Raw genomic sequence first — 72,089 nt, 5'->3', positions numbered from 1 at the left:
TTCCATCTACTACAGGGTTTAGTGCTCCAACCACTCATGGAATCTTCTGCTCAAGACGATGAACCTCAATATATAACAAAACTCTTTAATAGGTGCCCTGCTCCGAAATTATATACACAATATAATATACACAATATAATACAATATATTGATTTAAAAAAATCGAATATCTTGTTAGATGTTCTGATATAGACAGAATGACTGAAAATTCACTGTAATTTCAAATCATTAGTTTACAATTTCCAAAAGGAATTGATTACAATTTATAACCGTCATGTCTCAAAACTGGGAGAAGCAGAAAGAGCAAGTCATTCACCCGACATTTGTTCCTCAAGACGGTAACACAACAACACAAGGATAATTGTAAGCATCAACATTTTTGAAAACGTTAGTAATTTTACATGGTTGTTATATTAATGATCCGTTTCCGTTAATGTCGCAAACTATTATTTCTCTAGGCTAACGTAAGAAACTCTGCCTGGATACTTGCATGCTAGCTAACATTAACACTAACTTAGCTGCTCTAGTAGGGTCATGTCCCTCTGGCCAGGATAAACAAAGCGGCAATGTTGTGTATTGTATATTTTCTCTAGGCTAAGAAACTCTGCCTGGATACTTGCATGCTAGCTAACATTAACACTAACTTAGCTGCTCTAGCCTACTATGGTCCTGTCCATCTATCCAGTGTAAACAAAGCGGCAATGTTGTGTATTGTATATACAGTATTTCACTAAAAACTGTTTAATTCATTTAATTATACACATGAGAAAAAAAGGTTGCCCAGCACGAATTCATGTACAAACATGATTTTTCATTACATTCTTGTCATTTAGCAGATGTTTGTATCCAGAGCGACTTACAGGAGAAATAAGAGTTAATTGGCTTGCTCAAGGGCACAATGACAGATTTTTCATCAAGTCGGCTCGGGATTCAAACCAGCAACCTTTCAGTTACTGGCCCAACACTCTTAACCACTAGGCTACCTGCCACCAGATCAATTAACTTCAATACAGTTATTCAAATACATTCATCATCAATGACTAAAATAATGAATCTAGTATTAAAAGACAAATTAATAAACACAAGTAGTCGATTCATAGCCTGTTTATCATTAAACACAATTGTTTAGTAATATAAAATAATTCACCCAAACTAATGCTAAAAACAGATCACCCCATCATCTTTATCTGATATACACCGAGTGCACAAACATTAGGAACACCTTCCTAATATTGAGTTGCACCCCCCTTTGTCCTCAGAACAGCCTCAAGTCGTCGGGGCATAGACTGTCCAAGGTGTTGAGAGCGTTCACAGGGATGCTGGCCCATGTTGACTCCAATGCTTCCCACAATTGTGTCAATGTGGCTGGGAGTGGATCTCTACTCCGAATAGCTCCTTCCATCTCCTCCCACAGATGAACAATTGGATTGAGATCTGGTGACTCGGAAGGCCACTGCAGTAAACTGAATTAATTGTCATGTTCTTGGAACCATTCCTGGACAAGCCTTGTGGCATGGGGGATAATCCTGCAAATCTATTTGCAGATGGATACACTGCTACCGTGAAGGGATGCACCAGATTGGCAAGGATGCTTTAGACATCCTGTGGCATTCAAACATTGCTCAACTTTTATCAAGGGGCCCAATGTGTTCCCTGAAAACACACCCCACGCCCCATAGTCCTCCCATCATCATGAAACAGCAGGAACCGGGATTCATCAGACCAGGCAATGTTTTTAAAATTCTCCAGTGTCCAGTCTTTTCATTCCTTAGCCCACTGCAACTGCAGTCTCTTGTATTCTACTGAAAGCTAATGGGGATCCATAATAAATACACAAAAACTACACTATTTTGGATCATAGTTTTTCACCTGGATTCACCTGGTCCGTCTATGTCATGAAAAGAGCATGTGTCGTTAATGTTTTGTGAACAGAGTATGTAAAAAGAGTATGTTGTGTCTACCAGCTCATTCCCACAGAAACCTGCAGAGGGAAGTAGCACAACCCAGTCAACCATCAAACTCCATTTTGATACATATCACAGAGGATATTCAACCCTAAGGTAATCTTAATATCTTTACAGTAGAAACTAACAAAACGCATCAAAACTGACAAGGTACAAACTGGTCCGTAAAGTAAAGAAAGGCTAACATTCTATAACGCTCCCTTTCCTCTGTAAAGTTCTCTCATAGTAAGAAACTACAGTTGAAGTCAGAAGTTTACACACACCTTAGCCAAATACATTTAAACTCAGTTGGACTATTCCTGACATTTAATCCTAGTAAACATTTCCTGTTTTAGGTCAGTTAGGATCACCATTTTAAGAATGTGAAATGTCAGAATAATAGTAGAAATAATTATTTATTTCAGTTTTTATTTCTTTCATCACATTCCCAGTGGGTCAGAAGTTTGCATATACTCAATTAGTATTTGGTAGCATCTCTTTAAATTGTTTCACTTGGGTCAAACATTTCAGGTAGCCTTCCACAAGCTTTCCACAATAAGTTGGGTGAATTTTGGCCCGTTCCCCCTGACAGAGCTGGTGTAACTGAGTCAGGTTTGTAGGCCTCCTTGCTCGCGCAATCTTTTTCAGTTCTGACCAAAAATGTTCTATAGGATTGAGGTCAGGGCTTTGTGATGGCCACTCCAATACCTTGACTTTGTTGTCCTTAAGCCATGTTGCCACAACTTTGGAAGTATGCTTGGGGTAATTGTCCATTTAGAAGACCCAATTGCGACCAAGCTTTAACTTCCTGACTGATGTCTTGAGATGTTGCTTCAATATATCCACATAATTTTCTATTTTGTGAAGTGCACCATTTCCTCCTGTAGCCACGCACCCCCACAACATGATGCTGCCACCCCCACAACATGATGCTGCCACCCCCGTGCTTCACGGTTGGGATGGTGTTCTTCGGCTTGCAAGCCTCACCGTTTTTCCTCCAAACATAATGATAGTCATTATTGCCAAACAGTTCCATTTTTGTTTTATCAGAACAGAGGAAATTTCTCAAAAAAGTACAATCTTTGTCCCCATGTGCTGTTGCAAACCAGACTCATTTGACTGTGGACAAAGATACTTTTGTACCCGTTTCCTCCAGCATCTTCACAAGGTCCTTTGCTGTATGTTCATCTCTAGGTGACAGATGGCTGCGTGGTCCCATGGTGTTTATACTTGCATACTATTTTTTGTACAAATGAACCTGTTACCTTCAGGCGTTTGGAAATTGCTCCCAAGGATGAACCAGACTTGTGGAGGTCTACAATAGTTTTTCTGGGGTCTTGGCTGATTTCTTTTGATTTTCCCATGATATCAAGCAAAGAGGCACTGAGTTTGAAGGTATGCCTTGAAATACATCAACAGGTACACCTCCAATTGATTAAAATGATGTAAATTAGCCTATCAGAAGCTTCTAAAGCCATGAAATAATTTTCGGAAATTTTCCAAGCTATTTAAAGGCACAGTCAACTTAGTGTATTTAAACGTCTGACCCACTGGAATTGTAATACAGTGAATTATAAGTGATATAATCTGTCTGTAAACAATTGCTGGAAAAATGACTTGTGTCGTGTACAAAGTAGATGTCCTAACCGACTTGCCAAAACTATAGTTTGTTAACAAGAAATTTGTGGAGTGGTTGAAAAACGAGTTTTAATGACTCCAACCTAAGTATGTTAACTTCTGACTTCAACTGTATAGGATTACATTAGAGCATTCTACGCTTTCTTCATTTGATCCAATTCAACGTTGCCAATTATTTAATGACATGACAATTAAGTGGAGTGTCTAATCTTAGCTGGTCTGAGAGAACTGATGAGGCTTCTCTCCTTCATGTATACCTTGGTGTCTTTTGAAATGACCCAGTTGAGAGAAACTGTTTCCACAGTCAGAGCAGGAGTAAGGCTTCTATCCTGTGTGTATACGTTCATGTTGTTTTAAGGTGTCCAGTCGAGAGAAACTCGCGCCACAGTCAGAGCAGGAGTAAGGCTTCTCTCCTGTGTGTATACGTTCATGTTGTTTTAAGGTGCCCGGATGAGAGAAACTCGCCCCACAGTCAGAGCAGTAGAAAGGCTTCTCTCCTGTGTGTATACGTTCATGTCTTTTTAAGTCACCCAGTTGAGAGAAACTCTTTCCACAGTCAGAACAGGAGTAAGGCTTCTCTCCTGTGTGTGTTCTTTGATGAACTATTAGCTCATTTGATGTTGTGAAGCATTTTACACAGTCAGAGCAAGAGTAAGGCTTCTCTCCTGTGTGTATACGTTCATGTTGTTTTAAGGTGCCCGGATGAGAGAAACTCGCCCCACAGTCAGAGCAGGAGTAAGGCTTCTCTCCTGTGTGCATACGTTCATGTTGTTTTAAGTTACCCAGTCGAGAGAAACTCTTTCCACAGTCAGAGCAGGAGTACGGCTTCACTCCTGTGTGTGTACGTTCATGTTGTTTTAAGGTGCCCAGTCGAGAGAACCTTGCCCCACAGTCAGAGCAGAAGTAAGGCTTCTCTCCTGTGTGTGTTCTTTGGTGGACTTTTAGCTCAGTTGATGTTGTAAAGCATTTTACACAGTCAGAGCAGGAGTAAGGCTTCTCTCCTGTGTGTGTTCCATGATGAACTTTTAGCTCAGTTGATGTTTTGAAACATTTTACACAGTCAGAGCAGGAGTAAGGTTTCACTTCTGTATGTATACGTTCATGTCTTTTTAAGTGGCCCAGTTGAGAGAAACTCTTTCCACAGTCAGAGCAGAAGTAAGGCTTCTCTCCTGTGTGTATACGTTCATGTTGTTTTAAGGTGCCCAGTCGAGAGAAACTCGCCCCACAGACAGAGCAGGAGTAAGGCTTCTCTCCTGTGTGTGTTCTTTGGTGAACTATTAGCTCAGTTATTGTTGTGAAGCATTTTACACAGTCAGGGCAGGAGTAAGGCTTCTCTCCTGTGTGTATACGTTCATGTTGTTTTAAGTTGCCTAGTTGAGAGAACCTCGCCCCACAGTCAGAGCAGGAGTAAGGCTTCTCTCCTGTATGTGTTCTCTGATGAACTTTTAGCTCAGTTGATGTTGTGAAGCATTTTACACAGTCAGAGCAGGAGTAAGGCTTCTCTCCTGTGTGTATACGTTCATGTTGTTTTAAGGTGCCCAGTCGAGAGAAACTCGCCCCACAGTCAGAGCAGGAGTAAGGCTTTTCTCCTGTGTGTATTTTTAGGTGTATTTTTAGTTTTGATGGAAGTGGGAAAATCTCCTCACAATGTGGGCAGTGGTGAGACCTCCTAGCTCTGTGATCTTCCTGATGTTGCTCTCTGGATGTAGAGAATGTCTCAACGTGGTCTCCTGTGTGAACAACACCAGAAGAACCAGTCAGTTGGTGTGATATTCATGTCAATCAAATGTATATTATGAAGCCCTTTTTACATCAGTTGTAACAAAGTGTTCTACAGAAACCCACCCAAATTCCCCAAAGAGCAAGCAATGCAGATGTAGAAGCACATTGGCCACGAGGAATCCCCTAGAAAATAGGAACCTTGGAAGAAACAGAGAGGAACCAGGCTCAAAGGGGTGGCCACTTCTGGCTGTACCGGGTGACATACAGTTGAAGTCAGAAGTTTACATACACTTAGGTTGGAGTCATTAAAACTCATTTTTCAACCACTCCACAAATTTCTTGTTAACAAACTATAGTTTTGGCAAGTCGGTTAGGACATCTACTTTGTACATGACACAAGTAATTTTTCCAACAATTGTTTTCAGACAGATTATTTCACTTATAATTTTCTGTATCATAATTAGTGGGTCAGAAGTTTACATACACGAAGTTGACTGTACCTTTAAACAGCTTGGAAAATTCCAGAAAATTATGTCATGGCTTTAGAAGCTTCTGATAGGCTAATTTACATCATTTGAGTCAATTGGAGGTGTACCTGTGGATGTATTTTAAGGCCTACCTTGAAACTCTCTGCCTCTTTGCTTGACCTCATGGGAAAATCAAAAGAAATCAGCCAAGACCTCACAAAACAAATTGTAGACCTCTACAAGTCTGGTTCACCCTTGGAAGAAATTTCCAAACGCCTGGGCGTTTGTACAACGTTCATCTGTACAAACAATAGTATGCAGGTATAAACAGCATGGGACCACGCAACCGTCATACCGCACAGGAAGGAGATGCGTTCGGTCTCCTAGAGATGAATGTACTTTGGTGCGAAAAGTGCAAATCAATCCCAGAACAACAGCAAAGGACCTTGTGAAGATGCTGGAGGAAACAGGTACAAAAGTATCTATATTCACAGTAGAAAGAGTCCTATATCGACATAACCTGAAAGGCCGCTCAGCAAGGAAGAAGCCACTGCTCCAAAACCACCATAAAAAAAAGCCAGACTACGGTTTGCAACTGCACATGGGGACAAAGATTGTACTTTTTGGAGAAATGTCCTCTGGTCTGATGAAACAAAAATGGAACTGTTTGGCCATAATGACCATCGTTGTGTTTGGAGGAAAAAGGGTGGGTGGGTTTGCAAGCTGAAGAACACCATCCCAACCGTGAGGAACGGGGGTGGCAGCATCATGTTGTGGGGGTGCTTTGCTGCAAGAGGGGCTGGTGCACTTCACAAAATAGATGGCATCATGAGGGAGGAAAATTATGTGGATATACTGAAGCAACATCTCAAGACATCACAGTCAGGAAGTAAAAGCTTGTTCGCAAATGGGTCTTCCAAATGGACAATGACCCCAAGCATACTTCCAAAGTTGTGGCAAAATGGCTTAAGGACAACAAAGTCAAGGTATTGGAGTGGCCATCACAAAGCCCTGACCTCAAACCTATAGAACATTTTTGGGCAGAACTGAAAAGTGTGTGTGCGAGCAAGGAGGCCTACAAGCCTGACTCAGTTACACCAGCTCTGTCAGGAGGAATGGGCCAAAATTTACCCAACATATTGTGGGAAGCTTGTGGAAGGCTACCCGAAATGTTTGACCCAAGTTAAACAATTTAAAGGCAATGCTACCAAATACTAATTGAGTGTATGTAAACTTCTGACCCACTGGGAATGTGATGAAAGAAATAAAAGCTGAAATAAATCATTCTCTCTATTATTATTCTGACATTTCACATTCTTAATATAAAGTGGTGATCCTAACTGACCTAAGACAGGGAATCTTTACTAGGATTAAATGTCAGGAATTGTGAAAAACTGTATTTGGTGTATAAGGTGTATGTAAACTTCCGACTTCAACTGTATGTATTCATGTCAGTAGGCTGTGCAATACAAAAGGGGAATAAAACTATTCTAAAAGTGGGTAAGAGTTGAAAGCTAAAAAGAGTCAAAAGCCATGAAAATGTTGTTATATCATCCTCCACTCACTATCACAAGGGTTAGTAACTACACAGACTCATTTCATAGAAGCTTTTAAAAAACTGGCAGTTTATCTACTTCACTTCTTTAGTCAACTCTCTGATCACTCCAGATAGCTCAGTTGTTCAGGGATGTGTAATGTCAGAATGACAGAATTCAACCTATCAATAGACTGGGTCATAACTTATGGAGGTCTAATATATGAAGATAACTTATGGATAGAACCTGCTCTTACCATGAGTAACAGACGTCCCAATCTTCTCCTCCTCCTCTTCATCTTTAATGTTGACATTCAGCTCCAGTGTTTGACTACAGTCTTCCAGCTTCACTGATGTCATCTCTGGATCCTGCAGCGCAAACTGGGCTCCACTGTCACAATCAGGACCCAGTGACCGTAGGTTTGGATTCAGTGTGGAAGGAGAGAGGCAGGCTGGGTTTGTCCTCACTGTTGATGTTACTAACCTCAGATTTAATCTGAGTTGGCCAGTAGTAATAAAGAGAAACGGACACAAAAGTTAGTCTTAAATTCTGGCACTTTCTTTATTCTCAAACTATATTAGATCAGGTACCTAAAGCATTGACAAACCATTCAATTCATTTCAAATTAGACACAAGGTTCACACTATAAATTAGTCTACGCGACGTAAATGCACTAAACCTAAAGTAGATTTCCTAAATTCACACACAGAGGACTCAGAAAGTATTCAGACCCCTTGACTTCTCCACGTTTTGTTACGTTACAGCCTTATTATAAAATGGATTCAATTGTTTTCCCCCTCACCAATCTACAGACGATACCCCATAATGACAAAGCAAAAACATGTTTTTACCATTTTTTGCAAATGTATTAAAAATTTAACAGAAATATCACATTTACTTACGTATTCAGACCATTCACTCAGTACTTTTTTGAAGCAACTTTGGCAGCGATTACAGCCTCAAGTCTTCTTGTGTATGACGCTACAAGCGTGGCACTAGAGGTCGACTGACTAATCGGCATGGCCGATTAATTAGGGACGATTTCAAGCTTTCATTAAAAATTGTAATCGGCATTTTTGGACTGATTACATTGCATTCCACAAGGAAACTGCGTGGCAGGCTGACCACCTGTTTACACGAGTGCAGCAAGGAGCCAAGATAAGTTGCTAGCTAGCATTAAACTTATCTTATAAAAACCAATCAATCTTCACATAATCACTAGTTAACTACACATGGTTGATGATATTACTAGTTTGTCCTGCGTGGCATATAATCAATGCGGTGCCTGTTAATTATCATCGAATCACAGCCTACTTCGCCAAGCGGGGGATGATTTGCAACAAAAGTACAATCGTTGCTCGAATATACCTAACCATAAACATCAATGCCTTTCTTAAAATCAATACCAGAAGTCAATTTTTTTTAAACCTGCATATTTAGTTAAAATAAATTAATGTTAGCAGGCAATACTAACTAGTGAAATTGTGTCACTTCTCTGGCGTTCATTGCGCAGGGCCGTTTGGGCCGTCTGGCTCGTTGGAAAATAATTTTCCAGAATTTTACATAATTATGACTTAACATTGAAGGTTGTTCAATGTAACAGCAATATTTAGACTTAGGGTTGCCGCCCGTTCGATAAAATACGGAACGGTTTCGTATTTCACAAAGAATAAACGTTTTGTTTTCGAAATGATCGTTTCCGGATTTTACCATTTTAATGACCAACGGCTTGCATTTCTGTGTTTATTATAATGAAGTCTATGATTTGATAGGTCAGTCTGACTGAGCGGTGGTAGGCAGCAGCAGGCTCATAAGCATTCATTCAAACTTTACTACGTTTGCCAGCAGCTCTTGGCAATGCTTGCTTCACAGCACTGTTAATGACATCAAGCCTATCAACTCCTGAGATTAGGCAGGCAATACTAAAGTGCCTATTAGAACATCCAATAGTCAAAGGTATATGAAATACAAATGGTATAGAGAGAAATAGTCAACGCTTCATAATTCTTATAATAACTACAACCTAAAACTTCTTAACTGAGAATATTGAACCACCAGCTTTCATATGTTCTCATGTTCTGAGCAAGGAACTTAAACGTTAGCTTTTTTACATGGCACATATTGCAATTTTACTTTCTTCTCCAACAAAGTGTTTTTGCATTATTTAAACAACATTGAGCATGTTTCAATATGTAGTTGAGACTAAATATATTTTATTTATGTACTTCCGGCGCCGACAGAGATGGCCGCCTCGCTTCGCGTTCCTAGGAAACTATGCAGCTTTTTGTTTTTTTTTACGTGTTATTTCTTACACTAGTACCCCAGGTCATCTTAGGTTTCATTACATACAGCCGAGAAGAACTACTGAATATAAGATCAGCGTCAACTCACCACCAGTACGACCAAGAATATGTTTTTCGCGATGCGGATCCTGTGTTCTGCCTTACAACCAGTGCCACGGGATGGTTCCCATGCAGCGACCCAAAAAAACGACTCAGAAAAAGAGGGAAACGAAGCGGTCTTCTGGTCAGACTCCGGAGACGGGCACATCGTGCACCACTCCCTAGCATTCTTCTTGCCAATGTCCAGTCTCTTGACAACAAGGTTGATGAAATCCGAGCAAGGGTAGCATTCCAGAGGGACATCAGAGACTGTAACGTTCTCTGCTTCACGGAAACATGGCTAACTGGAGAGACGCAATCCGAAGCGGTGCAGCCAGCGGGATTCTCCACGCATCGCGCCGACAGAAACGAACATCTTTCTGGTAAGAAGAGGGGCGGGGGCGTATGCCTTATGGCCAACGTGACATGGTGTGATGAAAGAAACATACAGGAACTCAAGTCCTTCTGTTCACCTGATTTAGAATTCCTCACAATCAAATGTAGACCGCATTATCTACCAAGAGAATTCTCTTCGATTATAATCACAGCCGTATATATCCCCCCCCAAGCAGACACATCGATGGCTCTGAACGAACTTTATTTAACTCTCTGCAAACTGGAAACGATTTATCCGGAGGCTGCATTCATTGTAGCTGGGGATTTTAACAAGGCTAATCTGAAAACAAGACTCCCTAAATTATCGATTGCGCAACCAGGGGTGGAAAGACCCTGGATCATTGTTACTCTAACTTCCGCGATGCATATAAGGCCCTGCCCCGCCCCCCTTTCGGAAAAGCTGACCACGACTCCATTTTGTTGATCCCTGCCTACAGACAGAAACTAAAACAAGAAGCTCCCACGCTGAGGTCTGTCCAACGCTGGTCCGACCAAGCTGACTCCACACTCCAAGACTGCTTCCTTCACGCGGACTGGGAGATGTTTCATATTGCGTCAGCCAACAACATTGACGAATACGCTGATTCGGTGTGCGAGTTCATTAGAACGTGCGTTGAAGATGTCATTCCCATAGCAACGATTAAAACATTCCCCAACCAGAAACCGTGGATTGATGGCAGCATTCGTGTGGAACTGAAGGCGCGAACCACTGCTTTTAATCAGGGCAAGGTGTCTGGTAACATGAATGAATACAAACAGTGCAGCTATTCCCTCCGCAAGGCTATCAAACAAGCTAAGCGCCAGTACAGAGACAAAGTAGAATCTCAATTCAACGGCTCAGACACAAGAGGCATGTGGCAGGGTCTACAGTCAATCACGGACTACAGGAAGAAACCCAGCCCAGTCATGGACCAGGATGTCTTGCTCCCAGGCAGACTAAACAACTTTTTTGCCCGCTTTGAGGACAATACAGTGCCACTGACACGGCCTGCAACAAAAACATGCGGTCTCTCCTTCACTGCAGCCGAAGTGAGTAAGACATTTAAACGTGTTAACCCTCGCAAGGCTGCAGGCCCAGACGGCATCCCTAGCCGCGCCCTCAGAGCATGCGCAGACCAGCTGGCCGGTGTGTTTACGGACATATTCAACCAATCCCTATACCAGTCTGCTGTTCCCACATGCTTCAAGAGGGCCACCATTGTTCCTGTTCCCAAGAAAGCTAAGGTAACTGAGCTAAACGACTACCGCCCCGTAGCACTCACATCCGTCATCATGAAGTGCTTTGAGAGACTAGTCAAGGACCATATCACCTCCACCCTACCTGACACCCTTGACCCACTCCAATTTGCTTACCGCCCAAATAGGTCCACAGACGATGCAATCTCAACCACACTGCACACTGCCCTAACCCATCTGGACAAGAGGAATACCTATGTGAGAATGCTGTTCATCGACTACAGCTCGGCATTCAACACCATAGTACCCTCCAAGCTCGTCATCAAGCTCGAGACCCTGGGTCTCGACCCCGCCCTGTGCAACTGGGTACTGGACTTCCTGACGGGCCGCCCCCAGGTGGTGAGGGTAAGCAACAACATCTCCTCCCCGCTGATCCTCAACACTGGGGCCCCACAAGGGTGCGTTCTGAGCCCTCTCCTGTACTCCCTGTTCACCCACGACTGCGTGGCCACGCACGCCTCCAACTCAATCATCAAGTTTGCGGACGACACAACAGTGGTAGGCTTGATTACCAACAACGACGAGACGGCCTACAGGGAGGAGGTGAGGGCCCTCGGAGTGTGGTGTCAGGAAAATAACCTCACACTCAACGTCAACAAAACTAAGGAGATGATTGTGGACTTCAGGAAACAGCAGAGGGAACACCCCCCCATCCACATCGATGGAACAGTAGTGGAGAGGGTAGCAAGTTTTAAGTTCCTCGGCATACACATCACAGACAAACTGAATTGGTCCACTCACACAGACAGCATCGTGAGGAAGGCGCAGCAGCGCCTCTTCAACCTCAGGAGGCTGAAGAAATTCGGCTTGTCACCAAAAGCACTCACAAACTTCTACAGATGCACAATCGAGAGCATCCTGGCGGGCTGTATCACCGCCTGGTATGGCAACTGCACCGCCCTCAACCGTAAGGCTCTCCAGAGGGTAGTGAGGTCTGCACAACGCATCACCGGGGGCAAACTACCTGCCCTCCAGGACACCTACACCACCCGATGCTACAGGAAGGCCATAAAGATCATCAAGGACATCAACCACCCGAGCCACTGCCTGTTCACCCCGCTGTCATCCAGAAGGCGAGGTCAGTACAGGTGCATCAAAGCTGGGACCGAGAGACTGAAAAACAGCTTCTATCTCAAGGCCATCAGACTGTTAAACAGCCACCACTAACATTGAGTGGCTACTGCCAACATACTGTCAATGACACTGACTCTACTCCAGCCACTTTAATCATGGGAATTGATGGGAAATGATGTAAATATATCACTAGCCACTTTAAACAATGCTACCTTATATAATGTTACTTACCCTACATTATTCATCTCATATGCATACGTAGATACTGTACTCTATATCATCGACTGCATCCTTATGTAATACATGTATCACTAGCCACTTTAACTATGCCACTTGGTTTACATACTCATCTCATATGTATATACTGTACTCGATATCATCTACTGTATCTTGCCTATGCTGCTCTGTACCATCACTCATTCATATATCCTTATGTACATATTCTTTATCCCCTTACACTGTGTATAAGACAGTAGTTTTTTTTTTGAATTGTTAGTTAGATTACTTGTTCGTTATTACTGCATTGTCGGAACTAGAAGCACAAGCATTTCGCTACACTCGCATTAACATCTGCTAACCATGTGTATGTGACAAATAAATGTGATTTGATTTGAAGTTAATAAAAGTGTTCATCGCTCATTCAGTATTGTTGTAATTGTCATTATTACTTATATTATATACATATATGTATGTTTTTTTATTTTTATTTAATTGTCCGATTAATCTATATCTGCTTTTTTTTGGCCCTCCAATAATCGGTATCGGCGTTAAACTCATAATCGGTCGACCTCTACATGGCACACCTGTATTTGGGGAGTTTCTCTCATTCTTCTCTGCATTTCCTCTCAAGCTCTGTCAGGTTGGATGGTGAGCATCGCTAAACATCCATTTTCAGGTCTCTCCAGGGATGTTCGATCTGGCTGTGTTGTCTTGGCTGTGTGCTTAGGGTCATTGTCCTGTTGGAAGGTGAACCTTCACCCCAGTCTGAGGACCTTGGAAGGTTTTCATTAAGGATCTCTTTGTAATTTGCTCCATTCATTTTCCCCTCGATCCTGTCTCCCAGTCCCTGCCGCTGAAAAACATCCCCACAGCATGATGATGCCACCACCATGCTTCACCGTAGGGATGGTGCCAGGTTTTCTCCAGATGTGTTTCATCAGACCAGAGAATATTATTTCTCATGGTCCGAGACCTTTAGTCGTCGTTTGGCAAACTCCAAGTGGTCTGTCATGTGCCTTTTATTAAGGAGTGGCTTCCGTCTGGACACGCTACCATAAAGTGCTGACTGGTGAAGCGCTGCAGAGATGGTTGTCCTTCTGGAAGGTTCTCCCATCTCCACAGAGGAACGCTGGAGCTCTGTCAGAGTGACCATTGGGTTCTTGGTCACCTCCCTGACCAAGGCCCTTCTACCCGATTATTCAGTTTGGCCGGGCGGTGAGCTCTAGGAAGAGTCAATCCTGTCTCAAATCTCTACAGACAAATCATTTGACCTCATGGCTTGGTTTTTGCTCTGACATGCACTGTTAACTGTGGGACCTTATATAAACAGGCGTGTGCCTTTCCAAATCATGTCCAATCAATTGAATTTACCACAGGTGGACAACAATCAAGTTGTAGAAACATGTCAAGGATGATCAATGGAAACAGGATGCACCTGAGCTCAATTTGAAGTCTCATAGCAAAGGGTCCGAATACTTATGGAAATAAGGCATTTGTTTTGTTTGCAAACAAATCTAAAAATCTGTTTTCGCTTTGTCATTTTGGCATATTGTGTGTAGATTGAGGAAAAATGTAATTGAATCCATTTTAGAATAAGGCTAACGTAACAAAATGTGGAAAAGGGGAAGGGGTCTGAATACTTTCCGAATGCCCTGTAAGGAACTGGCAACTCGTTCTCATTCTGAGAAATAAGGTTGGCCCCTTGATTTAACATCTGAACAAAGCGGACAGGCTAACAAGCTTTTCAAACAGTTGGAGACAGACAGAAGGATGTGTTCATAACAATTCAAATGTTCAGCCTTGTTAGCAAATAGATCCAAGTTGGCTAAACTTGAAATATAAAGATTAGCTGGCTAGTCACTAGCACGTGGGCATGAGAGATTGTTGATGAGACATGTGTTAATGTTCTATAATGCCTACAATAAGTTAGTCATTACTAGTTACATTTGTATTACAGAAAGGGTCAATTTAATAGACTTGAAAGCCAGATCAGTGATTATTGCAACAACAACACAAAAGCATGTTAAACTATTTTTATATAAAATAATAAATGATTAGTTGGTCTTATGGTTGTGGAAGGCTTTTATTTAGCCTAAATATAACAACCACAAGCGCTGAATTCATTTGATTATTGACTGTTTTAAAGGTAAAATACACTGCCTTTCTTTGTACAATGCTTATTTAGAGAAAAACTAAATGTAGATATCTTGAATTGCCCAGAAGTTTGAAAACTGAAGATACAGCTGTATGATTTTTTGGTCCATATCGTCCAGCCCCAATGGAGAACATTAGAGTAAAGTACAATACTTCATACTGTACTGTACTCTGTACTGTTGTACTCTACTGAACTAACTGTTACTTTTCTTTCCTGTACTCTACTGTACTGTGCTTTCCAATCTTGTGAAACAGTAGCTATGTTTCCAAGAAGTTATCCAGTGATTGTTTTTTGTTGACATGTAGAAAAAGTTTGAATAGAAAATAGATCAGACAATTGCCCACTAGGTTGTTTCCATTTAACTATCTTGTGCTGATAAAAACAGCTGTACGTAATGACGTACCTCGTACTGTCAAAATGATTCAGCAATCATAATTTATTCAACAAACACTGTTTTCATCCTCATTTGACAGAATAAAGAAACTGAAACAAAAGAAACATCCACCCGTCAAACAGATATAAATGTTGTCGAGCATTAAAACATTTCTCCTATATCTGCCGTTTCCATTACACATGTCGCAAATAATGTTTTTACCACATTGCTTTGTTGAATGCACCCGAGTCAATGAAAACCTGCCTAATGATGTCTGAGTGATTGGTTCAGATTTGGTCCTGTTTAATGTCGGTCTGTGTTTACTGGGGTGTATCCTACAGTGTCGGCCTTTAACTTTATGAATGTCCATCCATGTGGAAGGCCTAGCGTTTGTAAAACAGTCAGTTGCATTGGCTTTATTAGTCCTGGTTCCTGTGATTAATCATTTTGGCTATTTAAGCGTTGAATAGACCCATCAGCTACCCAACTTTATCAGGAGTTATCCTGAGCTGATTTGCAATGAGAATCAATGTGTTTACATAGTGGGAAATGTAGAAGTATAATTTTTTTGCTATGATCATCTCGTCAAAAATGTACGGAGAAACTTGAAACCACTGATTATCATGACAATTTAGCTGACGGGGTTCAACTCCCGGACAACAGAGGTTTCAGAGTCCTGCAATAGAGCTGAGATGCTAATATTTGTGTAAACTCTACATAGTTGTGTTCTGTGGGTGTCACTGAATAGGCTGAACAATCCATAGGTAAGACTGTAGAGTGCAATATGAATGTCCAACACAAACAAAAGACCCTCCATACTCAACTGGTGGACCTCGGGCCGGATCCAGAATGGGGTGAATACGGACCCCCTAATTCTTGCCTTTGGGATACGAACCCTGGTAAAAAAAGACATGGACAGGTTTAGGATTGCAGGAAATTAGCTTTAAAACAGTTAAATGTTTTCTCTGCTAAGAGGAGGGTTGTTAAGATTTTGGGGTTGCAAGTTAGGGGTTTGTTACAACGCCAATAAATGACTATATCCATCTGGACCTTCTGAAAAAGTACTGGAGAACCCCTGTAATAGACTGACTGGGAAGGAGATTTTTCAGTCAAAGTCCTGCAATAACAGCTAAGAAGCTAATATTTGTGAAAACTCTTGATAATAGTTTTCTGTTGGTGTCACAGGTTTCATTGGTGCACAATCCAACCCGATTCATAAGTGCATATATGAATGCCCCCAATGCAAATGTGTGGTCTAATACCTCCACAGTGTGATTTCAACGTTTTTTTCTGGTTATTTTCAAACTTTTTAATTACATTTTTTTACCTTTATTTAACAAGGCAAGTCAGTCAAAAGAACATATTCTTATTCACAATGACGACCAAGACCGGCCAAACCTGGACGCCGCTGGGCCAATTGTGAGCCGCCCTATGGGACTCAATAATGAAACTAATTCATTATTGTAATTAATTTTAAATGAAGTAACAACATTCAAATCATGTTTAGCGTTATCTAGTCCAAATATGGCATGATTGCACTATTTTGTATCAGTTTGCGTTACTTTCAATGAGGAACTTTTATTTTGAGGGGAACCGCAAATCACACTATTGTGGCTAATCGTTATTGTAGCTAACTTCACATAGGTAGGGACAAGCGACTACCAGGGCTGTTTCCAGCAGGATGGAGACGTTGGCCACGATCAGAACAAATGTATTATGTAGAACAAGCATGCCTCTGATTCCAAGGAATCATGTCAGTTCTATTCAGAGCACTTCAATCTGCAACTTTCCAAAACGTTTTTGTTCTGAACATCCCCAGGCAAAACCCAGAGCTATATACGAACCTGCAAAGCCTCCCAAATGAACGCGTGGTGGGCTCCGCATCGTGCGCTTTTAAAATATATTTTTTGCACGTTCTTCACTCAATCGGTTTGGCAACAAAACCTTTCCCAAACGTGATAATACCTTGACGGGTGTGTTATCTAGCATGTTATTACGTTATTTCGATATTAGACAGTTTAAACGTGCTATTACATACCTGTAGTAATAAAGAGAAACGGACAGCACAGTTTAAACGTTTTCTAAATTCTAAAGAATGGTGTGCGCCTACCGGAACTTCCTGTTCCCCACACTACCAAAGTGCAACAGAGACATCTACTGGATTGATGGACTAACTTCTGCTAAATCATGTAGAATATAAAAGTGAGATTGATTAGCTACACAAATAAAACTTGGTTTAAAAAACGAAACAGCAGTTTAAGTGCAACCCATTACATATGCATTGTAGATGATCTCTGTGGAAGGCCAAGAAGATCATCAAGAACCTCAGCCACCAGAGCCACGGCCTGTTCACCCTGCTACCGTCTTGAAGGCGAAGACAGTACAGGTGCATCAAAGCTGGTACCAAGAGAATGAAACCGCTTCTATCTCCAGGCCATAAGACTGTTAAACAGTCACCCTTGATTTGATTTAGAGAATATTGGTGACAAGCAAATTGGCTTGTCCCAGGGTGTAGAGGTGTCATGACATGTATTGAGTAGATAAATACAGATATACAGTACCAGTCAAAAGTTTGGACACACCTACTCATTCCAGGGTTTCTTTAGTTTTCTTATTTTCTACATTGTATAATAATAGTGAAGACATCAAAACTATTAAATAGCACATATGGAATCATGTAGTAACCAAAAAGGTGTTAAAAAAATCTAAATATATTTTATATTTGAGATTCTTCAAAGTAGCCACCCTTTGACTTGATGACAGCTTTGCACACGCTTGGCATTCTCTCAACCAGCTTCACCTGGAATACTTTTCCAACAGTCTTGAAGGAGTTCCCACATATGCTGAGCACTTGTTGGCTGCTTTTCCTTCATTCTGCGGTCTAACACATCACAAACCATCTCAATAATGTGTTGAGGTCAGTGATTGTGGAGGCCAGGTCATTTGATGCATCACTCCATCACTGTCCTTCTTGGTCAAATAGCCTTTACACAGCTATTCTTGTTGTTAATTTGAATGCCATGAATTAAACAAAAGCATATTTACCCCCAAAACTACAATGATTCAGTAGATCAAAGTTCCAGTACTCTAGCAGGTCTCACAGCTGCTTATGCTGACATAACATGTTAGTGAATAGGTCAGATTTAGCTTTGTGGTGCTCCTTTCAACTTCCTGTCTTGTTCAGCTTCAGAAAAACAGTAAATATGTCACTTGAAACATCGTGTTTTGGTAATTCCTTATACAAAAGAGAAGAGTTTAACGAGAACAAAAAAAATACGTTTTCAATTAAGTTATCCAAACATATTCATAATTAATTATTAAAATAACTAATCTAGTTTTAAAATACAATTCATTAAACAAAAAGTATCCACCCAAACTAATGGTGAAAACTGATCATCACACCATCTCTATCTGATACATGTTGTGCCATCTCATTCTCACAGAAACTGGAGAGGGAAGCAGTACCACCCAGTCAACCAGCCTCACAGAGGGTATTCAACCCTAAAGGAAAATCTAAGGTGCTCTAAATATGTCTACAGTAGAAGCTAAGAAAACACACAAACGGACCAGGTGCATACTGATCAGTAAAGTAAAGAGAGGCTAACATTCTATAACACTCCCTTTCCTCACAGTGAGAAACAATAGGATTACAATAGTGTGTTACAATTTACTGAGAATTAAGTGATGGAATGATTTTAATCTTCACTAGTCAGAGAACAGATGAGGTTTCTCACATTTATGTACATGTTTGTGTCTTTTTAAGTGGCCATGTTGAGAGAAAGTCTTCCAATGGTCAGAGCAGGAGTAAAGCTTCTCTCCTGTGTGTATGCTTTGGAGTGTTCTTATGTTGCTCTGCTGAGAGAAAATATTCTCACAGTCAGAACAGGAGTAGGGCTTCTCTCCAGTGTTGAACTGTCAGATCCCTTGATATTTTGCCAGGTCTTCCCACAGTCAGAGCAGGGATACAGATTCTCTCCTGTGTCTATTTTTAGGTGTATTTTTAGCTTTGATAGAATTGGGAAAATCTCCTCAATGTGGGCAGTGGTGAGACCTCTTAGCTCTGGGATCTTCCTGCTGTTGCTCTCTGGATGTAGAGAATGTGTCAACATGGTCTCATGTGTGAACAACATCAGAAGAACCAGTCAGTTGGTGTGATACACATGTCAATCAAATGTATTTTATAAAGCCCTTTTTACATCTGCAGTTGTCATTAAGTGCTTTACAGATACCCTAACCTAACGTATCAGGCGTAAAATAAACACCACAAGCTTGCTGTTTTCAGGCTTTGACTTCCTCTCTGCCTTTTCCCTGAAAAACAGATGCTTCCGGTGTTCGTTGACTCCGCTGAGGGTGCAGGTACCGAGACCAAAACCCCAAAGAGCAAGCAATGCAGAAGCACAGTGGTAGTAAAAACTCCCTAGAAGGAAGGAACCTAGGAAGAAACCTAGACAGGAACCAGGCTCCAAGCAGTGGCCGGGCTCTGGCTGGGCCACTCAAGGACATTACGAGAATTGTCCAGAAGCCACTCCTGCGTTGTCTTGGCTGTGTGTTTAGGGTCGTTGTCCCGTTGGCAGGTGAACCTTCACCCCAGTCTGAAGTCCTGAGCGCTCTGGAGCAAGTTTTCATCAAGAATCTCTCTGACATCTACTGTCAACTTTGGTACCTGAAATAGACAGGTGTGTGCCTTTCCAAATCATGTCCAATCAATTGAATTTACCACAGCTGGACTCCAATCAAGTTGTAGAAACATCTCAAGTATAATCAATGGAAACAGGATGCACCAGAGCTCAATTTCAAGTCTGATAGCGAAAGGTCTGAATACTTATGTAAATAAGTATTTCTGTTTAAATGTGTTGGTTTTTTTGCAAATATTTCTAAAAACGTGTTTTCTTTGGTATTATGGAGTATTGTGTGTAGATTGCTGAGGAAAACGTTTTGTTTAATACATTTTAGAATAAGGCTACAAAGTAACAAAATGTGGAAAAAGTCAAAGGGGTCTAAATACTTTCGAAAGCACTGTAGCCTAATTTAGAAAAACGGGATTGTCTTCTTGTCCTCCTTTTTAATGTTACAAATAACAATAGAAATCAATAACTCTGTCTCTGTTGTCATATGTTTCTTTCTGGTAAGCCTTTCCCATCCTGGAGTCTGAGACATTGTGGAAATTTGTGGTAGAGAATAATGTATGACAATTTAGACACTACATTACCCTATAGTAGTTATCATCATCATGCTTTCCATGGTTTAAGCCTATAGCTAGCTATGCCTTGCTAACTAGTTATTGTGTTGTCCAGCTAGCTATAAAAGTGCATGCTAACACGAAAGATTTGTATAACTAACCCAAGATTGACCACACCCTGTTTCCAATTGGGAACTTTTATTATGAAGGCAAGCCGTAAATTCTACTGATGTGGATAGTCGTTATTGTGGCTAGCTTCACACAAAGGTGAGCCCAGCTAGCTAGCGAGTAGCGACCATATCATAGCTATTTGTCAGTTTCAGGTTAGGAAATTTAGCTAGCCACAGTAGCTAGTCATGGTTAGAAAGCACATTACATACTACATGGAAAGTATATTCTGCACAATGCGATATGGTAACTAGTTAGCAGGCCTAACAATAACGCAAACGTTTGCTAGCTACAGTTATGGCACTGCAGTTAGCTAGCAGGCCAAAATGCTAAATAACTTCCTCGTTCAGCAGAATTCATGTATACCCAAAAGAAAACTAAACAAATTGCATGTTAAACGTACCTTTCTCTCTCCGGTCTTGACGTTTCTGTCTCACCTATAACACTTTTTTTCCCGCGTCAATCTATAGTATCATGTCAAAATTTTGCACACTGACCTTTTCGACCCCTGTTCTAAAGAAAATAATTAACTTTTTACTCAATACATTTTCCATGACACCCAAAAGTACTCATTTCATTCCGAATGCTTAGCAGGACAGGAAAATGGTCCAATTCACACAGTTACCAAGAGAACAACCCTGGTCATCCAGGTCGGTGGACTTACTAAACATAAATGCTTTGTTTGTAAATTGTCTTAGTGTTGGTGTGCCCCTGGCTATTAAATCATGTTTTGAATTTTTTGAATTGTAATTTATTTTGTTTACAATTGTGCCATCTGGTTCGTTTAATATAAGGAATGTGAATAATATTTTTTACTTTTGATACTTAAGTATATTTAAAACCCTTATACTTTGACTCAAGTATTTTACTAGACGACTTTCACTTTTGCAATTAAGGTATCCTTACTTTTACTGAAGTATAACAACTGGGTACTTTTCCCACCACTGGCTATTGGTTCCCTGTAATTACAAGTAGCACCCCACCAGATAGACTTCATTATTACTGGCCAAATCCTGTGTAACACCTAGTAATTACATTGTACTTGTGCAGATATTAAATATACTCTGTGTTGTACTAGTGTATTTGTTCTCCCACTTGGATGTCATTTTCACAAGCTTTAAATTGAGGGCCAGGTTGTCAGAGTGGGTAATGTACTGTATAGGTACACATTAATTACTCCTAAAGATATACTTAATTTTAACTAGCTAAATCCTGTGTAAGAACTCGAAATTACATTGTATTTAGGCAAACATTACATGTGCTTTGAAAGTGTCGTATTCCTCATCTGAGATGAGACTCGTTTTAGATCTGTTTTTGTAAGCTCAACCAAGTAAACCCAGATGGTTTCAGTAATTACATCTATATTTATTTACCAGGTAAATTGACTGAGAACACATTCTCATTTACAGCAACAACCTGGGGAATAGTTACAGTGGAGAGGAGGGGGGATGAATGAGCCAATTGGAAGCTAGGGATGATTAAGGTGGCCATGATGGTATGAGGGCCAGATTGGGAATTTAGCCAGGACCCTGGGGTAGACACCCCTACTCTTATGAATAGTGGCTTGGGATATATATATAGTGACCGCAGAGAGTCAGGGTACCCGTTTAAGGTCCCACCCGAAAGATGGCACACAGGGAAATGTCTCCAATCACTGTCCTGGGGCATTATGATTTTATTTTATACCAGAGGAAAGACTGCCTCCTGCTGGCCCTCCAACACCACTTCCAGCAGCATCTGTTTTCCCATCCAGAGACCGACCAGGACCAACCCTGCTTAGCTTCAGAGGCTAGCTAGGAGGGGGGTATATTGCTGGCAATTATTAATTAGAGCCTATAATAAGGACCTCATGAAAGGAAGTGTTACCAGCATCTCTTCTTTATGTATATGCTGGTGTGCTTTAAAAAACCCAAGAGTCAATGTCCGCATCCCCGTCAAAATCAAATTAGCTTAATAATGAACAATCCCCATCAAAAGCCTTCTGTTTAAGCTAGAGATGTATTTTTGAATTGGCTGTGTCTCAATTCAACACATCCGCTGATGTCAGCCTTCCGCATCTGTGGTGGAAGGTGGCAGAGCTGCGGTGTTGTTTGTCAGACCAGGAGACACTAACTTCTGTCTGTAGCCTACAAGGTGAGACTCACAAACAAGTACATTTTGCTCTAGGATGCCCACTAGTGTCTGAAGGTAGCAGGTACAAGTTTAAATGTTTTATGTTGAGACATATATATTGAAAAAAGGGGTTAAATACAGGTAAACATATATGTTTTACTGATCTTTCTTAATCTCTCAGACATAGGACAGAAACTTCAAAACCAACTTCCCTTTGAAAATTGTTAGCAATGTCATCCCCCGCTGTTAGCGTCAATTCCAGTCAATACACAAAGTATCCCAAATTACAATTCCACATTTTCCTCGTTCAAAAGCTATGAAGAGAATTGGATGTCAGAATTCAACCTAACAATAGACTGGGTCATAATGTATGGACGTCTAAATTATCAAGATAAATTATAGATAGAACCTGCTCTTACCATGAACAACAGATTTCCCAATCTTCTTCTCCTCATCTAGAATGTTGACATTCAGCTCCAGTGTTTGACTGCAGTCTTCCAGTTTCGCTGATCCCAGTTCTAAATAGAAGTCTGAGGTCAACTTCCTGGTTCTCCTCTGTGCAGGCCACACCCCCTCCCATTGTAATATTACGTATGAACACATTTTGAACAATGGCTTCCTAAAATGCTGTGGTGTTTACTAACACAGTAGGAAAGGTTGTGGTAGACGTGTTCCATCACAGACGAGTTCACAGCTCTTCCACTCTGAACAATGGGGATGGAAAGGGTAATGCAGCTTCCTCTCTGGTTCCATTCGACAAGAGAGTTCATAGCTCTGTTAGTCTGAGCATTCATAACAATGACGCCCTAAACTGCACCATCAATACCAGAGTTCTACAAGACTGTTTACATAATCAACAGGGCATTTCAACAGTCTGAGCCTGAATATAATCCTGGGCATATATTGAGCTCTAACAATGAAGAATGAATACTGTAGTGGTGTGAGAAAGGTAACACAAGCTTCCTCTGGTTCCATTTCACAATAGTAACTGGGTCATTATTGGATTGTGGTGTTAATGCTGTCCCTGGACTTTGGCACCACATAAAGCACTTTAAAATAAGAAATAATACTTTGTTTTATTTAACTGTTATTTAATAAGAAACATATTTAAGTAATTTATACTGCAAATTGGCTTATCCCCATGGTGATGTCTAGAGATGTAGTGACATGTTTTGAGTGTACATTATTTTGAATACCATGAAGTAAACAAATCATAGTATTTTCTGTATAGATAACCCAAAAAACCAAGTATGACCAGCACAAATTCATGTAGAATGTTTATTTTTCATAGGCAGATCAATAAGTTCATTGCAGTTATCCAAATACATGAACCAATGACTAAAGTAATCAATCTAGTTTTCTAAGGCAATTTAATAAACACTTGTAGTCATTTCAGAGCCTGCATATCATTAAAAAAAGTTGTTATGTAGTTAAAAATAATCCACCCAAACTAATGGTGAAAACGAATCACACCATCTCTATCTGATACACGTGTCTACCAGCGCATTCCCACAGAGAACTGCAGAGGGACAACTTGGTGTCAGAGCAAAACGTACTATATGTAACAAAAATCCATACCACACACTTTAGTATGATACAGTATGCTTTGTTACATTACAGTGGCCTACAAATGTAAAATGAGTAGTACAATATAATAAGATTTGTATGACGTATAATATGCTACGAATTACAATTCGTACAATATGTTACGAATATGCAATACGTATATTTTACTTATTCCAATTTGTTGTTGCTAACGTTAATGAAAATGCTAAGTAGTTGCATGCTAACCTAACATGCTTGGTACACTATATAAACAGAAAAGTATAAAGACACCCCTTTAAATTAGTAGAGTCGGCTATTTCAGCCACACCCGTTATTGACAGGTGGCATCCCATCTCTGTCCTCGGTTGCAACACTCACTAACGAGTTCCAAACTGCCTCTGGAAGCAACGTCAACACAAGAACTGTTAGTCAGGAGCTTCACAAAAAAATGGGTTTCTATGGCCGAGCAGCTGCACACAAGACTAAAATCACCCAGATGTGCAATGCCAAGCGTCAGCTGGAGTGGTGTAAAGCTCACCGCCATTGGACTCTGAAGCAGTGGAAACACGTTCTCTGGAGTTATGAATCCCGCCTTATCATCTGGAAGTCTGATGGACAAATCTGGGTTTGGCGGATGCCAGAAGAATGCTACCTGTCCCAATGCATAGTGCCAACTGTAAAGTTTGGTGGAAGAGGAATAATGGTCTGAGGCTGTTTTTCATGATTCGGGCTAGGCCCCTTAGTTCCAGTGAAGGGAAATCATAATGCTACAGCATACAATGACATTCAAGATGATTTTGTGCTGCCAACTTTGTGGCAACAGTTTGATAAAGACCCTTTCCTGTTTTAGCATGACAAGGCTCCTATACAAAGCGAGGTCCATACAGAAATGGTTTATCGAGATCGGTGTGGAAGAACTTGACTGGCCTACACAGAGCCCTGACCTGAACCCCATTTAACAACTTTGGGATGAATTGGAATGCCGACTTCGAGCCAGGCCTAATCGCCCAACATCACTTGTGACTGAATGAAAGAAATTCCCCACAGCAATGTTCCAACATCTAGTGGAAAGCCTTCCCAGAAGAGTGGAGGCTGTTATTTCAGCAAAAGGGGCACCAAGTCCATGATTTTGGAATGAGATGTTCAACGAGCAGGAGTCCACATACTTTTGGTCATGCAATGTTGTTGCAAAGTTGCTTATTAGCTAAAATGCTAAAGTACAAGTTGATGCATTTCTATGTTTTGTAGTAAAAAAGATGGAGAAAGATCATTTACAATGACATTCTATAATGCTCCCTTTCCTCTGCACGGTTAACACAGTGAGAAAAAATATATGATTACAATAGAGTGTTTCACTGTTACCACTTCCTTTATGAGATGAGAATGAGGTGATGTAGTGACTCATCTTGGCTGGTCTGAGACAACTGACGATGCTTTTCACCTTTATGGATACATTGATGTGTTTTTAAGGTGGCCAATCGGGAGAAACTCTTCCCACAGTCAGAGCAGGAGTAAGGCTTCTCTCCTGTGTGTATTCGCTGGTGACATTTTAAGTGGATCTGTTGGGAGACACTCTTCCCACAGTCAGAGCAGGAGTAAGGCTTCTCTCATTTATGTATACATTGGTGTATTTTTAAGATGCCCTGTTGGGAGAAACTCTTCCCACAGTCAGAGCAGAAGCAAGGCTTCTCTCCTGTGTGTCCTATTGGGTGAACTTTTTGCTCAGTTGACGTTGTGTAGCACTTCCCACAGTTAAAGGAGATAAGCCTTACTCCTGCTTTATGTATATGTTTGTGTATTTTTAAGTTGCCCTGTTGGGAGAAACTCTTTCAACTGTCAGAGCATTAGTAAGGCTTCTCTTCTGTATGTATAAGTTCATGTCTTTTTAAGTTGCCCAGTCGGGAGAAATTCTTTCCACAGTCAGAGCAGGAGTAAGGCTTCTCTCCTGTGTGTGTTCTCTGATGAATTTTTAGGTTAGTTGATGATGTGAAGCATTTTACACAATTAGCGCAGGCATAAGGCTTTTCTCCTGTGTGTGTTCTCTGATGACTTTCAAGACCAGAGTATGTTGTGAAGCATTTTACACAATCAGAGCAGGAGTAAGGTTTCTCTCCTGTGTGTGTTCTCTGATGAACTTTCAGGTCATTTGATGTTGTGAAGCATTTTAAACAGTCAGAGCAGAAGTAAGGCTTCTCTCCTGTATGTATACGTTCATGTGTTTTTAGGTGGCCCAGTCGAGAGAAACTCTTTCCACAGTCAGAGCAGGAGTAGGGCTTCACTCCTGTATGCATACGTTCATGTGCTTTTAAGTTGCTCAGTAGAGAGAAACTCTTCCCACAGTCAGAGCAGGAGTAAGGCTTCTCTCCTGTATGTATACGTTCATGTGTTTTTAGGTGGCCCAGCCGAGAGAAACTCTTTCCACAGTCAGAGCAGGAGTAAGGCTTCTCTCCTGTATGTATACCTTCATGTGTTTTTAGGTGGCCCAGTCGAGAGAAACTTGCCCCACAGTCGGAGCAGGAGTAAGGCTTCTCTCCTGTATGTATATGTTCATGTCTTTTTAAGGTGTCCAGTCGTGAGAAACTCTTTCCACAGTCAGAGCAGAAGTAAGGCTTCAATCCTGTATGTATCCGTTCATGCACTCTCTGATGAACTATCAGAACCTTTAATGTTGTGAAATCCTTGCCACAGTCAGTACAGGAATACAGATTCTCTCCTAAGTGTATTTTTAGGTGTATTTTCAGCTTTGATAGAAATGAGAAAATCTCCCCACAATGTGGGCAGTGGTGAGACCTCTTAGCTCTGTGATCTTCCTGCTGTTGCTCTCTGAATGTAGATAATGTCTCTCCATGGTTTCCTGTGTGAACATCATCAGAAGAATAATCAGTTGGTGTCATATACAGTACCAGTCCAAAGTTTGGACACACCTACCCATTCCAGGGTTTTTCTTTATTTTGACTATTTTCTACAATTGTAGAATAACAGTGAAGACATCAAAACTATGGAATCATGTAGTAACCCCAAAAACTGTTATATTTTAGATTCTTCAAAGTAGCCACCCTTTGCCTTGATGACAGATTTGCACTCTTGGCATTCTCTCAACCTAGCTTCACCTGGAATGTTTTACCAACAGTTTGAAGGACTTCCCACATATGCTGAGCACATGTTAGCTGCTTTTCCTTCACTCTGCGGTCCAACTCATCTCAATTGGGTTGAGGTCTGGGGATTGTGGAGGCCAGGTCATCCGATGCAGCGCTCCATCACTCGCATTCTTGGTCAAATAGCCCTTACACATCCTGGAGGGGTGTTTTGGATCATTGTCCTGTAGAAAAAACAAATGATAGTCCCACTAAGCCCATACCAGATGGGATGGTATATCGCCTCAGAATGCTGTGGTAGCCATGCTGGTTAAGTGTGACATTCTAAATCAATCACAGACACTGTCGTCACCAGCAAAGCACCCCCACACCGCCTCCTCCATGCTTCACAGTAGGAACCACACACGCAGAGATGATCCGTTCACCTACTACTCTGCGTCTCACAAAGACACAGCGGTTGGAACCAAAAATCTCATATTTGGACTCATCACACCAAATTACAGATTTCCACTGGTCTCATGTCCATTGCTCATGTTTCTTGGCCCAAGCAAGTCTCTTCTTATTGGTGTCCATTAGTATTGGTTTCTCTGCATCAATTCAACCATGAAGGCCTGATTCACGCAGTCTCCTCTGAACAGTTGATGTTGAGATGTGTCTGTTACTTGAACTCTGTGAAGCATTTATATGGGATGCAAATTCTGAGGCTGGTAAATCTAATGAACTTACCCTCTGTCGCAGAGGTATCTCTGGGTCTTCCTTTCCTGTGGCGGTCCTCATGAGAGCCCAGTTTCATCATAGTGCTTGATGGTTTTTGAGACTGCACTTGAAGACACTTTCAAAGTTCTAGACATATTCCACATTGACTGGCCTTCATGTCTTAAAGAAGATGGACTGTCATTTCTATACCACCCCTACAGTGTCACAACACAACTGATTGGCTCAAACGCATTAATAAGGCACTTCCACAAATGAACTTTTAATAAGGCACACCTGTTAATAATTGAAATCTATTCCAGGTGACTTCTTCATGAAGATGGTTGAGAGAATGCCAAGAGTGTGCAAAGTTGTTATCAAGACAAAAGGTGGCTACTTTGAAGAATCTCAAATATATTTTTATTTGTTTAACACTTTTTTGGTTACTACATAATTCCACATGTGTTATTTAAAAGTTTGTTTTCACTATTATTCTACAATGTAGAAAATAGTAAAAATTAAGAAAAACCCTGGATTGAGTAGGTGTGTCCAAACTTTTGACTGGTACTGTCCATGTCAATCAAATTTATATTATGAAGCCCTTTTTACATCAGCAGTTGTCACAAAGTGCTTTACAGAAACCCAGCCTAAAATCCCTAAAGAACAAGCAATGCAGGTGTAAAGCACAGCGGCTAGGAAAAATTCCCTAGAAAGAAGGAACCTAGAAGAAATGTAGAGAGGAACCAGGCCCAAAGGGGTGACCAGTCCTCTTCTGTCTGTACCGGGTGACATACGTATTCATATCAGTAGGCTGTACAATACAGGGGAATAAAACTATTCTAAAAGTGGGTAAGAGATGAAAGCTAAAAAGGGGAGTGTCATCCTCCACTTACTATCACAAGGGTTAGTAACTACACAGACGAATTTCATATCATCCTCCACTCACTATCACAAGAGTTAGTAACTACACAGACTCATTTCATAGAACTTTAAAACACTGGCAGTTTGTCTACTTCACTTCTTTAGTCTACACTCTGATCACTCCAGACAGCCCAGTGAATAAAACAAATGCTGGCAATACTGGTGTCAAACCATGCAAGTCTCAGTAGCATGAAATAACATCTGCCTTCTCATTGAAACAGTTCTACTGCAACTTTTCATACACAGTGGGAAGTTGGAATAAATAACAGAACCTCCTCTTACCATGAGAAACAGATTTCCCAATCTTCTCCTCCTCTTCTTCATCTTTAATGATGACATTCAGTTCCAGTGTTTGACTGCAGTCTTCCAGCTTCACTGATGCCATCTCTGGATCCTGCAGTGCAAACTGGGCTCCTCTGTCACAATCAGGACCCAGTGACTGAAGGTTTGGACTCAGTGTGGAAGGAGAGAGGCAGGCTGGGTTTGTCGTCACTGTTGATGTTACCGGCCCCAGACTTAATTCTAGCCGTCCTATAGTAACAATGAGAAACAGACAACAAAAAGTTAGTCTTGACATTTATGGCACTTTCTTTATCCTCAAAAAATATATTATATTTCTTCTTGTTCAATGATCTAAAACAGTGCTTGACTTGGACTGAAATAGGTCCCGGTACTGTTTATATTTGTATTCATTTTATTTAACCTTTATTTAACCAGGAAGGGCTCATTGAGATTTAAAAATCTCTTTTTCAAGAGCATCCTGGCCAAGATAAGCAGCACCAGGTCATTACAAAAATTACAGACAGACATGAAAAACTACAAGTAATCTAGTAAAAACCATTGAATTCACAAGAGTATAACAAAATCAAACACAGCTAATTAAAAACAGTGACAGGTCAGGGAATCAGTCTCAAAATCCTTCATCAGCGATTTAAAAACACCAATCGGGACAAGTTCTTCCAGTTTAAAAGTATTTTGTAAGGCGTTCCAAGACGATGGCGCAGAGTACATAAAAGTCCTTTTACCAAATTCAGTTCGGACATTTGGAACAGTTAGCAGGATAAAGTCCAGTGAACGAAGAGAGTACCCACCACATTTCTGAACCATAAAAATGCCCAAATAAAAAGGTAGTAAATCCAAAATCGCTTTGTAAGGAGCTCCACAATACTGTTGAGCTAATATTCTATAAGAGGAACATGAGCTCAAACAGTAGAAATTTGAGGTGACGGTACTCAGCTCCGGTGAGTTCCTGTCCAAGTCAAGAACTGATGTCATTTCAAAAGATCTGGTAGCTAAGCATTGACAACAAAACATTAACGAATTGATATTAGACAAAGTACACACTTTAAAATTAGTCTACACAACATAAATTAAGCTACACAATGTAAGTGCACTTAAACTATAGTAGATTTCCCAAATTCACATTGTTTTAGGCAGCACTATGTGCTATTTTCCTAAATAACCTTGTCTTCACTTTATTATTTCAATCAATTGTATTTCCTGTCCACACCATAGTAACATTTATAGACACATAAAGAAACAACTGAATGTGTCTGAATATTAGTACACATGTAGAAAACTGATGATCATTACATTCAGCTTCAAACCTGTAGTAAGACCGTGAAATTGTCTCTGCATTGTCTTTTGGCATTCTGTACTACTGGAACCCCGGCAACCTCAATCTGCCTTTCTCTCACCTGACACCTCAGATCTCCAGCCCCATTGGCACCCCCACAACTAACACACATAACTTTCTCCACGATACCACACATTCCTTCATCTCATGACCTCCTACACACTTCTCACATCTAGGCATCTCACTCCTACACACTGCTGCAACAGGCCCATTAACCTGACACCTAAAACACTGTAGTATTTACAGAACAAAAGCGCCCACAGGATAACTGACACTTCCTACCTTGACCTTATCTGGCAGAGACTCTGCATCAAAACATCAGCATGACAGATGTCTTCTGTTTCCTCACGCTCTACACCGGATCTACGTCTCACCAAATGGCGGGTGTCACAGACACCTGGAATCTTCTATTTCAACTGCTCCACCTCAACACTTTAAACTTGTTATCACTCCTTTCAATGCCGCCATGTCCCATCCAACCTGACAGAGCTTGAGACGACCTTACAGAGAAGGGAGATACTCCCCAAATACAGGTGTGCCAAGATTGTAGCGTCATACCCAAGAAGATTCGAGGCTATAATCGCTGCAACAAAGTACTGAGTAAAGGGTCTGAATACTTGTATAAATGTAATAAAAATTTCCATTTTTATATTTAAAAAAATAAAGGGAACACTAAAATAACACATCCTAGATCTGAATGAATGAATGAAATATTTTTATTAAATACTTTTTTCTTTACATAGTTGAATGTGCTGACAACAAAATCACACAAAAATTATTAATGGAAATCAAATGTATCAACCCATGGAGGTCTGGATTTGGAGTCACACTCAAAATTAAAGTGGAAAACCACACTACAGGCTGATCCAACTTTGATGTAATGTCCTTAAAACAAGTCAAAATGAGGCTCAGTAGTGTGTGTGGCCTCCACGTGCCTGTATGACCTCCCTACAACGCCTGGGCATGCTCCTGATGAGGTGGCGGATGGTCTCCTGAGGGATCTCCTCCCAGACCTGGACTAAAGCATCCGCCAACTCCTGGACAGTCTGTGGTGCAGTCTGTGGATGGAGCGAGACATGATGTCCCAGATGTGCTCAAATGGATTCAGGTCTGGGGAATGGGCGGGCCAGTCCATAGCATCAATGCCTTCCTCTTGCAGGAACTGCTGACACACTCCAGCTACACGAGGTCTAGCATTGTCTTGCATTAGGAGGAACCCAGGGCCAACCGCACCAGCATATGGTCTCACAAGGGGTCTGAGGATCTCATCTCGGTACCTAATGGTAGTCAGGCTACCTCTGGCGAGCACATGGAGGGCTGTGCGGCCCCCCAAAGAAATGCCACCCCACACCATGACTGACCCACCGCCAAACCGGTCATGCTGGAGGATGTTGCAGGCAGCAGAACGTTCTCCACGGCGTCTCCAGACTCTGTCACGTCTGTCACGTGCTCGTTGTGAACCTGCTTTCATCTGTGAAGAGCACAGGGTACCAGTGGCGAATTTGCCCATCTTGGTGTTCTCTGGCAAATGCCAAACATCCTGCACGGTGTTGGGCTGTAAGCACAACCCCCGCCCGTGGACGTCGGGCCCTCATACCACCCTCATGGAGTCTGTTTCTGACCATTTGAGCAGACATGCACATTTGTGGCCTGCTGGAAGGCACTTTGCAGGGCTCTGGCAGTGCTCCTCCTGCTCCTCCTTGCACAAAGGCGGAGGTAGCGGTCCTGCTGCTGGGTTGTTGCCCTCCTACGGCCTCCTCCACGTCTCCTGATGTACTGGCCTGTCTCCTGGTAGCGCCTCCATGCTCTGGACACTACGCTGACAGACACAGCAAACCTTCTTGCCACAGCTCGCATTGATGTGACATCCTGGATGAGCTGCACTACCTGAGCCACTTGTGTGGGTTGTAGACTCCGTCTCATGCTACCACTAGAGTGAAAGCACCACCAGCATTCAAAAGTGACCAAAACATCAGCCAGGAAGCATAGGAACTGAGAAGTGGTCTGTGGTCACCCCCTGCAGAACCACTCCTTTATTGGGGGTGTCTTGCTAATTGCCTATAATTTCCACCTGTTGTCTATTCCATTTGCAAAACAGCATGTGAAATTTATTGTCAATCAGTGTTGCTTCCTAAGTGGACAGTTTGATTTCACAGAAGTGTGATTGACTTGGAGTTACATTGTGTTGTTTAAGTGTTCCCTTTATTTTTTTTGAGTAGTGTATAAACACATTATATACACATGCTGTAAAATGTCTAAAAAAATGTTGTTTTTTTTGTTGTCATTGTGGAGTATTGTGTGTAGATTGGTGAGGCAAACAAACAATTTAATATATTTTAGAATAAGGCTAAAATGTAACAAAATGTGGAAAAAGTCACGGGATCTGAATCGTTTCCCAATGCACTGTATGCTGAATCCTTTCAGCAAGGTTGCTTCCCCTCCTCTCTAAGGAGTGTTTTACTCTCATTCTGAAGTTGGATAATCACCAACAAAATGTGAAAGTTCAGACCGATTTCTCTTCTGAACTCAGACTCCAAAATTAGTGCTAAGGCCTTAGCAAGGAGATTGTGTATTAGATACGGGAGAACTCCATCCAAAGACCAAAATGGCGTTGTGAAAATCATCAAGATTTTCACAATGTGAGGAGAGTACTAATACTGCCATACTCTCACTTGATGAAGAGAGTTGAGTGGTCTTATTTCAAGTGCTTAAGAGATTTGGGTTTGGGGACTACTTCTGTAAATGGAATAAGATATGATATACAGACCCCACTACAGATGTTGCCACGAATAACTTGTTTTCACAACCTTTTAAGCTTTTTCAGGGGACGAGACAAGGATGTCCGGCCAGTCCAGGACTCTTTCTTTTAGCTATAGAACCTTTTGCCATTTCAGTAAGGGCCCACCGGTCAATTAGTGGAATTAAAACAGATTTTGAACATTGAGTGGACCTGTATGCTGATGACACCCTCTTATTCCTAACAGATCTAAAGAACTCTTCCCTCTCCAATTGAATTAATAACTTGTCCGTTTTGGGGGGTTTAAAGCTAATAAAACCAAATCTTCCATCCTTTTCCTCAACAAAAAAAGATACTGAATCCAGTTTTACAGCATCTATTTGTGAATACAGAACAAGGTTTCACATATCTTGGTATTAAAAATCACACCAGAAATTAGCTTCCTGAGCTCAACAAATTATGAACCCATGGTAACGAGTGTAACATAATGCATCAACAGATGGACATCATTGCCTTTATCTATTACTGGTAGAATAAATATAATTAAGATGAATATTCTGCCCAAATGTCTTTATCGATTTCAATCAATTCCTCTGGCTCCACCAACTTTATTTTCCCCAAAGATCTGAAAGATACCTGGAGCAACAGAAAACAAAGGCTTAGACTTCCTCTTCTTTATCTGGCCATTGACAGAGGGGGGTTGCAACATACAGTGGTATTACTGGGCTGCACAAATTAGAGCTGCAATGTTTTTGTTCTCCAGGAAACAATACCTACCCTGGCTGCACATGGAAATGATATCCACAACAGGCTTAACATTGAAGAACACTACTAAATCCCTTTGTTAAAAACACCAACTATATGCCACAAAGTACAGCAATATCTGGGTGAATCCCCGGTATTATCCAGTTTTACACCCATTTGGTGTGATGACAATTTCACAGCTGGTAAAACTGATTGGGGTTAAAAGAATGGACAAGAAAATGACTAAAACAACAAAAGGGCTCAAGTCATTTGAAGAACTAAAGGGAAGATTTAATTTACCACAAAGCATTTTTTCAAATACTTACAATTGAGAAGCTTTTCCATTCTAAAACAATCAGACCTAGAACCTCTTTTGACCACTTTAGAAACGCTCTCTGTTAATGAGTGTTATGGGAGAGGTCACATGACGTCATTATATTGGAAAATGGTAGCTACTCGTAAAGACAACACTGATAGTAAGAGACTTCAGTGGATACAAGATATGCAGGAAGATATTTCAGCAGAGGACTGGGGTATGATATGCTGTAGAGCTCAGATACAGACAATAAACACCCGCCTGAGATTTTTGCAATACAATTGGACAATGAGAACATATATCACCCTTGTTAAGCTCCACAAATTTGACCACAATACCCCAGACCTGTGTGCTAAATGTAACACACATTTAGGCACCTTGTATCATTGCCTGGAGAAATGCGCTGAGATACAAACATTTTGGAGCTCAGTACTGCGCTACATCTCTGAGATGACCTCTACCCCAATACCACTAATCCATAAACTATGCCTCCTAAATCTTTACCCAGAGAATATCTCTTTACATAGGAGAGAAAATAAAAATGGTTGACCTCTGTCTATTACAAGCTAGACGTTCAATTGCTCTCCACTGGAAGTATGTCAGTTCCCCCTCACTTGGTCATTGGTTAAAATAATTCACATCAAGCCTGGTTTTTGAAAAATGTACTTATATAGTGAAGAAGAAAGCCCCAGAGTTTCATTATATTTGGGATCTGTTTAATGAGTTTTTGCAAACTGATGATATTGTAGAAGCATTGGAACTGTAAATCTGTATATTCTCTATATTTTATGTGAATATTGGCTCTAGTCGAAGCGTAATCTGCATTATCTACAACTGTATATTATACTTTATTTATTTATATTCTTGGATTTCTTTATGTTTGGTTGTTATGTTTTCATCTCTCTTTGGGTTGGGGGGTGAAAAGAGAAAATACAATTGTATTTATGTAATTGTTCTACTTGGAACTAATTAATATATGTGAGAGAGGCCCCTCTGAATCAGAGAGGTGCGGGGGGCTGCCATAATGGACATCCACGTCTTTGGCGCCCGGGGAACTGTGTAAAAAATACATATTTTTACTTTGTCAGCAAACTTTCGGTTACTGGCACAACGCTCTAACCACTAGGCTACCTGTAAGTATTCATATAAGTAGGCTGTGCAATGCAAAAGGGGAATACAACTATTCTAAAAGTATCTCAAGGTTTGTTTCATAGAACTTTAAAACACTGGCAGTTTGTCTACTTCACCTCTTTAGTCTCCTCTCTGATCACTCCAGACAGCCCAGTGAATAAAACAAATGCTGACAATACTGGTGTCAAACCATGCAAGTCTCAGTAACATGAAATAACATCTACCTTCTCATTGAAACAGTTCATCATGAAACAGTTCTACTGCAACTTTTCATACACAGTGGGAAGTTGGAATGAATAACACAAACTTAGTTAGATAGAACCTGCTCTTACCATGAGAAAGAGATTTCACAATCTTCTCCTCCTCTTCTTCATCTTTAATGTTGACATTCAGCTCCATTGTTTGACTGCAGTCTTCCAGCTTCACTGATGCCATCTCTGGATCCTGCTGTAAAAACTGGGCTCTACTGTCACAATCAGGACCCAGTGACTGTAGGTTTGGACTCAGTGTGGAAGGAGAGAGGCAGGCTGGGTTTGTCCTCACTGTTGACGTTACCGGCCTCAGACTTAATCTGAGTCAGCCAGTAGTAATAAAGAGAAACAGACACAAAAGTTATTGTCTTGATAGTTCTGGCACTTAATTTATAATCCAAAAATATTGTTTATATTTAGCTGCAGGAGTGCCACAATACTGTTTAACTAATATTCTATAAGAGGAACATGAGTTCAAACAGTAGGAATTTGAGGTAATGGTACTCAGCTCTGATGAGCTCCTGTCCAAATCAAGCACTGATCTCATTTCAATAGATCTGGTAGCTAAGCATTGGCAACAAAATATTAATGAATTCACATTAGACAAAGTATATACTTTAAAATTAGACTACACAACTTAAATTACTTAATCTATAGTAGATATCCCCTATACACATAAACGCATAAATGACCCAAAAAACATTTTGTACAAGATATGGTTGTAGGCAGCACTATGTACCATTTTCCTGAATAACCTTGTCTTCACTGTATTATTCCAGTCAAAAACCAAAAGTATTTCCGTTCACACCATAGTAACATGTATAGATAGACAGATACAACTGAATGTCTCTGAATACTAGTTCACATGTAGAAAACTGATCATCATTACATTTAGCTCCAAAACAGTAGCGCAACCGTAAAATTGTCTCTCTTGCTGCACCCTCACTGCCTGCACTGATGTGCGTTAATGCAGACCGAGGGGGAACCGCCATTTTACCACCTCGTGAATTTTACACAAAACCAAAAACGAACCCAGAAATCTCCTTTATGAAATTACCTTGACGAAATGAGATAATGTTACATCCACTCAGAGACTAACTTTAACCCAAAGTCTCTATGTGACTTGTAAACAAGTTATCACGTTCACTCACGCTGTTTGACACCAAAATAGCACATAAAACCTTCACCAAACGAGATAATACCTTGACGTATTTGTTACCTAGCATGTTATTACATGTTCTTTAGATATTAGAACGTGCTATTACATACCAGTAGTAATATATTAGAAACGGACACATCGACTGCACAATTCTGACGTATCCTTTATTCTGAAGAATGATGCGCGCCTGCGCGGAACTTCCTGTTCCCCCACTGCCAGTTTCTAAACCCAGAGACGTAAAAACGCGAGACTTCAGAGAACGCTTGGGAAGCAGAACAAGCCGGGGTTTGAGAAGTCAATGAGAGAAGTGAACAATTTTGATACTTTTGCAGCGGCTAATGGGGATCCTAATAAATACCAAAAAGATTCTGTCGTCACACAGTTGATACATGGCCATTATTTTATCAATTTCATAACTGCAGTGGCTTATTCACTATAGCTCACACTGCATATCATATGTATCCTAGCATCACTAGTGGTTAGAGCGTTGGGCTAGTAGCTGAAAAGTTGCTGGATCGAATCCCCGAGCTGACAAGGCTCAAATCTGTCGTTCTGCCCCTGCACAATGCAGGTAACCCACTGTTCCTTAGTAGGCCGTCATTGAGGTCATTTTAAAAAAATCGCATGAGAAGCCAGACCGATTCAAAGCCATGTAATTAATACTATTTTGATTGATTGTCACAGAAACGAAAATAGATATAAAAGTCTAGCATAAAATCGATCAAATATCATTTACAACGTTTAAATAACCAATTCACAGAAACATCAAACTATGTATGATTCACTCTGTAAATGTCTAGTAGACTTTTACAACCTTTGCTTTGAGTAGAAATTCCCGTTTTGATTTGATAGAAATACAGAAAATATCAAATATTGCATTTAAAGATGAAGAAATCAACTCATTCAGTGATTGTTTCTTGAAAAAAGTGAGAATATGCATTTATTTAAATTACCTTAAAATAAATGTTAATTTCAAGTGCAATTTGTTCTATATGAAGTTAGACAATGTTTACATAAAGTTGTACAATGTTTACAATCTTAAATCGTATGCCAAATCAATGTTTGCATTTTTAGTGCAACAGGTCCACATTTTAAAGTAGTTACAAGGAACAACAGTCATTTATTTATACGTCTCTAATTTAACAGAAAAATAGGCCCCTTACAATAATGTTCTATTTTGGCTTTGTTGAAGTCCTTCATTGTCATCCCCAGACAAGCTAAATGGAACCATCTCTGGCACACAGAGCGTTCTATCTGCAGTATTAAAAACATAAAACTGGGTTATGTTGATTTACATGTAAACAACAGTTCTGGAATACCCAAATTCTGTTACATGTTTTTGCAATTAGGAACCATTTCAAATTGAAATGAATTTTTGTTCAATTGCTAAATTGACTTTAAATGACATGCATTTGACCAGAACCCTGATAGAAGCACACTTAACTGAGATGTTCATCATAGTTGAGTATTCAGCCAATATAAATCGTATAGTAGAAAAGGCACACATTTGCAAAAAACGTATAAAACATTACAATAATGGCATCTTATAGATTTGAAATATTTCTATCAAATCAAAACTGGAATTTATATTAGAAACAAAGGTTGTAAAAATATGCTAGACATTTATAGAATAAATCATATCTAGTTTGATGATTATGTGACAAAGGTTGAATTAGTTATTGATTTAAACAGCTTTACATTGCATTTAAGATTTATATATTTCTATTAAATCAAAACTGGATTTTTTTATTCAAAACGAAGGTTGTAAAAGTATCCTAGACATTTAAAGAATAAACCATATCTATTTTTATATTTCTGTGACAATCAATGAATTAGTTACAGATTTGTACAATTATTAAGGGCTTTTTGCAAATGTCTGCTTAATGTCTGCTGATTGTCTGCTTAATGTCTGCTGATTGTCTGCTGATTGTCTGCTTAATGTCCGAATGTGTGAATATAAAAGCAACTTTACCTCGGGAGTAGGCAGATTATCTTCTTCAAACAACAGTAAAACTGATTGACTTTCTTCCTTCTATCCATCTACTACACGGTTTAGTGCTCCAACCACTCCTGGAATCTTCTGCTCAAGACGATGAACCTCAATATATAACAAAACCCCAGATATAACACCCTTTAATCGCTGCCCTGCTCCGAAAAACACAATGCTTTCTCCTTCTGCTCTTCTGAGATGCATGAAATCAATACACAACCACTACTGGTCACTCTGACTGACTACCTTTCCTAATGGCTCCTTCACCATCTTCCTGGCCTCAAATGATCTCCCCAAAATACAGACTTGTTGATGAATCGCGCTCCAAAAGAAACCGATGTTCGTTTACAATATCACAACAGAATGTATTACAATGTATAACCGTCATGCCTCAAAACTGGGAGAAAGAAGCAAGTCATTCACCCGCCATTTGTTCCTCAAGACCGTAACACAACGACACGCGGATAATTGTAAGCATCAACATTTTTAAAAACGTTTGTAATTTGATACAGTTGCTATATTAATGATCCGTTTCCATTAATGTCGCAAACTATTATTTCTCTAGGCTAACATGAGAAACTCTGCTTGGATACTTGCATGCTAGCTAACATTAACACTAACTTAGTTGCTCTAGTAGGGTCATGTCCCTCTGGCCAGGATAAACAAAGCGGCAATGTTGTGTATTGTATATTTTCGTAGCTGAATCAGAATTAGTTAGGTAACATAGATGTTCTATTTACTTTATACTTGTCATTAGAATGTTTTCTTTTGGACTATACTGTTGGCAGTTGCATTTTCCTATCTCCTCTAGGGAAAAGTCACTTGGGGCTGTTGTAGTTTTTGTTACATATAGAGACAGATATGACACTATTGAGCAAAGATAGGTATACATTAGACCACAAACAGAAAGCGGACAGGAAACCAAAGATTAAACAGACATAAGTGTAATGGCCGAAGCCATACGTGCTTTACTGTGCATAAGGGCTTAGGGCAAAGAGGAGGAGGTGACCCTTAAATACATTATCTATTATGGAAGGAGCAGGACATCATTATAAAGATTAGATAGAGAGGGTAAAGGCCATAAGTGCTTAGGGTAAGATAGATATACATTAATTTTAGGACATGAGAGGGTCCTGCCACCATTGTAATCTAATCAAGAGCGGATACAGGCGTTATTAGGCATGAACATGGAAGAAGCCTGGACTGAAAGATAATGGTGACCGATGACTTGAGGGAAGTAACTTCATTAACATATGGAATGGACTCATATACTGTGTGTGTATAAAGACAGAGCCAGTGCTCTGGGAAAGTGTGTGTTCTGCGGACCATCTAGGCTTCTGATATGTTTGTATTAAAAGCCTATATTGAATTCACAAGTTCTTGTAAGTGTTATATTTTGAAATGATTCTCTACGACAGGGCCCAGAGAGGGGAGAGGTTAGGCTTGTCTTTTACATGTCTGGTAATAGGAAGAATATCAGAAAGGGAGAATTCAGGTTTGAACATTGTCTTCATCATGAATTTCTCTCTGAAACCATGTGAAGGGCTCCACAATGTCTGAATTTTGAGATAGTATATGACCTAGAGGCTCACTCATCCATGGGTGGGGTGTATTTGAGATGGGAGTATCTAAAGTAGACAATTGATATATGCCATTGGATGAGGTAATGTTTTGGTAATATGAAGTACCAAGAACGAGAAGTAGAACCTCATCCAAGACACCAAACTGAACGATAATTTATAGCTAATGCTATCTGGCTATGGGATAATCCTCTTTCAAGTAAAAGGTCTTTGTGAAGTTCCTGAGATCTGTGGTTCGTCATGTGAGTTGAGAGGGGTGTATCTTGGCTATAAAAGATACTAAGTATTCTTTTGTAAGCACTCTCAGAGAATTCATTTATAGACACTGAATTGATCTGAGAGTCAAATGGCTATGGTGAAGCTCATATAATTAAAGATGGAGTTTAAAATATAACTCTGACTTGTGTGTGGTTTGTAAACTCATCATTTAGTAATACAGGAAATTACCACGACAAAATACAGTATTTAACTAAAAACAGTTTTTCATTTAATTATACACATCAGAAAAAAGTGGCTGCCCAGCATGAATTCATGTACAAACATTATTTTTCATTGCATTCTTGTCATTTAGCAGATGTTTTTATCCAGAAAGACTTACAGGACAAATAAGAGTTAATTGGCTTGCTCAAGGACACAATGACAGATTTTTCACCTAGTCGGCTCGGGATTCAAACAAGCGACCTTTCAGTTACTGGCCCAACACTCTTAACCGCTAGGCTACCTGCCAGATCAATTAACTTCAATACAGTTATTCAAATACATTCATCATCAATGACTAAAATAAATCTAGTATTAAAAGAAATTAAGAAACACAAGTATTCAATTCATAGCCTGTTTATCATTAAACAAAATGGTTGAGTAATATAAAATTATTCACCCAAACTAATGCTGAAAACTGATCACCACAACATCTTTATCTGATATACACTGAGTGCACAAAACATTAGGAATGGCTTCCTAATATTGAGTTATACCTCCTTTTGTCCTCAGAACAGCCTCAATAGTCGGGGTATGGACTCTCCAAGGTGTTGAGAACGTTCCACAGGGATGCTGGCCCATGTTGACTCCAATGCTTCCCACAATTGTGTCAAGTTGGCTGGGAGTGGATCTACTCTGAATAGCTCCTTCCATGTCCTCCCACAGATGCACAATTGGATTGAGATCTGGTGACTCGGCAGGCCACTGCAGTAAGCTGAATTCCCTGTCATGTTCTTGGAATCATTCCTGGCCACCATGAAGGGATGCACCTGATTGGCAATGATTTTTTACACAAACGTTGCTCCACTTTTATCAAGGGGCCCAATATGTGGCATGAAAACACACCATCATACCACCACCACCACCACCAGCCTGCAATGTTGTACTTGTGGTTTCCTCCAATCAGCGTGAAACAGCAGGAACAGGGATTCATCAGACCAGGCAATGTTTTTAAAATTCTCCAGTGTTTTCATTCCTTAGCCCACTGCAACTGCAGTATCTTGTTTTCTACTGAAAGCTAATGGGGATCCAAAATAAATACAACAACAACTACAGTGGGGCAAAAAAGTATTTAGTCAGCCACCAATTGTGCAAGTTGTCCCACTTAAAAAGATGAGAGAGGCCTGTAATGTTCATCATAGGTACACTTAGACAAAATGAGAAAAAAAAAACAGAAAATCACATTGTAGGATTTATGAATTTATTTGCATATTATGGTGGAAAATAAGTATTTGGTCAATAACAAAAGTTTCTCAATACTTTGTTATATACCCTTTGTTGGCAATGACAGAGGTCAAAAGTTTTCTGTAAGTCTTCACGAGGTTCACACACACTGTTGCTGGTATTTTGGCCCATTCCTCCATGCAGATCTCCTCTAGAGCAGTGATGTTTTGGGGCTGTTGCTGGGCAACACAGACTTTCAACTCCCTCCAAAGATTTTCTATGGGGTTGAGATCTGGAGACTGGCTAGGCCACTCCGGGACCTTGAAATGCTTCTTACGAAGCCACTCTTTCGTTGCCTGGGCGGTGTGTTTGGGATCATTGTCATGCTGAAAGACCCAGCCACGTTTAATCTTCAATGCCCTTGCTGATGGTAGGCTTTGTTACTTTGGTCCCAGCTCTCTGCAGGTCATTCACTAGGTCCCCCCGTGTGGTTCTGGGATTTTTGCTCACCGTTCTTGTGATCATTTTTACCCCACGGGGTGAGATCTTGCATGGAGCCCCAGATCGAGGGAGATTATCAGTGGTCTTGTATGTCTTCCATTTCCTAATAATTGCTCCCACAGTTGATTTCTTCAAACCAAGCTGCTTACCTATTGCAGATTCAGTCTCCCCAGCCTGGTGCAGGTCTACAATTTTGTTTCTGGTGTCCTTTGACAGCTCTTTGGTCCTGGCCATAGTGGAGTTTGGAGTGTGACTGTTTGAGGTTGTGGACGGGTGTCTTTTATACTGATAACAAGTTCAAACAGGTGCCATTAATACAGGTAATGAGTGGAAGACAGAGGAGCCTCTTAAAGAAGTTACAGGTCTGTGAGAGCCAGAAATCTTGTTTGTTTGTAGGAGGTGACCAAATACTTATTTTCCACCATAATTTGCAAATAAATTCATAAAAAATCCTACAATGTGATTTTCTGGATTTTTTTTCTTCTAATTTTGTCTGTCATAGTTGAAGTGTACCGATGATGAACATTACAGGCCTCTCTCATATTTTTAAGTGGGAGAACTTGCACAATTGGTGGCTGACTAAATACTTTTTTTGCCCCACTGTATATCATTAAGGATTATAGTTTTCACCTGGGTTCACCTGGTCAATCTATGTCATGAAAAGAGCAGGTGTCCTTAATGTTTTGCAAAATCAGTGTGTTGTGTCTACTAGCTCATTCCCACAGAAACCTGCAGAGGGAAGCCGTACCACCCAGTCACCCATCAGACTCCATTGTGAGACGTCTCACAGAGGATATTCAACCCTAAAAGCAAATTCAAGGTAATCTCAATATCTTTACAGTAGAAGCTAACAAAACACAACAAAACTGACAAGGTGCACACTGATCAGTAAAGAGAGGCTAACATTCTATAACACTCCCTTTCCTCTGCATTGTTCTCTCACAGTGAGAAACAATAGGATTACAATAGTGTTCTACACTTTCTTCATTTGATCCAATTGCCAATTATTTAATGACATGATAATTAAGTGGAGTGTCTAATCTTAGCTGGTCTGAGAAAACTGATGAGGTTTCTCTCCTTTATGTGTACATTGGTGTCTTTTTAATTGGCCCAATCTGTAGAATTTCTTCCCACATTCAGAGCAGTAGTAAGGCTTCTCTCGTTTGTGTATATGTCCATGTTTTTTTAAGTGGCCCTGTTGAGAGAAACTCGCCCCACATTCAGAGCAGTAGTAAGGCTTCTCTCCTGTGTGTGTTCTCTGATGAACTTTTAGTGATGTTGATGTTTTGAAGCATTTTGCACATACAGAACATGAGTAAAGCTTATCTCCTTTGTGTATACGTTCATGTTGTTTTAAGATACCCAATAGAGAGAACCTCTTTCCACAGTCAGAGCAGGAGTAAGGCTTCTCTCTTGTGTGTGTTCTCTGATGAACTTTTAGTGATGTTGATGTTTTGAAGCATTTTCCACATTCAGAACATGAGTAAGGCTTCTCTCCTGTGTGTGTTCTCTGATGAACTTTTAGTGATGTTGATGTTTTGTAGCATTTTCCACATTCAGAACATGAGTAAGGCTTCTCTCCTGTGTGTGTTCTCTGATGAACTTTTAGTGATTTTGATGTTTTGAAGCATTTTCCACATTCAGAACATGAGTAAGGCTTCTCTCCTGTGTGTGTTCTCTGATGAACTTTTAGTGATGTTGATGTTTTGTAGCATTTTCCACATTCAGAACATGAGTAAGGCTTCTCTCCTGTGTGTGTTCTCTGATGAACTTTTAGTGATGTTGATGTTATGACGCATTTTCCACATTCAGAACATGAGTAAGGCTTCTCTCCTGTGTGTATACGTTCATGGTTTTTTAAGCTGCCCAGTTGAGAGAAACTTGCCCCACATGCAGAGCAGGAGTAAGGCTTCTCTCCTGTGTGTGTTCTCTGATGAAGTTTTAGTGATGTTGATCTTTTGAAGCATTTTCCACATTCAGAACATGAGTAAGGCTTCTCTCCTGTGTGTGTTCTCTGATGAAGTTTTAGTGATGTTGATCTTTTGAAGCATTTTCCACATTCAGAACATGAGTAAGGCTTCTCTCCTGTGTGTATACGTTCATGGTTTTTTAAGCTGCCCAGTTGAGAGAAACTCGCCCCACATGCAGAGCAGGAGTAAGGCTTCTCTCCTGTGTGTATTCTCTGATGAAGTTTTAGTGATGTTGATGTTTTGAAGCTTTTTCCACATTCAGAGCAGGAGTTTGGCTTTTGTGCTTTTGTGTATAATTTGTGTATACGTTCATGTTGTTTTAAGGTACCCAGGTGAAAGAAACTCTTTCCACATTCAGAGCAGGAGTAAAGCTTTTCTCCTGTGTGTATTTTTAGCTTTGGTAGAAATGGGAAAATCTCCTCACAATGTGGGCAGTGGTGAGACATCTTTGCTCTGTGATCTTCCTGCTGATGCTCTCTGGATGTAGAGAATGTCTCAACATGGTCTACTGTGTGAACAATATCAGAACAACCAGTCAATTGGTGTGATATACATGTCAATCAAATGTATTTTATGAAGCTCTTTTTACATAAGTTGTAACAAAGTCCTTTACAGAAACCAACCCGAAATCCCAAAAGAGCAAGCAATGCAGATGTAGAAGCACATTGGCCACGAAAAACTCCCTAGAAAGCAGGAACCTTGGAGGAAACAGAGAGGAACCAGGCTCAAAGGGGTGGCCGGTCCTCTTCTGTCTGTACCGGGTGACATATGTATTCATATCAGTAGGCTGTACAATACAGGCGAATTAAACTATTCTAAAAGTGGGTAAGAGATGAAAGCTAAAAAGGGGCGTGTCATCCTCTACTCAGTATTACAAGGGTTAGAAACTACACAGACTCATTTCATAGAACTTTAAAACACTGGCAGTTTGTCTACTTCACTTCTTTAGTCTACTCTCTGATCACTCCAGATAACCCAGTGAATAAAACAAATGCTGGCAATACTGGTGTCAAACCATGCACGTCTCAGTAGCATGAAATAACATCTACCTTCTCATTGAAACAGTTCATCATGAAACAGTTCTACTGCAACTTTTCATACACAGTGGGAAGTTGGAATGAACAACAAACTAAGTTAGAACCTTCTCTTACCATGATTAACACATTTCCCAATCTTCTCCTCCTCTTCTTCATCTTTAATGTTGACATTCAGCTCCAGTGTTTGACTGCAGTCTTCCAGCTTCACTGATGCCATCTCTGGATCATGCAGTGCAAACTGGGCCCCACTGTCACAATCAGAACCCAGTGACTGTGGGTATGCACTCAGTGTGGAAGGAGAGAGGCAGGCTGGGTTTGTCGTTACTGTTGATGTTACCGGCCTCAGACTTAATTCTAGTCCTGTAGTAACAATGAGAAACAGACACAAAAAGTTATTGTCTTGACAGTTCTGGCACTTTCTTTATTCTCAAAAAATATAATATATGTTCAATTATCTAATTCAGTGCTTGACTTGGACTGAAATAGGTGCCGGTACTGTTTATATTTAGGCACGATGCTGAACAATACTGATGAGCTAATATTCTATAAGAGGAACGGTCATGGGCGGCGCACGGCGGTCGACGTCACCGGTCTTCTAGCCATCGCCAAACATTACATATTCAGTATTTAACCCTCTGTTTTCCACATGTATGTGTGCGTGTTTGTTCTATGTTGATGGCTGTATCTGACGGCTGGTATTTTGTTGCCGGGCTTTGTATCTACGCCCGTTTATTCGTGGTACCGGTATATTGTTTCTATACTGGTGTTTTTTCGTGTATTAAATATGTCGTCCACGCATCTCAACTCTCCTGTGCCTGACTCCTTTTCACCAGTTACCCACATCCTTGAAAGAAACACGTACCTCAGTAGGGATCGAGGAGCGAGTCCAGCAGCACGCTGCTATTCTCCAGCATCTCGGCAGCGCCATGGACCGCGTGCTGCAAACCATGGAGCGATGGAAGAGAGGAGGAATTCCTCCAGCGTCTCCACCAGCACCACCAGTTTCAACTATAATCACCCCTCCTTCACCTGGTCCCAGTGGGATTCGGCTCGCCCTCCCGAGGGAGTATGATGGTACAGCGGTGGGATGTCAGGGGTTCTTGCTCCAGCTAGTGTTCCACCTGGCAACCGTCCACCGACCTCCCTCAGGCCGTGAAAGCGTGGTCTGCCTCTCAGGGAAGGACCTGGAGTGGGCCAACGTCTTATGGCGGGAAGAAGAAGCCGTGTTGGAACATTTTGGGATTTCAACCGCCGCTTTCGGGCAGTCTTTGACCACCCGCCTGAGAGTAGAGCGGCGGGTGAACGTCTCATACACCTGAGGCAGAGGACGAGGAGTGCACAGGAGTTTGTGTTGGACTTCCGGACCCTGGCCGCCGGCGCGGGATGGAACGACAGGGCCCTGATCGATCACTACATGTGCAGTCTGCGCGAGGACGTCCGTCGGGAGTTGTCCTGCAGGGACACCACTCTCATATTCAACCAGCTGGTGGACTTGTCCATCCGACTGGATAACATGCTGGCTACCCGCGAACATCCAGATCGGGGTCTGTCGATTCCATCCCCCAGCACCACCACTCCGACGCCCATGGAGCTGGGAGGTGCTGCACTTAGGGCAACCGGAGGCGGGGCCATTCCATGCACCATCTGTGGCCGCAGAGGGCACACTGCCGGTCGGTGCTGGGAAGGTTCCTCTGGGAGTCGAGGCAGCAGGCAGGGCACTCTCGTGTCACCCCAGGTGAGTCGGCACCAGGCTCACCCAGAGCCACTGGTTGCTCACATGGTTTTGTTTATTAATTTTCTTGAGATTTCACAGAATTCCCAGCATAAGGCGCTCGTAGATTGAATTTTATTGACAGATCATTTGGCCATAGTTTAGAGATCCCCAATGTTCCTGTCGATATGCCCTTCCCTGTGCACGCCCTAGAAAGTCGACCATTAGGGTCAGGGCTAACTATGGAGGCCACCGCTCCTCTGGGCATGGTTACGCAGGAGGGTCACAAGGAGAGAATCAGTCTCTTCCTTATTGATTCTTCTGCATTTCCCGTGGCGCTGGGCCTACCCTGGTTGGCCGGTCATGACCCCACTATTTCGTGGCAACAGACCGCTCTCACGGGGTGGTCACGAAAGTGCTCGGGGAGGTGTTTAGGGGTTTCCATCGGTGCTACTACAGTGGAAAGCCTAGACCAGGTCTCCACCGTGCGCATCCCCTCTGAATATACCAATTTGGCTCTTGCCTTCTGTAAGAAGAAGGCGACTCAATTACCACCCCATCGACGGGGGGATTGTGCGATAAATCTCCTGGTAGACGCAGCACTTCCCAGGTGTCACGTGTATCCCCTGTCGCAAGAGGAGACGGGGAGGAAATGGAAACATATGTTTCCGAATCTCTGGGGCAGGGGTACATTCGGCCCTCCACTTCACCTGCCTCCTCGAGTTTATTTTCGTGAAGAAGAAGGATGGATATCTGCGCCCATGTATTGACTATCGAGGCATTAACCAAATCACTGTGAGGTAGTTACCCGCTGCCTCTCATAACCAGTGCGATCGAGTCAATGCACAGGGAACACTTCTTCACAAAATTGGATCTCAGGAGCGCTTACAACCTGGTGCGTATCCGGGAGGGAGAAGAGTGGAAGACTGTGTTTAGTACCACATCAGGCCATTATGAGTACCTTGTCATGCCATACGGGTTGATGAATGCTCCATCAGTCTTCCAATCCTTTGTAGACGAGATTTTCAGGAACTTGCACGGGCAGGGTGTAGTGGTGTATATCGATGACATTCTGATTTACTCCTCTACACGCGCCAAGTATGTGTCCTTGGTGCGCAGGGTACTTGTACGACTGTTGGAGCATGACCTGTACGTCAAGGCTGAGAAATGCCTGTTCTTCCAACAGGCCGTCTCCTTCCTAGGGTATCGCATTTCTACATCAGCCACTAATCCACTAACCTCTCCCCCTTCCAGTGCGTACTGGGGTACCAGCCGGTTCTGGCACCTAGGCATCAGAGCCAGATCGAGGTTCCTGTGGTGGACGACTGGTTTAGGCGCTCGTAGGAGACATGGGACGCCGCTCATGTGCACCTTCAGTGGGCCGGGAGGCGTCAGAAGACTGGCGCAGACCGTAGCGGTGACTCTCGACCCTCCACCTGCCCTGCCGGAAGCTGGGCCCGCGGTTTGTGGGGCCATTCAAAGTCCTGAGGAGACTGAACGAGGTTTGTTACAGGTTACAGCTTCCCCCCAATTACCATATTAACCCCTTTTTCCATGCGTCTCTCCTCAGGCCGGTGGTGGCTGGTCCACTCCAGGAGTCTGAGGTGCAGGAGGTTCCTCCGCCCCCTTTGGACATCGATGGGGCCCCGGCGTATGCAGTTCGAGCCATACTGGACTCGAGGAGTCTAGCGAGGGAGTGGGAGGGGTACGGTCCGGAGGAGAGATGCTGGGTGCCGGTGGAGGACGTATTGGACCTGTCGATGCTGCAGGAGTTCCTGTCTCCATCCAGGTCACCCTACCGGGGTCGTCCCCGAGGCCGGTGTCGGCGCGCGGCTCAAGGGGGGTTACTGTCACGACTTCCTCCGAAGTCAGTCTTTCTCCTTGTTCGGGCGGCGCTCGGCGTCACCGGTATTCAAGCCATCGCCGATTCACTTTTAATTTTCCATTTGTTTTTTCACACCTGGTTTCAATTCCCCCATTACAGATTCAGTATTTAACCCTCTGTTTCACACATGTATGTGTGCGTGTTTGTTCTGTTGAAGACTGTGTCTGACGGCTGGTATTTTGTTGCCGGGCTTTGTATGACCGCCAGTTTATTCGTGGTACCGGTATATTTCACGGACCGTTGTATTGTTTCTATACCGTGTTTTTTTGTGTATTAAATACCAGAAACAAACATCTTTCTGGTAAGAAGAGGGGCAGGGGCGTATGCCTTATGATTAACGAGACGTGATCACAACAACATACAGGAACTCAAGTCCTTCTGTTCACCTGACTAATCGCTGCAGCTGTTCATAGTCCATCGGTAAATAGCCCACCCAATTTACCTACCTCATCCCCATACGATTTTTATTTATTTACTTTTTTGCACACCAGTATCTCTACCTGCACATGACCATCTGATAATTTATCACTCCAGTGTTAATCTGCAAAATTGTAATTATTCGCCTAACTCCTCATGCCTTTTGCACACAATGTATATAGACTCTTTTTTTTCTTTTTCTACTGTGTTATTGACTTGTTAATTGTTTACTCCATGTGTAACTCTGTGTTGTCTGTTCACACTGCTATGCTTTATCTTGGCCAGGTCGCAGTTGTATATGAGAACAATCAAATGTCGACCGCATTATCTACCAAGGGAGTTCTCTTCGATTATAATCACAGCTGTATATATTCCCCCCCAAGCAGACACATCGATGGCCCTGAACAAACTTTATTTGACTCTTTTCAAACTGGAAACCACATATCCTGAGGCTGCATTCATTGTAGCTGGGGATTTTAACAAGGCTAATCTGAAAACAAGACTCCTTAAATTGTATCAGCATATCGATTGCGCAACCAGGGCTGGTAAAACCTGGGATTTTAGTTACAGACAGAAACTAAAACAAGAAGCTCCCGCGCTCAGGTCTGTTCAACGCTGGTCCGACCAATCTGATTCCACGCTTCAAGACTGCTTCGATCACGTGGACTGGGATATGTTCCGCATTGCTTCCAACAACATCATTGACGAATACGCTGATTCGGTGAGCGAGTTCATTAGAAAATGCATTGACGACGTCGTTCCCATAGCAACGGTTGAAACATTCCCAAACCAGAAACCGTGGATTGATGGCAGCATCCGCATGAAACTGAAAGCACAAACCACTGCTTTTAACCAGGGCAAGGTGACCGGAAACATGACCGAATAAAATCAGTGTAGCTATTCCCTCCGCAAGGCAATCAAACAAGCTAAGCGTCAGTATAGAGACAAAGTAGAGTCACAATTCAACGGCTCAGACACAAGAGGTATGTGGCAGGGTCTACAGTCAATCACGGATTACAAAAAGAAAACCAGCCCGTGTTAACGTGTTAACCCTCGCAAGGCTGCAGGCCCAGACGGCATCCCCAGCCGCGTCCTCAGAGCATGCGCAGACCAGCTGACTGGTGTGTTTACGGACATATTCAATCAATCCTTATCCCAGTCTGCTGTTCCCACATACTTCAAGAGGGTCACCATTGTCCCGGTTCCCAAAAAAGCTAAGGTAACTGAGCTAAACGACTACCGCCCAGTAGCACTCACTTCCGTCATCATGAAGTGCTTTGAGAGACTAGTCAAGGACCATATAACCTCCACCCTACCTGACACCCTAGACCCACTCCAATTTGCTTACCACCCAAATAGGCCCTAACCCAGAGGAATACCTATGTGAGAATGCTGTTCATAACCCCCTATCCACATCGATGGGACAGTAGTGGAGAGGGTAGTAAGTTTTAAGTTCCTCAGCGTACACATCACGGACAAACTGAATTGGTCCACCCACACAGACAGCGTCGTGAAGAAGGCGCAGCAGCGCCTCTTCAACGGCAGGAAGCTGAAGAAATTTGGCTTGTCACCAAAAGCACTCACAAACTTCGACAGATGCACAATCGAGAGCATCCTGTCGGGCTGTATCACCGCCTGGTACGGCAACTGCTCAGCCCACAACCATAAGGCTCTCCAGAGGGTAGTGAGGTCTGCACAACACATCACCGGGGGCACCTAGGACACCTACACCACCCGATGTCACAGGAAGGCCATAAAGATCATCAAGGACAACAACCACCCGAGCCACTGCCTGTTCACCCCGCTATCATCCAGAAGGCGAGGTCAGTTCAGGTGCATCAAAGCAGGGACTGAGAGACTGAAAAACAGCTTCTATTTCAAGGCCATCAGACTGTTAAACAACCACCACTAACATTGAGAGGCTGCTGCCAACACACTGACTCAACTCCAGCCACTTTAATAATGGGAATTGATGGAAATGTATGTAAAATATATCACTAGCCACTTTAAACAATGCTACTTAATATAATGTTTACATACCCTACATTACTCATCTCATATGTATATGTACAGTGGGGCAAAAAAAGTATTTAGTCAGCCACCAATTGAGCAAGTTCTCCCACTTAAAAAGATGAGAGAGGCTTGTAATGTTCATCATAGGTACACTTCAACAATGACAGACAAAATGAGAAGAAAAAAAATCCTGAAAATCACATTGTAGGATTTTTAAAGAATTTATTTGCAAATTATTTTGAAATTTGACCCTAATAACCCAGACCTGTATGTTCAAGGCACCTTATATCATTGCCTGAAGGAATGTGCTGAGATACAAATGTTTGAGCTCAGTACCGCGCTCTATCTCTGAGATGACCTCTACCCCAATACCACTAATCCATAAGCTATGCCTCCTAAATCTTTACCCAGAGAATATCTCTTTACATAGGAGGGAAAATTTAAAAAATGGTTGACCTCTGTCTATTACAAGCTAGACGTTCAATTGCGCTCCACTGGAAGTATGTCAGTTCCCCCTCACTTGGTCATTGGTAAAAATAATTAACGTCAAGCCTGGCTCTTGAAAAATGTACTTATATAGTGAAGAAGAAAGCCCCAGAGTTTCATTATATTTGGGATCTGTTTAATGAGTTTTTGCAAACTGATGATATTGTAGAAGCATTGGAACTGTAAATCTGTATATTCTCTATATTTTATGTGAATATTGGCTCTAGTCGAAGCGTAATCTGCATTATCTACAACTGTATATTATACTTTATTTGTTTATATTATTGGATTTCTTTATGTTTGGTTGTTATGTTTTCATCTCTCTTTGTGTTGGGGGGGTGAAAAGAGAAAATGCAATTGTATTTTTGTAATTGTTCTACATGGAACTAATAAGTATATGTGGGGGGAAAAGAATGATGAGGGCACTGTGTTCTTGGGGACCTTCAACGCTTCAAGGGGCTGGAAGCACTGCATCTCACAAAAAAATCTAAAAACCTATTTTTCCTTTGTCATTATGGGGTATTGTGTGTAGATTGATGTTTTGTTTATTTAATCCATTTTAGAAATGTGGGAAAAGTCAAGGGGTCTAAATACTTTCTGAATGGGGGAGGGGATACCTGGTAAGTTGTACAACTGAATGCATTCAACTGAAAAGTGTCTTCCGCATTTAACCCAAATAAAATCAAATATATTCATAAAGCCCTTCTTACATCTCACAGTGCTGTACAGAAACCCAGCCTAAAACCCCCAAACAGCAAGTAATTCAGCCCCTCTGAATCAGAGGTGCGAGGGGCTGCCATAATGGACATCCACGTCTTTGGCACCCGGGGAACTGTGGATGCCTCGCTCAGGGGAAAAAAAGACTGATTTTTACTTTGTTTGCTCAGGGATTCGATCCAGCAAACTTTCGGTTACTGGCCCCAACGCTCTAACCACTAGGCTACCTGTAAGTATTCATATAAATAGGCTGTGCAATGCAAAAGGGGAATACAACTATTCTAAAAGTATCTCAGGTTTTGTTTCATAGAACTTTAAAACACTGGCAGTTTGTCTACTTCACCTCTTTAGTCTCCTCTCTGGTGCTGGTGTCAAACCATGCAAGTCTCAGTAGCATGAAATAACATCTACCTTCTCATTGAAACAGTTCATCATGAAACAGTTCTACTGCAACTGTTCATACACAGTGGTAAGTTGGAATGAAAAACACAAACTTAGTTAGTTAGAACCTGCTCTTACCATGAGAAACAGATGTCCCAATCTTCTCCTCCTCTTCTTCATCTTTCATGTTGACATTCAGCTCCAGTGTTTGACTGCAGTCTTCCAGCTTCACTGATGCCATCTCTGGATCCTGCAGTGCAAACTGGGCTCCACTGTCACAATCAGGACCCAGTGACTGTAGGTTTAGAGTCAGTGTGGAAGGAGAGAGGAGGCCTGCGTTTGTCCTCACTGTTGATGTTACCGGCCTCATACCAGAGTCGGCAAGTACTAGAGGAGAAACGGACACAAAAGTAGTGTCTTCAAAGTCCTGGCACTTTCTTTATTCACTATTAAATATATTTGATTTTTTCTTGGTCAATTATCTAATTCAGTCCTTGACTTGGACTGAAATAGTTACCGATACTCATTTTGTGTGCCGGTACTGTTTATATTTAGGTGCAGGAGCTTCATAATACATTTGAGCTAAAACTTAACCTGTAGTAGATAAATGCATACAAGACTCAAAAACCATTTAGTACAAGGTTACAGTTTGTTTTTGGCAGCACTATGTACTATTTTCCTTAACCTTCTTCACGGTATTATTCCAATCAAAAAACAATTGTATTTCCATATAGAAATACATAAGACAGACTGAATGTGTCAATATTCTACACATGTAGAAACTGATAATCATTACATTTAAGGTCACACTACTGTTTTGAAGCTGAAATGGATAATTATTATTCTAATTCTATAGTTAGAATATAAATAATGGGCACTTCAACCTTCTCATTGAAACAGTTCATCATGAAACAGTTCTACTGCAACTGTTCCTGCACAGTGGGAAGTTGGAATGAAACAAACTTAGAACCTGCTCTTACCATGAGAAACAGATGTCCCAATCTTCTCCTCCTCTTCTTCATCTTTAATGTTGACATTCAGCTCCAGGGTTTGACTGCAGTCCTCCAACTTCACTGATGCCATCTCTGGACCCTGCAGTGCAAACTGGGCTCCACTGTCGCAATCAGGACCCAGTGACTGTAGGTTTGGACTCAGTGCAGAAGGAGAGAGGAGGGCTGGGTTTGTCCTCACTGTTGATGTTACTAGCCTCATACCTGAGTCGGCAAGTAGTAGAAGAGAAACAGACAAACATTATTGTCTTGCCAGTTCTGGCACCCTCTTTATTCTTTAAAAATATATTATATTTCTTCTTGTTCAATTATCTAATTCAGTGATTGACTTGGCCTGGAATAGATACCGGTACTGTTTATATTTAGGTGCAGGAGCTCCACAACACTGTTAAGCTAATATTCTATAAGAGGAACATGTGCTCAAACAGTAGAAATCTGGAGTTGAACTCGTGTCCATGTCAAGAACTGATTTCATTTCAATAGATCAGGTAGGTAAGCATTGACAAGAAAACATTGATGCATTAATATTAGACACAAAGGACACACAACGTAAGACACTTAATATATAGATTTCCTAAATTCACATAAAATGACTCCAAAACCATGAAGTACAGGGTTAGTTAGTTTCAGGCAGCACTATGTATTATTTTCCTGAAGAACCGCGCGTCTTCGTTGTTTCAATCAAAAACCAGCAGTATTTCCGTTCACACCATACTCAAATGTATAGAGAAAGATAGAAACAACTGCATGTGTCTGAATATTAGTACACATGTAGAAAAGCAACAATCATTACATTCAGCTTCAAAACAGTAGCGCAACCGTAACATTGTCTGCACTTTAGTCCGTTGACCCAGTCCGAGTCGGCGCCGCCATTTTCACAGCGTGTGAATTTTACACAAAACCGATAACATGAAGCTCGGAAATCTCAAATAAATTGATTATTTATGAAATTGAACCTGAGCAGAATATGTACATCCACTAAGACTAACACTAACACCAACGTCTCTAGTTACGTGACTTGTAAAATAGTTTGTCACCACGTTCTCCACTCGGTTTGACACAAAAATAACACATCAAACCTTTACCAAACGTGATAATAATTTAATGGATTTGTTACCTAGCATGGAACTTTTAAACGTGCTATTACGTACCTGTAGTAATAAAATTAAACGGGCACAAAAGTTACCTTCTTAATTGCACAGTTCTGGCGCTTTTTTAAAATTCTGAAGAATGGTGCGTGCCTGTCGGGAACTTCCTGTTCCCCCACTAACACAGTCCGTGCATTTCGGGATCCTTGGGTTGGCCCTACCCCATTACATGAGAAGGGGGTAGCTGCTGCTGCTGCTGCTCCTGCCCTCTCCTGCTGCTGCTGCTCCTGCTGCTGCTGCTGCTCCTGCTGCTGTTGCTCCTGCTGCTGTTCCTGCCCTCTCCTGCTCCTGCTCCTGCTGCTGCTGCTCCTTCTCTGGGACACGTCTCCTTTGCATAGTGTTGATCAAGCTGTCGATTGTGGCCTGTGGAATATTGTCCCACCCCAGCTAGCACAGTGGATCTGGGCGGATTCCGGCTGTGTGTCGGGGCACTCGGCTGAGTCAGACTCGGCCGAAATCATGTGGCCCGAGGATGCGGGGATTGAGCTCGGGCCGAATCCGGTGTGAGTTATCTGGCCCAAATGCATTACTTGGGGCTCGGGCTGATTCCGGTGTGAGTTATCTGACCCAAATGTATTACTTGGGGCTCGGGACGATTGGGGCCACTCTCTGGCAGATGATTACACGGGCGCCTGTATATAATTAACATTTCATTATTTATTTATTTGTCCATATTTTTTATTGTTTCCGTGATAAAAAAAATACTATTAACATTTAAATTAAATTATTTTAGAGTCCGGTTTAAGTTGTATTTTAGTATTTTGATACTTTGTACATGGCAACTGATAAGCATTAACACAGCAGTCGCAGTACCGATCCTCTAAGGGTGAAACATTTTCTGGCGACAGTAGTATGTGAAGTCTTGGAGGCCCAAAAACTTCTCAGATGTAGATATAATTATGTCCAGGAAGCTTGGCCCCAGTGATGTACTGGGCCGTTCGCACTACCCTCTGTAGTGCCTTGCGGCCATGTTAGCCTTGGACCATGTTAGTTTGTTGGTGATGTGGACACCAAGGAACTTGAGGCTCTCAACCTGCTCAAAAATGAAATGCTAATTAGCTGCTAATGTTGCTATCATAAAGAACTACAAGTGCCATGATGATCTGGACCAGACTGCCGAATCAAGGCAAAGATCTCTGGGTTAAGATCAAATTCTTATTTACAATGACGGCCTACCCTGGGCAAACCCTAATCCGAACGACACTTGGCCAATTGTGCTCTGCCCTATGGGACTCCCAATCACAGCCGGTTGTGATACAGCCTGGAATCAAACCAGGGTCTGTAGTGATGCCTCTAGCACTGAGATACAGTGTCTTAGACCGCTGCCCCACTCAGGATGGCACATTTGTCAAATCCCGGGAAAATATTAAACTCTAATGGTGACTGAAGGAATAGGCTGACAGAATCTATGGATAATAGCCCTAGAATTTAGTCTGTCAAACGGGTATATGTAACAGTATAACTTCAGACCGACCCCTCGACCATACCCAGGCGCGAACCAGGGACCCTCTGCACACATCAACAACAGTCACCCACGAAGCATCGTTACCCATCGCTCCACAAAAGCCGCGGCCCTGTCAAGGTCTCAGAGCAAGTGACGTCACCGATTGAAACGCTATTGAAACGCTATTTAGCGCGAACCACCGCTAACTAGCTAGCCGTTTCACATCCGTTACATATAGACCTACCTCTGATTCCTTCAATAGGAAGGAATATACTCCAACACAAAGCGTTCCTGTTAGTAGCCTAAAGTCAGTTTAATTTGAAGACTGTTTAAATGAATTAGACCTTCTCCAATTAGCCTACTTTCAGCACCCATGTGTTGTTCATCTCCACGGCTACCGCTTCATAGTAATGTAAGTTGTTTAAATTACTTGAATATGGCTTATTGTGAGGTCAATAACTATGTGCAACTATGTCCAACAATTGTTTACAGACATTATTTCACTTATAATTCACTGTATCACAATTACAGTGGGCAGGAAGTTTACATACACTAAATTTACTGTGCCTATGGGGGCGCTATTTCATTTTTGGATAAAAAGACGTTCCCGTTTTAAGCGCAATATTTTGTCACAAAAAGATGCTCGACTATGCATGGAATTGGTAGCTTTGGAAAGAAGACACTCTGACGTTTCCAGAACTGCAAAGATTTTCACTGTGAGTGCCCCAGAACTCATGCTACAGGCGAAACCAAGATGTTTCTGCAACCAGGAAATGAACAGGATTTCTGAGGCTCCGATTTGCATCATCTCCTTATATGGCTGTGAATGCAACAGGAATGAGCCTACCCTTTCTATCGTTTCCCCAAGGGGTCTGGAGCATTGTGACGTATTTGCAGGCATATCATTGGAAGATTGACCATAAGAGACTACATTTTCCAAGTGTCCTCACTGTGTCCTGCGTGGAAATTGGTGCGCAAAACTCAGGTGCTGGTATTTTTCCATGGGATTCTGAGAAAAACCATGCTTCCACGAACGGCATATCAATGAAGAGATATGTGAAAAAACACCTTGAGGATTGATTCAAACAACGTTTGCCATGTTTCGGGCGATATTATGGAGTTAATTCGGAAAAAAGTTCGACGTTTTGGTGACTGAATTCTCGGTTCGTTTCGGTAGCCAAATGTGTAGTAACAAAACGGAGCGATTTGTCCTACACAAAGAATCTTTCAGGAAAAACTGTACATCTGCTATGTAACTGAGAGTCTCCTCATTGAAACATCTGAAGTTCTTCAAAGGTAAATTATTTTATTTGATTCCTTTGCTGGTTTTTGTGAAAATGTTATGTGCTAAATGCTACGCTAAATGCTAAGCTAGCCATCAACACTCTTACACAAATGATTGATTTTCTATGGTTCAAAAGCATATTTTGAAAATCTGAGATGACAGTGTTGTTAAGAAAAGGCTAAGCTTGAGAGCAGGCATATTTATTTCATTTCATTTGCGATTTTTAGAAATCGTTAACGTTGCGTTATGGTAATGAGCCTGAGGGTGTAGTCACGCTCCCGGATCCGGGATGGGTAGTTCAGAGAGGCTTGGAAAATTCAGCTTGGAAAATTCCAGAAAATTATGTCATGGCTTTAGAAGCTTCTGGTAGGCTAATTGACATAATTTGAGTCAATTGGAGGTGTACCTGTATTTCAGGGCCTACCTTCAAACTCAGTGCCTCTTTGCTTAGGAACAGTGGGTTAACTGCCTGTTCAGGGGCAGAACGACATATTTGTACCTTGTCAGCTTGGGGATTTGAACTTGCAATCTTTCGGTTACTAGTCCAACGCTCTAACCACTAGGCTACCCTGCCGACCCATCATGGGAAAATCAAACTAAATCAGCCAAGACCTCGACAAAAAATTGTAGACCTCCACAAGTCTGGTTCATCCTTGGGAGCAATTTCCAAATGCCTGAAGGTACCACGTTCATCTGTAGAAACAATAGCATGCAAGTATAAACACCATGGGACCATGCAGCTGTCATACCGCTCAGGAAGGAGATGCGTTCTGTCATCTAGAGATAAACGTACTTTGGTGCAAAAAGTGTAAATCAATCTCAGAACAACAACAAAGGACCTCGTGAAGATGCTGGAGGAAACAGGTACAAAAGTATCTATATCCACAGTAAAAATGAGTCTTATATCGACATAACCTTAAAGGCTGCTCAGCAAGGAAGAAGCCACTGCTCCAAAACCACCATAAAAAAGCCAGACTACGGTTTGCAACTGCACATGGGGACAAAGATTGTACTTTTTTGAGAAATATCCTTTTGTCTGATGAAACAAAAACAGAACTGTTTGGCCATAATGACCATCGTTATGTTTGGAGGAAAAGGGGGGAGGCAAGCCGAAGAACAATATCCCAACCGTGAAGCACGGGGGTGGCAGCATCATGTTGTGGGGGTACTTGGCTGCAGGAGGGACTGGTGCACTTCACAAAATAGAAAATGATGTGGACAATGATGCCAAGCATACTTCCAAAGTTGTGGCGAAATGGCTTAAGGACAACAAAGTCAAGGTATTGGGGTGGCCATCACAAAGCCCTGACCTCAAACCTATAGAACATTTGTGGGCAGAACTGAAAAAGAGTGTGCGAGCAAGGAGGCCTTCAAACCTGACTCAGTTACACCAGCTCTGTCAGGAGGAATGGGCCAAAATTCACCCAACTTATTGTGGGAAGCTTGTGGAAGGCTACCCGACACGTTTGACCCAAGTTAAACAATTTAAAAGCAATGCTACCAAATACTAATTGAGTGTATGCAAACTTCTGACCCACTGGGAATGTGATGAAAGAAATTAAAACTGAAATAAATCACTCTACTATTATTCGGACATTTCACATTCTTAATATAAAGTGGTGATCCTAACTGACCTAAAACACAATTATTAAGGGCTTTTTGCAAATGTCTGCTGATTGTCTGCTTATTGTCTGCTTAATGTCCGAATGTGTGAATATAAAAGCAACTTTACCTCGGGAGTAGGCAGATTATCTTCTTCAAACAACAGTAAAACTGATTGACTTTCTTCCTTCTATCCATCTACTACACGGTTTAGTGCTCCAACCACTCCTGGAATCTTCTGCTCAAGACGATGAACCTCAATATATAACAAAACCCCAGATATAACACCCTTTAATCGCTGCCCTGCTCCGAAAAACACAATGCTTTCTCCTTCTGCTCTTCTGAGATGCATGAAATCAATACAAAACCACTACTGGTCACTCTGACTGACTACCTTTCCTAATGGCTCCTTCACCATCTTCCTGGCCTCAAATTATCTCCCCAAAATACAGAATTGTTGATGAATCGCGCTCCAAAAGAAACCGATGTCCATTTACAATATCACAACGGAATGTATTACAATGTATAACTGCCATGCCTCAAAACTGGGAGAAAGAAGCAAGTCAACCACCCGCCATTTGTTCCTCAAGACCGTAACACAACGACACGCGGATAATTGTAAGCATCAACATTTTTAAAAACGTTTGTAATTTGATAAGGTTGCTATATTAATGATCCGTTTCCATTCATGTCGCAAACTATTATTTCTCTAGGCTAACATAAGAAACTCTGCTTGGATACGTGCATGCTAGCTAACATTAACACTAACTTAGTTGCTCTAGCCTACTAGGGTCATGTCCCTCTGGCCAGGATAAACAAAGCGGCAATGTTGTGTATTGTATATTTTCGTAGCTGAATCAGAATTAGTTAGGTAACATAGATGTTCTATTTACTTTATACTTGTCATTAGAATGTTTTCTTTTGGACTATACTGTTGGCAGTTGCATTTTCCTATCTCCTCTAGGGAAAAGTCACTTGGGGCCCAGAGAGGGGAGATGTCAGGCTTGTCTTTTACATGTCTGGTAATAGGCAGAATATCCGAAAGGGAGAATTCAGGTTTGAACATTGTCTTCATCATGAATTTATCTGTGAAACGATGTGAAGGGCTCCACAATGTCTGAATTTTGAGATAGTATATGACCTAGAGGCTCACTCCCCTCAGGGAGCTTGTCCATGGGTGGGGTGTATTTGAGATGGGAGCATCTAAAGTAGACAATTGATATATGCCATTGGATGAGGTAATGTTTTGGTAATATGAAGTACCAAGAACAAGAAGTAGAACCTCATCCAAGACACCAAACTGAACGATAATTTATAGCTAATGCTATCTGGCTATGGGATAATCCTCTTTCAAGTAAAAGGTCTTTGTGAAGTTCCTGAGATCTGTGGTTCATCATGTGAGTTGAGAGGGGTGTATCTTGGCTATAAAAGATACTAAGTATTCTTTTGTAAGCACTCTCAGAAAATTCATTTATAGACACTGAATTGATCTGAGAGTCAAAGGGCTATGGTGAAGCTCATATAATTAAAGATGGAGTTTAAAATATAACTCTGACTTGTGTGTGGTTTGTAAACTCATCATTTAGTAATACAGGAAATTACCACGACAAAATACAATAGTTAACTAAAAAGTTTATTTAATTTAATTATACACATCAGAAAAAAGTGGCTGCCCAGCATGAATTCATGTACAAACATTATTTTTCATTGCATTCTTGTCATTTAGCAGATGTTTTTATCCAGAGAGACTTACAGGACAAATAAGAGTTAATTGGCTTGCTCAAGGACACAATGACAGATTTTTCACCTAGTCGGCTCAGGATTCAAACCAGCGACCTTTCAGTTACTGGCCCAACACTCTTAACCGCTAGGCTACCTGCCACCAGATCAATCGACTTCAATACAGTTATTCAAATACATTCATCATCAATGACTAAAATAATGAATCTAGTATTAAAAGACAAATTAATAAACAAGTATTCGATTCATAGCCGGTTTATCATTAAACAAAATTGTTCAGTAATATAAAATAATCCACCCAAACTAATGCTGAAAACTGATCACCACAACATCTTTATCTGAAATACACTGAGTGCACAAAACATTAGGAATGGCTTCCTAATATTGAGTTATACCTCCTTTTGTCCTCAGAACAGCCTCAATAGTCGGGGTATGGACTCTCCAAGGTGTTGAGAACGTTCCACAGGGATGCTGGCCCATGTTGACTCCAATGCTTCCCACAATTGTGTCAAGTTGGCTGGGAGTGGATCTACTCTGAATAGCTCCTTCCATGTCCTCCCACAGATGCACAATTGGATTGAGATCTGGTGACTCAGCAGGCCACTGCAGTAAGCTGAATTCCCTGTCATGTTCTTGGAATCATTCCTGGCCACCATGAAGGGATGCACCTGATTGGCAATGATTTTTTACACAAACGTTGCTCCACTTTTATCAAGGGGCCCAATATGTGGCATGAAAACACACCATCATACCACCACCACCAGCCTGCAATGTTGTACTCGTGGTTTCCTCCCATCAGCGTGAAACAGCAGGAACAGGGATTCATCAGACCAGGCAATGTTTTTAAAATTCTCCAGTGTTTTCATTCCTTAGCCCACTGCAACATCTTGTTTTCTACTGAAAGCTAATGGGGATCCAAAATAAATACAACAACTACAGTGGGGCAAAAAACGTATTTAGTCAGCCACCAATTGTGCAAGTTCTCCCACTTAAAAAGATGAGAGGCCTGTAATTTTCATCATAGGTACACTTAAACTATGACAGACAAAATAAGAAAAAAAAATCCAGAAAATCACTTTGTAGGATTTTTAATGAATTTATTTGGTAATTAAGGTGGAAAATAAGTATTTGGTCAATAACAAAAGTTTATCTCAATAGTTTGTTATGTACCCTTTGTTGGCAATGACAGAGGTCAAACGTTTTCACAAGGTTTTCACACACTGTTGCTGGTATTTTGGCCCATTCCTCCATGCAGATCTCCTCTAGAGCAGTGATGTTTTGGGGCTGTTGCTGGGCAACACAGACTTTCAACTCCCTCCAAAGATTTTCTATGGGGTTGAGATCTGGAGACTGGCTAGGCCACTCCGGGACCTTGAAATGCTTCTTACGAAGCCACTCCTTCGTTGCCCGGGCGGTGTGTTTGGGATCATTGTCATGCTGAAAAACCCAGCCACGTTTCATCTTCAATGCCCTTGCTGATGGTAGGACTTTGTTACTTTGGTCCCAGCTCTCTGCAGGTCATTCACTAGGTCCCCTCGTGTGGTTCTGGGATTTTTGCTCACCGTTCTTGTGATCATTTTTACCCCACGGGGTGAGATCTTGCATGGAGCCCCAGATCGAGGGAGATTATCAGTGGTCTTGTATGTCTTCCATTTCCTAATAATTGCTCCCACAGTTGATTTCTTCAAACCAAGCTGCTTACCTATTGCAGATTCAGTCTCCCCATTCTGGTGCAGGTCTACAATTTTGTTTCTGGTGTCCTTTGACAGCTCTTTGGTCTTGGCCATAGTGGAGTTTGGAGTGTGAATGTTTGAGGTTGTGGACAGGTGTCTTTTATACTGATAACAAGTTCAAACAGGTGCCATTAATACAGGTAACGAGTGGAAGACAGAGGAGCCTCTTAAAGAAGAAGTTACAGGTCTGTGAGAGCCAGAAATCTTGCTTGTTTGTAGGTGACCAAATACTTATTTTCCACCATAATTTGCAAATAAATTCATAAAATATCCTACAATGTGATTTTCTGGATTGTTTTTCTTCTAATTTTGTCTGTCATAGTTGAAGTGTAACTATGATGAACATTGCAGGCCTCATCTTTTTAAGTGGGAGAACTTGCACAATTGGTGGCTGACTAAACACTTTTTTGCCCCACTGTATATCATTAAGGATTATCATTTTCACCTGGGTTCACCTGGTCAGTCTATGTCATGAAAAGAGCAGGTGTCCTTAATGTTTTGCAAAATCAGTGTATGTTGTGTCTACTAGCTCATTCCCACAGAAAACTGTAGAGGGAAGCAGTACCACCCAGTCACCCATCAGACTCCATTGTGAGATGCCTCACAGAGGATATTCAACCCTAAAAGCAAATTCAAGGTAATCTCAATATCTTTACAGTAGAAGCTAACAAAACACACCAAAACTGACAAGGTGCACACTGATCAGTAAAGAGAGGCTAACATTCTATAACACTCCCTTTCCTCTGCATTGTTCTCTCACAGTGAGAAACTATAGGATTACAATAGTGTTCTACACTTTCTTCATTTGATCCAATTCAACGTTGCCAATTATTTAATGACATGATAATTAAGTGGAGTGTCTATTCTTAGCTGGTCTGAGAAAACTGATGAGGTTTCTCTCCTTTATGTATACATTGGTGTCTTTTTAATTGGCCCAATCTGTAGAATCTCTTCCCACAGTCAGTGCAGTGATAAGGCTTCTCAAAGTGTGTAGCCGTTGGTGTTTTTATATTGCCCAATTGGGAAAAACTCTTGCAACATTGAGAGCAGAAGTAAGGCTTATCTCCTTTGTCTTTTCTCTAATGACCTTTAAGCTCAGCTGGTGTTTTAACATGTTCTATAGTCAGATCAGTGGTAAGGCTCCACTCGTGTTTCCCTTGGTGTCTTTTGAAATGGCACATTCAAGAGAAACACTTTCCACAGTCAGGAGTAGGAGTAACGCTTCTCTCCTGTGTGTACATGTTCAGGTCATTTTAAGGTGTCCGGACGAGAGAAACTTGCCCCACAGTCAGAAAAGGAGTAAGGCTTCTCTAATTTGTGTATACGTTCATGTTGTTTTAAGGTACCCAGGTGAAAGAAACTCTTTCCACAGCCAGAGCAGGAGTAAGGCTTCTCTCCTGTGTGTGTTCTCTGATGAACTTTTAGTGATATTGATGTTTTGAAGCATTTTCCACATTCAGAACATGAGTAAGGCTTCTCTCCTGTGTGTGTTCTCTGATGACTTTTTAGTGATGATGATGTTTTGAAGCATTTTCCACATTCAGAACATGAGTAAGGCTTCTCTCCTGTGTGTATACGTTCATGTTGTTTTAAGGTACCCATTAGAGAGAACCTATTTCCAGTCAGAGCAGGAGTAAGGCTTCTCTCCTGTGTGTATATGTTCATGTCTTTTTAAGTGGCCCAGTTGAGAGAAACTCGCACCACATTCAGAGCAGTAGTAAGGCTTCTCTCCTGTGTGTGTTCTCTGATGAAGTTTTAGTGATGCTGATGTTTTGACGCATTTTCCACATTCAGAGCAGGAGTAAAGTTTTTCTCCTGTGTGTATTTTTAGGTGTATTTTTAGCTTTGGTAGAAATGGGAAAATCTCCTCACAATGTGTGCAGTGGTGAGACATCTTTGCTCTGTGATCTTCCTGCTGATGCTCTCTGGATGTAGAGAATGTCTCAACATGGTCTCCTGTGTGAACAATATCAGAACAACCAGTCAATTGGTGTGATATACATATCAATCAAATGTATTTATGAAGCTCTTTTTACATAAGTTGTAACAAAGTCCTTTACAGAAACCAACCCGAAATCCCCAAAGAGCAAGCAATGCAGATGTAGAAGCACAGTGGCCACGAAAAACTCCCTAGAAAGCAGGAACCTTGGAAGAAACAGAGAGGAACCAGGCTCAAATGGGTGGCCGGTCCTCTTCTGTCTGTACCGGGTGACATATGTATTCATATCAGTAGGCTGTACAATACAGGGGAATAAAACTATTCTAAAAGTGGGTAAGAGATGAAAGCTAAAAAGGGGAGTGTCATCCTCCACTCACTATCACAAGGGTTAGTAACTACACAGACTCATTTCATATCATCCTCTACTCACTATCACAAGAGTTAGTAACTACACAGACTAATTTCATATCAGCCTCCACTCAGTATCACAAGGGTTAGTAACTACACGGACTCATTTCATAGAACTTTAAAACACTGGCAGTTTGTCTACTTCACTTCTTTAGTCGGGGCGGCAGGGTAGCCTAGTGGTTAGAGCATTGGGCTAGTAACCGGAAGTTCAAACCCCCGAGCTGACAAGGTAAAAATCTGTAGTTATTTTTTTTTTTTTACCTTTATTTAACCAGGTAGGCAAGTTGAGAACAAGTTCTCATTTACAATTGCGACCTGGCCAAGATAAAGCAAAGCAGTTCGACAGATAAAACGACACAGAGTTACACATGGAGTAAAAACAAACATACAGTCAATAATGCAGTATAAACAAGTCTATATACAATGTGAGCAAATGAGGTGAGAAGGGAGGTAAAGGCAAAAAAGGCCATGATGGCAAAGTAAATACAATATAGCAAGTAAAATACTGGAATGGTAGTTTTGCAATGGAAGAATGTGCAAAGTAGAAATAAAAAATAATGGGGTGCAAAGGAGCAAAATAAATTTAAATTAAATACAGTTGGGAAAGAGGTAGTTGTTTGGGCTAAATTATAGGTGGGCTATGTACAGGTGCAGTAATCTGTGAGCTGCTCTGACAGTTGGTGCTTAAAGCTAGTGAGGGAGATAAGTGTTTCCAGTTTCAGAGATTTTTGTAGTTCGTTCCAGTCATTGGCAGCAGAGAACTGGAAGGAGAGGCGGCCAAAGAAATAATTGGTTTTGGGGGTGACTAGAGAGAGATACCTGCTGGAGCGTGTGCTACAGGTGGGAGATGCTATGGTGACCAGCGAGCTGAGATAAGGGGGGACTTTACCTAGCAGGGTCTTGTAGATGACATGGAGCCAGTGGGTTTGGCGACGAGTATGAAGCGAGGGCCAGCCAACGAGAGCGTACAGGTCGCAATGGTGGGTAGTATATGGGGCTTTGGTGATAAAACGGATTGCACTGTGATAGACTGCATCCAATTTGTTGAGTAGGGTATTGGAGGCTATTTTGTAAATGACATCGCCAAAGTCGAGGATTGGTAGGATGGTCAGTTTTACAAGGGTATGTTTGGCAGCATGAGTGAAGGATGCTTTGTTGCGAAATAGGAAGCCAATTCTAGATTTAACTTTGGATTGGAGATGTTTGATATGGGTCTGGAAGGAGAGTTTACAGTCTAACCAGACACCTAAGTATTTGTAGTTGTCCACGTATTCTAAGTCAGAGCCGTCCAGAGTAGTGATGTTGGACAGGCGGGTAGGTGCAGGTAGCGATCGGTTGAAGAGCATGCATTTAGTTTTACTTGTATTTAAGAGCAATTGGAGGCCACGGAAGGAGAGTTGTATGGAGGGTTGTTAACACAGTGTCCAAAGAAGGGCCGGAAGTATACAGAATGGTGTCGTCTGCGTAGAGGTGGATCAGGGACTCACCAGCAGCAAGAGCGACCTCATTGATGTATACAGAGAAGAGAGTCGGTCCAAGAATTGAACCCTGTGGCACCCCCATAGAGACTGCCAGAGGTCCGGACAGCAGACCCTCCGATTTGACACACTGAACTCTATCAGAGAAGTAGTTGGTGAACCAGGCGAGGCAATCATTTGAGAAACCAAGGCTGTCGAGTCTGCCGATGAGGATATGGTGATTGACAGAGTCGAAAGCCTTGGCCAGATCAATGAATACGGCTGCACAGTAATGTTTCTTATCGATGGCGGTTAAGATATCGTTTAGGACCTTGAGCGTGGCTGAGGTGCACCCATGACCAGCTCTGAAACCGGATTGCATAGCAGAGAAGGTATGGTGAGATTCGAAATGGTCGGTAATCTGTTTGTTGACTTGGCTTTCGAAGACCTTAGAAAGGCACGGTAGGATAGATATAGGTCTGTAGCAGTTTGGGTCAAGAGTGTCCCCCCCTTTGAAGAGGGGGATGACCGCAGCTGCTTTCCAATCTTTGGGAATCTCAGACGACACGAAAGAGAGGTTGAACAGGCTAGTAATAGGGGTGGCAACAATTTCGGCAGATAATTTTAGAAAGAAAGGGTCCAGATTGTCTAGCCCGGCTGATTTGTAGGGGTCCAGATTTTGCAGCTCTTTCAGAACATCAGCTGAATGGATTTGGGAGAAGGAGAAATGGGGAAGGCTTGGGCGAGTTGCTGTTGGGGGTGCAGTGCTGTTGTCCGGGGTAGGAGTAGCCAGGTGGAAAGCATGGCCAGCCGTAGAAAAATGCTTTTTGAAATTCTCAATTATGGTGGATTTATCCGTGGTGATAGTTCTGCCCCTGAACATGCAGTTAACCCACTGTTCCTAGGCCGTCATTGAAAATAAGAATTTGTTCTTAACTGACTTGCCTAGTTAAATAAAGGTAAAATAAAAATAGTCTACTCTCTGATCACTCCAGATAGCTCAGTTAACTTCTTGGACATAGGGGGCGCTCTTTTAATTTATGGATAAAAAAACATCTTCAACTGGAGGCATTTTCCATTGAGATTCAGAGGAGAACGCACACTTCCACGAACGATATATCATCGAAGAGATATGTGAAAAACACGTTGAGGATTGATTCTAAACAATGTTTACCGTGTTTCAGTCGATATTATGGAGTTAATTTGGAAAAAAGTTCGACGTTTTGATGACTGAATTTTCTGGGTTTTTTGGTAGCCAAACGTGACGCACCAAACGGAGCGATTTCTCCTAAACAAATAATCTTTCAGGAAAAACTGAACATTTGCTATCTAACTGAGAGTCTCCTCATTGAAAACATCCGAAGTTCTTCAAAAGGTAAATGATTTATTTGAATGTTTTTCTGGTTTTTGTGAAAATGTTGCCTGCTGATGCTAACGCTAAATGCTACGCTAGCTGCGCTAGCTATCAATACTGTTACACAAATGCTTGTTTTGCTATGGTTGAGAAGCATATTTAGAAAATCTGAGATGACAGTGTTGTTAACTAAAGGCTAAGCTTGAGAGCTAGCATATTAATTTAATTTAATTTGCGATTTTCATGAATAGTTAACATTGTTATGCTAATGAGCTGCGGGGATAATTACACTCCTGGATACAGGTTTTTTTCGTAGCTAAACGTGATGAACAAAACAGAGCGATTTGTCCTAAACAAATAATATTTTTGGATAAACTGAACATTTGCTATCTAACTGAGTGTCCTCATTGAAAACATCTGAAGTTCTTCAAAGGTAAATTATTTTATTTGAATGCTTTTCTTGTTTTTGTGAAAATGTTGCATGCTGAATGCTACGCTAAATGCTACGCTAGCTATCAATAATCTTACACAAATGCTTGTTTTGCTATGGTTGAAAAGCATATTTTGAAAATCTGAGATGACAGTGTTGTTAACAAAAGGCTAAGCTTGAGAGCTAGCATATTTATTTCATTTAATTTGCGATTTTCATGAATAGTTAACGTTGCGTTATGGTAATGAGCTTGAGGCTGTATTCACGATCCCGGATCCGGGATGGCTAGAATCAAGAGGTTAACCCCTTGTTCCATGCGTCTCTCCTCAGGCCGGTGGTGGCTGGTCCACTCCAGGAGTCTGAGGTGCGGGAGGTTCCTCCGCCCCCTTTGGACATCGAGGGGGCCCCGGCGTATGCAGTTAGAGCCATACTGGACTCGAGGAGTCTAGCGAGGGGCCTTCAGTACCTCGTGGAGTGGGAGGGGTACGGTCCGGAGGAGAGATGCTGGTGCCGGTGGAGGACGTATTGGACCTGTCGATGCTGCAGGAGTTCCCCTGTCTCCATCCGGGTCGTCCCCGAGGCCGGTGTCGGCGCGCGGCTCAAGGGGGGTTCCTGTCACGACTTCCTCCGAAGTCGGTCCCTCTCCTTGTTCGGGCAGCGCTCGGCGTCACTGGTATTCTAGCCACCGCCGATCCACTTTTCATTTTCCATTTGTTTTGTCTTTGTTTTTTTCACACCTGGTTTCAATTCCCCCATTACAGATTCAGTATTTAACCCTCTGTTTCACACATGCATACGTATCTGATGGCTGGTATTTTGTTGCCGGGCTTTGTATGAATGCCAGTTTATTCGTGGTACCGGTATATTTCACGGACCGTTGTATTGTTTCTATACTGGTGTTTTTTCGTGTATTAAATACCTTGTCCACGCATCTCAACTCTCCTGTGTCTGACTCCTTTTCACCAGTTACCCAAAGCCTTGACAGGAACATGAGCTCAAACAGTAGACATTTGAGGTGCCGGTTCTCTGCTCCAGTGAGCTCCTGTCCAAGTCAAGCACTGATCTCATTTCAATGGATCAGGTAGCTAAGCATTGACAACAAAACATTCATATCACAAAGTACACACTTTAAAATTTGTCTACACAAAGTAAGTGCACTTAAACTAAAGTCGATTTCCCCAATTCACATAAATGGCAAAAAAAACATTTAGTACAAGTTTAGTTTTAACCTGGTCTTCAGGTATTGTATTTTCTGTTCACACCATAGTAACATTTATAGATAAAGATAGAAACAACTGAAGGTGTCTCAATATTAGTACACATGTAGAAAACTGATGATCATTACATTAAGCTTCAAAACTGGAGTGTGACCATGAAATTGTCTCTCTGCACCAGCACTGAAGTCTGTTGGAGCAGACAGAGTGGACAGCTCCATTTTACCAGCTCGTGAATTTGACACAAAATGAATAACATGCTAAACAAACTCAGAAAGCTCAAATACTTGTATTCTTTATTAAAACTACATTGAGGAAATTATGTACATTTATTCAGACAAACCAAAAGCTTCTAGCTATGTGACTTGTAAAATAGTTGATCACAATCACTCGGTTCCACACAAAAATAAAACATCAAACCTTTACCAAACGTGATAATACCTTAACGGGATTACAACCCTAAAAAGTTAACGGGATCGATATGACAACAGCGGAATGGATCCCAGCCTGCGACCCAAAACAACGACGTCGTAAAAGAGGCAAACGAAGCGGTATTCTGGTCAGGCTCCGGAGATGGGTACATCGCACACCACTACCTAGCATATTACTCGCCAATGTCCAGTCTCTTGACAACAAGGTTGATGAAATCCGAGCAAAGGTAGCATTCCAGAGAGACATCAGAGACTGTAGCGTTTTTTGCTACGCGGAAACATGGCTCACTCGAGAGACGCTAACGGAATCGGTGCAGCCAGCTGGTGTCTTCACGCATCGCGCCGACAGAAACAAACATCTTTCTGGAAAGAAGAGGGGCGGTGGCGTATGCCTTATGATTAACGAGACGTGGTGTGATCACAACAACATACAGGAACTCAAGTCCTTCTGTTCACCTGACTAATCGCTGCAGCTGTTCATGGTCCATGGGTAAATAGCCCACCCAATTTACCTACCTCATCCCCATACTGTTTTTATTTATTTACTTTTTTGCTCTTTTGCCCACCAGTATCTCTACCTGCACATGACCATCTGATAATTTTTCACTCCAGTGTTAATCTGCAAAATTGTAATTATTCGCCTACCTCCTCATGCCTTTTGCACACAATGTATATAGACAATTTTTTTCCTACTGTGTTATTGACTCTGTTGCTGTCTGTTCACACTGCTATGCTTTATCTTGGCCAGGTCGCAGTTGTAAATGAGAACTTGTTCTCAACTAGCCTACCTGGTTAAATAAAGGTGAAATAAAAAAATAAAAAAATAAAATGAGAATTCCTCACAATCAAATGCCGACCGCATTATCTACCAAAGGGAATTCTCTTTGATTATAATCACAGCCGTATATATTCCCCCCCAAGCAGACACATCGATGTCCCTGAACAAACTTTATTTGACTCTTTGCAAACTTGAAACCACATATCCTGAGGCTGCATTCATTGTAGATGGGGATTTTAACAAGGCTAATCTGAAAACAAGACTCCCTAAATTGTATCAGCATATCGATTGCGCAACCAGGGCTGGTAAAACCTTGGATCATTGCTATTCTAACTTCCGCGACGCATACAAGGCCCTCTCCTGCCCTCCTTTCGGGAAAAACTGACCACGGCTCCATTTTGTTGCTCCCTGCCTACAGACAGAAACTAAAACAAGAAGCTGCCGCGCTCAGGTCTGTTCAACGCTGGTCCGACCAATCTGATTCCACGCTTCAAGACTGCTTCGATCACGTGGACTGGGATATGTTCTGCATTGCTTCCTACAACAACATTGACGAATACGCTGATTCGGTGAGCGAGTATATTAGAAAGTGCATTGACGATGTCGTTCCCATAGCAACGGTTAAAACATTCCCAAACCAGAAACCATGGATTGATGGCAGCATCCGCGTGAAACTGAAAGCACAAACCACTGCTTTTAACCAGGGCAAGGTGACCGGAAACATGACCGAATACAATCAGTGTAGCTATTCCCTCCGCAAGGCAATCAAACAAGCTAAGCGTCAGTATAGAGACAAAGTAGAGTCACAATTCAACGGCTCAGACACAAGAGGTATGTGGCAGGGTCTACAGTCAATCACGGATTACAAAAAGAAAACCAGCCCCGTCACAGACCAGGATGTCTTGCTCCCCGACAGACTAAATCACTTTTTTGCCCGCTTTGAGGACAATACAGTGCCACT

At 41.6% G+C, this 72,089-nt stretch overlaps 2 protein-coding genes, 1 long non-coding RNA gene and 1 pseudogene across 6 annotated transcripts in view; all 4 read right to left on the bottom strand.

The window, feature by feature from the left end:
* Positions 1–3,624: 3,624 nt before the first annotated feature.
* Positions 3,625–5,306, bottom strand: LOC109877004 (zinc finger protein 135 pseudogene; annotated as a pseudogene).
* Positions 5,307–26,269: 20,963 nt separating this feature from the next.
* LOC116373439 (zinc finger protein 558-like) lies at positions 26,270–37,074 on the bottom strand (the record flags this gene model as incomplete). The annotated part of the gene is made up of 5 exons (XM_031822045.1): positions 36,937–37,074; positions 35,749–35,987; positions 29,135–29,383; positions 26,611–26,997; positions 26,270–26,358 (listed from the first exon to the last, which is right to left on the bottom strand). Coding segments are annotated over exons 2-5 (828 nt in total), but the record flags the coding sequence as incomplete, so codon positions are not given.
* A 3,781-nt stretch (positions 37,075–40,855) lies between these two features.
* LOC116373433 (zinc finger protein 883-like) lies at positions 40,856–54,325 on the bottom strand. 4 transcript variants are annotated; one of them, XM_031822037.1, is made up of 4 exons: positions 54,136–54,325; positions 45,660–45,905; positions 44,933–45,016; positions 40,856–41,864 (listed from the first exon to the last, which is right to left on the bottom strand). In XM_031822037.1, exons 1-4 carry the CDS (start codon positions 54,236–54,238, stop codon positions 41,851–41,853), a joined length of 447 nt encoding a protein of 148 aa, XP_031677897.1. In that variant the 5' UTR covers positions 54,239–54,325; the 3' UTR covers positions 40,856–41,850. The 4 variants fall into 4 exon arrangements, 3 of the variants coding, with proteins under 3 accessions (XP_031677897.1, XP_031677898.1, XP_031677896.1); XM_031822038.1 differs by lacking the exon at positions 44,933–45,016; XM_031822036.1 differs by lacking the exon at positions 40,856–41,864 and having other exon boundaries at positions 43,352–45,016.
* Positions 54,326–61,256: 6,931 nt separating this feature from the next.
* Positions 61,257–72,089, bottom strand: part of LOC116373438 (uncharacterized) — a 15,126-nt gene continuing 4,293 nt past the window's right edge. Inside the window, exon 2 of the long non-coding RNA XR_004209578.1 lies at positions 61,257–65,073. This is a non-coding gene — a long non-coding RNA (uncharacterized LOC116373438). The remainder of the gene's footprint in view (positions 65,074–72,089) is intronic.

The sequence above is a fragment of the Oncorhynchus kisutch genome, unplaced genomic scaffold, assembly GCF_002021735.2.
Source record: "Oncorhynchus kisutch isolate 150728-3 unplaced genomic scaffold, Okis_V2 scaffold4050, whole genome shotgun sequence".
NCBI classification, from domain to species: Eukaryota; Metazoa; Chordata; class Actinopteri; order Salmoniformes; family Salmonidae; genus Oncorhynchus; species Oncorhynchus kisutch.
Note: the sequence above shows the minus strand (reverse complement) of the source record. Positions and strands in the feature narration are given on the sequence as shown.

Coding starts and splice junctions, on each gene's coding strand:
- LOC116373433 (XM_031822036.1), bottom strand. CDS start 54,238: ATGGCATCAGTGAAGTTGGAGGACTGCAGTCAAACCCTGGAGCTGAAT. Junction 45,906..54,135: donor TGGGACATCTGTTTCTCATG/GTAAGAGCAGGT, acceptor TTGTTACTACAG/GACTAGAATTAAGTCTGAGG. Junction 45,017..45,659: donor TGGGAAATGTGTTAATCATG/GTAAGAGAAGGT, acceptor TTGTTCACACAG/TAGACCATGTTGAGACATTC.